The sequence below is a fragment of the Solanum lycopersicum genome, chromosome 3 (assembly GCF_036512215.1).
Source record: "Solanum lycopersicum chromosome 3, SLM_r2.1".
NCBI lineage: Eukaryota > Viridiplantae > Streptophyta > Magnoliopsida > Solanales > Solanaceae > Solanum > Solanum lycopersicum.
Window position 1 is genome coordinate 11,608,922 of NC_090802.1, and position 72,089 is coordinate 11,681,010.

Below are 72,089 nucleotides of genomic sequence, written 5' to 3' on the forward strand. Positions count from 1 at the left end.
TTCAACCAAAATTAAAATTTGCCCTTTATCCATATCAACCAAGGCTATACTGTAGCAAGGAATGGCCTCCACAGAATAATAGGCACCTCAAAATCAACCTCACAATCTAAAATCACAAATCGGCCTGAAATATGAATGACTCCACCTTTACTAACACATCGTGGAGTATCCTAATAGGTCTTTTCACCATTTGATTGGCCATCAGTTGCCACATCACAGTGAGCTTTAAGTCACCCAAACCCAATTTCATATAAATAGAGAGAGGCATGAGATTTATACTTGCCCCAAGATCACATAATGTTTTCGCAAAGTGTATAACCCAATTGTACATGGAATAGTGAAGGCACTTGGATCTTCTTTCTTTTGCACTAGAGACCTTGTAGCAATAGCACTATAATGTTGCATTCTATCATCATCCTCAAAACTGACCGATCTTTTCTTGGTGACCATATCTTTCATGAACTTGGCATAACTGGGCATTTGTTCAAGAGTTTTAATCAAATGGACATTGATGGAATGATGTTTGAGCATAGTGATAAAACGCCGGTATTTACCATCCTCAGTCTTTTTCATTAACCTCTGTGGGAATGGAGGTAGTGGTCTAGGAATGGGTGTCACCTTTTGGGGTACCTCATCTTCTTTCCCAGTTTTGTATCCTAACTCACCACTAACCTCCACTACCTCATAATCACCTCTTATCACATTTTCTACACCAAACGGCATTGGTGGGTCAATGGTCTGCTTACCACCTCGAGTTATGATTGTCATACAATGTCCAATATTTTTTTTGATTTTAGACATTATTGCGAGGAAGAGTGCTCGGTTTGCGTGGGTTCAAAGTCTAAGACAATTGGGCCATTTGCAACTCAGGATGCTTGATCGAGATTGCATGGGCATCAACTTTTTGCCGAATGCTCGCTAAGTCACTCCTCAACTCTTTAGTGTTCTCATCACTAGCATCAAACCTCATCATCATTTTCTACAACATATCTTCAACTCACGCCATACTCCCTCCACCATCCTTAGGAGCAACTTCCCGATTTTAAGGTGGAAAATAGGGCCCACTCCTATCATTTTTGTACCATAGTTACCCCGGTTGAAGTTGTTGTCGCGGTTGTAAATTCCCATCTCGGATATAATGACCCTTTCAATTGTAATTACCATATTTTTGACCTTGATTTCCTTGATCTTGGCGCCAATTCTCCTAATTGGAGCCTTGGGAGTTTGGCCGGAAACCCCATGTCTGCTCATTTACCGCATAAGAGTCCTCATCATAGTAATACTCATCAGTTGGCGATGGTGATTTAGACAAGTAGTTCACCGCATTTACCTTTTCTTCACCCCAGTGACGTGTTTCAACACCAACCCAAGATCAGTTCTCATTTGATCCATTTCTTCACAAATCTCATATATGGCTGGGTTGTGTGCAGATTGCACTGCAAAAGTGTTTCTCCCAGTATCTGACTTCCTAGTGCTCCAAACTTTGTTGTTTCGGAAGATTTTCTCTAACTTCTCAGCGATCTCAGCATAAGGACACTCCCCATAAGAACCACCCGCTATCGTATCCAGCATTGCTTTATTACTATCATCTTGTCCCCGATCGAAGTACTCTTTCAGTGACTCATCATCGATGCGGTAATTGGGGACACTTCTCAAGAACGAGGTGAACCTATCCCAAGAACTACTGATCGATTCTCCCGGCAGTGCCACAAAGTTGTTCACACTATATTTGTGGTTTAGCTTCTTAGACACTAGTTAGTAACGTGCTAAGAACACATCCCTCAATTATTTACAAGTATAGATTGAGTTACAGGGGAGCTCGGTAAACCATGTAGCAGCCTCTCCCGTCAGTGAGAGAGGGAAACACTCTTAACCCAATGATGTCCATGTTCAAATTAGGCCTCCCCACATAACTCTTGCACACCGACCTCACTTTGAAAATGTGAGCATGTGGGTCCTCAAAAGATAGTTCCAAAAACAAACCTCTAGCTGTGAGAATTTCCATCAGACTACTAGTTACCACAAAAGTATGACCCTGTGGTAGAGGAGGTATGACAAGTGGCCCATTAGAGTCAATGATGTTAACATTTCCCCTAATGTATTCTTGAGGGCGTGGGGCGGGAGGTTGCCTCCTAGGATTATCTTCACCAAGTTATCAACAACAACTCAATTATGAGCATCAACCGGCGGGGGATATTGAGGGTTGATCTCATCATCGATATAAGAAGGATTGTTTTGAATATTCATTCTGCAAAGTGTGCGGTTTAGTTCTGGATCAAGTGGAAGTGTTGGTTATCCTCGACTACGTGTACTTGGCATACACTAAAGCTAGATTGTGAGAGACAAAAACAAAGTGAAAAAGTAAAATTAGGAAATTGTTGACTAAACTTTGGTAATGTCCCATTTTCCCCGGCAGCGGCGTCAAAATTTGATAAGCTCAAATTTAATTCTCGAAAAGAAGTATAAGCAGTCGTATCAAGTAAAGAACCCAACTATGAGGCTGTTGTCGATCAACCGAGGAAAATGATTTAGACTTAACTTAACCTACAATTAATTATATTTAACCAAGTTCTTTCCGAAAACAAGTAATAAAAGGGGGGTTTAAAATAATAAAAGGAATTAAATATTTCTAAGTAAACAAGTAGCAAGTATGAATTTTTTATATTTAACAAGTGATGATAGTAACTAGGGCATAAGTGTTCCCCACAGGTTCATAAAGCGGTAGTTCTAGTTATAACAATCTTTTCCTAGTCTTGCATACAAAGTGGTAAGTTATATATCCCTAATTCCTTGGTCCGGCAACTAGGGAATTTCACTCCGCACCTTGGTCCTTCTACGTGTGTATGTTTTACTAAACCTTATCTTTACCTCATATTAAGCATCGTAATCGAAGTATGGCTGAGTTATTACTTCGTACCAATCGACACTAGCCTATTAAATAGTGTATACTAAATCTATGTTGATAATTCTTTTCTTATTATCTACCTCCTTGGTCCGGAAAGTAGCAACAAGGCGATTTCTAACGCATGCACTCGTTAAAAAACTTCTAAACGAAAGAATTATAATAAATGCAAGACACTATTTTAGAATTGTTATTTTAGCTAATTTTTACCTTGTTATTTACCCATGGTTCCCAGAACTCTAGTTATGGATTTAGTTACTCATGTTTATAGTTAAACAATTCATATTGATCAGAAAAGAATTCATCTACTTACTTTGATGAGATTGAATAAAATCCATAAAATCACATGAATTCGAGAAAATAATGCAATAAACAATTCCGCAAAAATAAAGTATTTTCCAAATTCCAATATTCAACAACCAATATTACAAATCAGAAAAATAATCAAGAGTGTAACCCCAAAAAAGAGGTTTTCACAAGTATTAATAATAAAGAAGTCTTAACATAAAAAGGAAATCTATTTAAGGAAAATCTGCCCAAAAACGCGTCTGGGTCGACGACCGAACCGATGGACTGTCGCGGCCTCCTATCGTTCCACACTTAGAATCTTTTTCAGCTGCTTTCTTCTCCAACTCATTGTTACCATCGACGGACCAGGATGACGGTCTGTTGAGTGCACGACGGTCCATCGATGGCTTCCGTTTCTCCACACGTAGAATCTTTACAAGACGGGTACTAGGGCTACATTCTATTAGCAATGACGGATGTACAGGACGGTCCATCGTAGAGATGACGATTCGTCGATAGCTTCCGTAGCCTTACACTTGGTCAGAATTCCCCGATCATCCTTCAGCAGCATTTTCTTCAGACGATGATTGCCACCTTTGGACCGTCGAGGGGTCAACGGATCGGCGATGGCTCTGTAGGTCATCATTTCTGCAATTTCAGCACAGTTCTTCCGTGTTTTCATTCTAGACAATTTTCCTACAAATAAAGAGAAAAAATACATTAAAACTACTACAAAAAAGCCTTAGACACACACTAAACTTGAGGAAAAAAGCATTGAAAGTACCGTGAAACCACGGTACATCATGTATTATCTCCAAATAGCTAACTATATATCCCCTCTCCTTAGTGCATAGAACTACTTCAATATATGTTCACTATTCTATACTTGTGTAATTATACCCCCTCCCCCCCCCCCTGCCGCCACTTGTGCTGGTTTAGAAATGTATTTGCAAAAGAAAGTTTTGTGAATCCTTCTTTTAGTCAATTGAAGTCAATTGTGTCATTAAGCTCACGAGTAATGTATTGATGTTACATATCTCCTTATGTCATTGTTACAGCCTTGAAGTATTGTTTTCTTGTCTTCTACTATTAGTCTGTATTTTCATATCTCCAAAATGATTATGACCACCAAAACAACAATCTCAAAAGGGTTATGATTGAATAATCTCAAAAGAGTTATGAATTGATAAACAACAATCTGAAAGATTAAAGAATCTAAGTAAAGCAATCTATATAATTACGGGTGGAAGCCAAGGGGAAAATGCGTAGCTTGGGTCGATCCCAACTTAAGGGGGGCAACTCAGGGGCGAAAGCCTAGCATGGGTTGATCCGTATTGGTATATAAGGGTGGTAGCTAAGAAGCAAAAGCCTAGCATTGGCCGATCCCAAATGGTTTAATTATGAGGACCCCATCCCAGGGGTTAAAATGCCTATGGATCATCCTTTTCTACTACTAACCAGATAGTCACTTGTATCACATGCCCTACAAAGATTATAACATTCAGAAAAGTAAAGAAAATAATGTAACTTACATGATCCCACAATGCAAAGGTGGTTTTCTCTCCTAATCTATGCACTCATATTTTGGTACTTGATTTCATTTGAGCTCTCGTATTACATATGCTATTGCTTACATATTCAGTACATTTTTTTAACTGATGTCCCTCGCAGGGGATGCTACATTTCATGCTGCAGGCACAGGTGCTCCAGCTAGTAGACCTCCTCAGTAGGAGCACATGACACTCTTCTACTTTTGGTGATCTCCAAGTTGATTCGATAACTTTATTGAGTTCTTGGAAATTCATTTCGATATTGCATCGTAGATAAGGGTAAGGCACGGTCTGTCCCGACCTACTCTAGTCTTCTATTTTTTAGAGTCTTTGTAGATGTATGTAAATGGTTCAGTTGTGTCTTAAGGAGTTGTGGCCTCAAGGGCCAAGTTTTGCATATAACTTTTGGGTCTACTTATGTTGGTTTTGTATCGATGCATCCTAGGTAAACTTGTCACGATTGTTATAGTTATATGCATAGTAAGAATACGTTACAGGTTGGTTCTCTCGGGACTTTAGGGCATCAGATGCCTATCCGTCTTAATGGTTTTTGAGGCATGACAGGTATTTAACTACTCATAATCTAATAATTAATCTTACAATGACTCTGAATCATCAATTAAGATTGAAAAGAAAGAGATAGAGAATTAACCCAAAAAACTCCAAAGCGTAGTTCTCAAGTTGTCTCTGTTTGAAATTAAAAAAAGAATAATTAATAAAATAAAATAAAACCCTATTTATACTAACAGTCGAAAGGGCCGATTCTAGGCCTATGGCGCGCGACGCGCAAGCTTCTTCAAATTCTCGTCCAAGGATTCTGGCTCTTTCGCGTGACGGACAAATGACACTAGGCATTTTGCCTCAAATTTAATTCTCATACTGATTTTCTACTCCCTTTGTGCGACGCGAGGCAGCACGCGAATGCCTTGGAGCATTTACTTTAGCTTCTTCCTTGCTTCCTTTTGACTTGAATCTTCCGATTGCTCCCTTTATCCCCTTTTTGTGCACATTTCTCCCAATTAGCTTCCATACACAATTAATCATGTAGATTAGATCAGAAATACATAATTGACTCGATACGACTCTAAACACATACTTTGTGAATTTAAACTACGCATAAATATGGACATACGTAGCATTACAGACATATAAATATGCCCAGATCACTGACTATTTTGGCAATCCCAATACTAAAAGATGGATGATCCATGAAGTATTAAAAAAATATATAAAAAAATTAAAGATGAAGAGACTACCTATTTCAAACACCGAAATTGGTTGAAAGGAGAGGGAATCTGTTGAGGATATGGCGGAGAAAACTTTGGAGTGGAAATCATGGGTTGTGAACAGTAAAATCTGTGGAGAAATTAGAGGAGTAAATTTAAAGGTGAAAAACGAAGGTTTGGACTTCTTCAAGAATAATGTATCCGGTAGTTTAGGTTTGTGGGAAAGATAAGAATTATTGTATCTTTTTAAAATAGTAGGAAAAAATTAAGAATTGTTATTAAACTTATGAACAAAAGAACAATAAAAAGTTGAAGAGAAGAAGAATATAAGACAATAGAAGAACAATATAAGATAACTTTCTTTTTTTCAAGTGTTCCTCAAATCTTCAAGTGTATACAAGATAAATCCTTATGCCTATATTTATAGTGTAACATAGAGGCATACAAAAGGTTAGTCATAAACATGACATTAAACATGAATATATTGAAGGAGGTTATGGAAATGAAAGGTTACAAGAATAATTATCATAAAGGTGGAGGTTATCTTCATAATGGAGGGAAGTAATATAGTAACTTCTTGGTGTAGTGGATTATCTTCATAATGGAGTGATAATGTAGTAACCTTTTGGTGTAGTACCACAATATATTATTTTATAACAAGGATATGTTAATTAAGGTAGTGTATTCTAATAGTTAAGTCATTATTAATTGAGAAATTTTCACATATAGCAAACATAAAAATTATATTTATATGTTATTGCTATAATTTGCATAATTGCTCCATAACAAATTTTATGTTTACTATGGAGCTTTTGATCTATATAATTCGCTAGATACATCCAATTTTATTCAAATCATTCATTTTTGTATAAATTCATTTATATATTGTAATTTGTTTAATAAGATCTACATTTGTATGATTATAAGTGTATAAGACAAAAATATATGCATTTCTATTTGTATATACACTTCTCTCGTTTTATACAAACACAAATACATTTTATGCATTTGTATATCGAATGAGTAATTGTATGCTGAAAATGACTAATTGTATATCCAACTAGATGACAAAAAATGAGATGTTTGCTGCGAATTACAAAAAAAAAATTATGAGTTGGTGTTTCTTTTGCTTTTGAACTTAACCTAAATTAAAAATTACAGTTCACCTCTAAGATTAAGTTATAATTACGTGGTGCAATTTTTTAGTTTTATATAAATTGTACGTTATCTCTCTTTCTATATACAAGTTCATTCCTTCTCTCTCTTCATCATCCCCTACCTTATTTTCTCCTTTAATCACTCAAAACAAATTGATTCCAAAATTTAAAATTTTCATCTATTCTTTCTGAAATCGTGCTACCATATTTTTTAGGTTACTATTATGCAATTTTAATTTCTCCCTACCTTTTATTAAATAATCTATATATTATAATTTGTATAAACTCTTAAAATTTGGATCTACACGTGTACTCATTGTTTGAAAAATGCATTTTTGTATACATGCTTTTTCAAATAGTATATTTCTGATGTTTATGTTCGTATATATTATAATGAATTGTCTAGTATTACTATGATTATACAATTTTATTATATCAGAAACGAAATTCGATTTTAGGTATTCAAAATTGTATATTTATATAGTTTTTGTCCTAATTTTGGGATTTCTTTCTCATTTGTACTTGAAACTGTATAATGTTATTCGAATTGTATATTTATGATGTTTTGTGTTTTGTATAAACTATATTGACTTGTTTAGTTGTAAAGTAGTTATACAATTTCAAAATTTACATTACTTAGGAAATATGATTGATTTTATATATGAACCATTTTATGTATCAAAATATATATTTGTAATATTTTTGTCATTGTTTTGGGATTTTTTTTACAATGTAAAATTGTAAAAATTCATAATTTCATTTTGTAATTCAAATTGTATATTTTTATATATATTTGTTGTCACTGTATTTTAGATTGTATCTTGTATAAGCTACTTTTATACAATTTATTAGGAAGTACAATTTGTTGTCAAACAAGCTTCAATGGTGGTAGATCAGGTAATCATTAATAAAGCTATGCTGAAGTGTGTAATGGAGGATTATGCAATTGCGCAAAGATTTCAGTATAAAACAATTTCAAAGTAGATAACAAAGTATTATTACTGGGTTGTTGCTAATTGTGGTGTATTTGTATGACGTTTCACGATTTAATATTTCGCGAATTAGGACACTATATGTCTTTTCTCAACCGAGATTACCGTCATTACCTTAAAAAAATTGAATCAGTCTTTCATTCAAATTTGAAAAGAGAGAATTATACAAACGATCATTCCTATAGCAACTAATAATATAGCTACCGTCGGTAATTATTAAAAAGGAAACTTTCACATATAGTCACTTAAAAATAATTAATTACTCTCTATAACTATAGTTTAATAATTACAATTTGTAGCTACATGTTATTTAAAGGAGAGAGGCGAGTGAGACTGGTAGAGAAAGGAGAGAGGCGAGAGAGAGGGGGAAAGAGTGGGAGAAAGAAGAATTGTATATGTATATTGGTTAGATAATTGTATATTATACATATTTAATTGTATATATGGCAAGAGAGATTGGGAGAGGGAGGAGAGAGGCGAGTGAGACTGGGAGAGAGAGGTGAATTGAATATGTATATAATTGTATATAATTGTACATTATACATATACATTTGTATAAATGGCAAGCGAGATTGGAAGAGGGAGGAGAGAGGCGAGCGAGAGAGGGCAGAGAGTGGGAGAGAGGTAAATATATAGGCTAAAAAATTGTATATTATACATATTGATTTGTATATCCTGGCGAATTATACATATACAAACATGACTAATATACAAACTCGAAGGCAGCCCAAGTAATTAATGGATACTATTAGTCGCGAGTGGTAATTATAGCAAACTATAGTTATGATGAGTAATTAAATAGTATAAGTTTGCTTATCCGCGTAATTTTCCTTATTAAAACTGTAGTTAAGAAAAATAATTACTTTATCTATAATAGCTATTTTCGTAAGTTGTCCATTTAAAATTGGGCTTACAGCGATAGACGAAACGCAATGGAGTTAAGCAAAGAAAAAGCTCTGCCTCTCGGCTCTCTCTGGCTATATACCATAGAAAGAGGAGGTAAACTATTACCTTTTCCTCTGTTGATTCTTCGAAAGTACTACTCTCCATATTACAGGTTATTTTGCTCCAGAAATTTGATTTATTGCTCTGCTGAAAGAGTCGCTATCCATAAAGCAGCTTCAACGTCCGCTAAGTAAGTTTTCTCAAACAGTCTATTTTCTATTCTATTAAACTCTAGTTTCACATAGTATAATGTAGTTGATTTAATTAAGTATTTGAGCTTGCTGGCGAGATACTGTTTTTATTTGTTGAGTTTTACTATTTTTGGTCCATTAACTTGAGTATTTGAGCTTGACTGCAAGTGTATAATCCAAATTGATTGATTATTTGAATTTTTGAAGTAGTGAGTGTTGAAATTGTTTCAATCCACGAATTTGTATGACTTTTAATGGCTAATTCTTGTATGAGTTTATCTAGAATTGGTCATTTTTATTCGTGTCTTGTAGAATATGTTGTTACTCGATTTTGATTCTATAAAATATATGTAAATCTATTACACATATTTTGATCCGAATCGATTACGTGTGTTTTATTCCTCTTCACTAATTTTCTTATAGTACTAATAATAATAATTTGTTTACCTCTTCTTAATATCTTCTTTTGTTGATTTTCTTACAGTAAACTGATTGAGTCTCAAGACAAATAAAATCCAACTTGTTTATCCTCTAATATTGTTCCTATTGAAAATGAGAGTCAAATGCCTTCACAAACAAATGAAGCTACTAATGAAGTTATTGAAATCAAGCAAAGAAGATTTACTTCTAAAGCTTGGCAACATTTTAAACCAGTGAAGATTGATAGTGTCCGTTTTAGTGTTTGTAGGTATTGTAATGCTCGTATCAAGTCGACTAGAAATTGTGGGACAACATCTATGTTAGAACATTTTCGTAGATGTACCAGAAAACCAACTAACTTTATAACTGAGAGTGATTCAGGAGTGAATTATGGCAACCAACAACAATACTTTTATCAAGACGTTTCAAGAAGAGAACTTGCTCATGCCATCATTTTGCATGAATATCCACTGTCCATAGTTGATCACGTGGGATTCAAAAAGTTTATGATTAGTAGTGATTTGTAATGTCTTTGAATTTTGTTGAATGTGAAAAAATTCTTGAATTTTATATATGGAGTTGAATGGAATAAAATATATGTTCAGAATCAGTTTTGGTTGAACAAATATGAACAGAGTAGAAGAGAGAAATCAGTTTGGGAAATTTCTGATTTTTTATATATGAAAAACTGACTTACAAAGATGAAGTATGGTACTATATATACATGTGGAATGTATTGACTAACTCCTAACTAACCCAACTAACTCATTAACAAATTAACTAACTCCTAACTAACTAACTAATCAACATATATAATTATTCCTTTAATTCTGTATTATCTCCAATACCCTCCCTCAAGCTGGATGTACTGAAAATATTCAGAACACCAAGCTTGGATAACAGAGAAACATGTTGTGAACGACCAAGTGCTTTTGTTAGTAAATCTGCCTGCTGGTCCTTAGTGTTGATGTAGATGGTCTGAATGAGTCCTTGTTGAATTCTTTCACGTATAAAGTGACAATCGATTTCAATATGTTTGGTTCTTTCATGGAAAACAGGATTTGCAACAATTTGTATTGCAGCCTTGCTGTCACAATATATTGATGAAGGAGTGTGCAGTGGTACTTGAAGTTCTTTAAACAAATTTGCCACCCATACAACCACTGCTGTGAGTGTAGCCAAACTCCTATACTCTGCCTCTGCAGAACTCCTGGACACAGTATTCTGTTTCTTGGATTTCCAAGAGATCAATGAATCACCAAATTTGAGCAAATATCCACTAACTGACTTCCTGGTACTGAGACAAGCAGCCCAGTCGGCATCACAAAATCCAGTCAATTTAAATTCTCTATGATAACTCATAAACAAACCCAACCCTGGATTACCTTTAATGTATCTGATCACTCTCATAGCTGCATTCCAATGTGAGATTTTAGGTTGTTGCATATATTGACTTAAAGTCTGAACAGTGAATGCAATGTCAGGTCTTGTGTTGGTCAAGTAGAGTAGTTTTCCAACTAATCTTTGATAACTACTAACATCATGCAATAATTGATCATCACTGCTGCCACCATAGTCAGCTGGAGTTAACTTTAGATTGCATTCTAATGGTGTTGATACTGGTTGTGCACCTGCTAGCCCAGCCTCCGAAATCAACTCTAATGCATATTTTCTTTGGCTCATGACAATACCAGATGCTGACCTACAAAACTCTATGCCCAGAAAATATCTCAATTCACCCAAATCTTTTATTTTAAAGTGATTGTGTAGTACCTGCTTAGTGTCCTGAATCAGTAAAGGATCACTTCCTGTGATTAACAAATCATCGACATAAACTAAAACAATAACCTATCCAACATTGCTCTTCTTGGTGAATAATGAGTAATCTAAATGACTTTGAGTGTATCCTGATTTGCAAAGGGCTTCAGTAAGCTTAGCATTCCATTGCCTCGATGCTTGTTTAAGTCCATACAATGACTTTACAAGCTTACATACAAGATGTTTATCTGTACTGACAAACCCCTTAGGTAGTTCCATGTATACTTCTTCAAATAGATCACCTTGTAAGAAGGCATTGAATACATCCATTTGGAATATCTTCCAGTTTTCAACTGCAGCTAAAGCAATAATTGATCTCACAGTGACCATTTTAACTACTGGAGCAAAAGTTTCTTGATAATCAATACCTTCAATCTGACTATATCCCTTAGCCACAAGTCTTGCTTTGAACCTATCAATAGTACCATCTTCCTTGTATTTAACTTTGTACACCCATTTACAACCTATTGCTGACTTCATTGCTGGCAACTTTACTATCTCCCAAGTGCCATTTTCTTCCAATGCTTTTATCTCTTGTTGCATTGCCAGTACCCATCTAGGATCTTTAACAGCTTCCTCATAATATCTAGGTTCCACTTCTGCTGAAAACTTACCAAGGAAGGCTTGATATTTTGAAGATAAATGTTGGTAAGATATGTAATTGGCTATGGAATAAGGATGATCAGAATCAATAGCATTAGTCACAAAATCCTTTAGCCAAACAGGAGGCTTTGATGATCTAGTAGAATGTCTTGACCTTTGTTCAACTGTCAATTCAGTAGGAATGATATTAACAACATTATCACTTATATTCTGTGCATCAGCACCACCTTGTGCCTCCTCTATATTATCATTATCATCATGTGCATTATCATCTATCTCCAAGTCAACTCTCTCTTCATCAAGAATTAGATCATTTGCAAGGAATATAGGTCGATGAAATTTCTCCTTCTGTGCAGCAAAAGGAAATATACCTTCTTTGAAAATAACATCTCTACTGACTAATAATCTTTTTGCATTCAAGCTGTAAACAATGTAGCCTTTTTGAGTTGCTGAATATCCCAACAACACACATGCCTCAGCTCTAGGTGAGAATTTATCAGCTCTAAGTGCCTTGGTGACATAACATAAGCAACCAATTGTTCTTATATGAGCAAAACTAGGTTGATGACCATGAAAAATAACATATGGTGACTGACCCTTCAATGTTGTTGTTGGCATTCTATTTATCAAATAGACATCACATAACACACATTCTCCCCAGAATATGATTGGTATAGATCCTGTAAATCTAATGGCCCTGGCCACCTCTAGGATGTGTCTATGTTTCCTCTCAACTACCCCATTCTGTTGAGGAGTATGTGGACAGCTGCTCTCATGAATTATCCCCATCGATTCAAACAAAGTTCTACAATCCTTGTTGAAGAATTCAGTCCCATTGTCTGATCTAATCTTCTTGACAGACTTATTAAATTGATTATGAACCAAAGTAAGAAAACATTTAAGTGTAGCAAAAACATCACTCTTCAATTTCATCAAAAATACCCAAGTCATTCTTGAATGATCATCAACAATAGTCAGAAAGAACCTAAAACCAGCATGTGTAGGAGTTCTATATGGCCCCCAAACATCTACATGAAGTAAATCAAAAACAGCATATGATCTTGACAAACTTGTAGGAAATGGCAATCTAGTTTGTCTAGCTAATGGACATACTGGACAATTATTACATGCTTCTTCATCAGTAAACTTGGGAAAAAAGGAAAATTGCTTCAATACTCTCATTGGAGGATGACCAAGTCTATTATGCCATACAATACCTTCTGATTTCTCTGTTTGTTCCTTTAAACCTTGCTCTCCATGTCTGACATGGGCTGAAAATGACTTGAAAAGTAATAAAGGCCTTCCCTCTCTTCACCAGTCCCCTTCACCTTCCCATCGAAGAGGTCCTGAAACACACAGTGCTTAGGAAAAAAAGTTACAGAACAATTTAGTTGCCTGGTCAATTGAGATACCGAAAGTAGATCAAACTTAAATTCAGGTACAACCAACACATTTTTTAAAACATCACCAGTTGATAATCTGCAACTACCAGTATTTGCAACTAAGGTGGATTGACCATTTGGAAGGTGCACTTTCTTATTTGTACATGCACTAGATTGTGATAGTTCTGTTAAACTCTTAACACTGTGAGTCATATGGCAAGTCGCACCAGAATCCACTATCCATTCTACATTAGCAATTGGCAAGTTACTACTATTTGTTGTTGGAAAAACATCAGTAGAGATACCTGCCATATGAGCACTAGCAGTATTGGCCATAGGAGGTTTTGCTACATGCTGCTCCTCCTTATCAATATGATCATTATTTCCTCCAGAAGTACTGGTTGATGGTGGTTTGTTAACTGAACCTTGGCATGGATATGTTGAACTATGATCCATAAATCCAAATGCATCTCTAGGATTGTCAACATAAGCATGATTAACAATGTCTCTCCCATTATTTCCTGCACCTGTTGATCCTCCTGATCCAAGTTTTTTCTTGAACTTCCAATCAGCTGGATATCCAATGAGCTTAAAACATATATCCTTAGTGTGTCCATGTAACTTGCAATAATCACAAAAGAGATGCCAATTTTTTCTCTGCCTGGGATATCCACCATTATTTCCACTATTACTTCCAGATCCATTATTTGTGTATCCACCTTTCCCAGTGTACATAGACATTGGATCATTCGAAAACTGATTATTTCGTCTATCATTATACAATGATTCATTCAGATTATGAGTTCCTCGTCCTCTGTTAGCATACAAAACCATTGATTCATTTAGATCACCACCAATTCTAGATCTTGCTGTTACTCGTTGGCTTTCATCAGCTACTATCATGGCATAAGCTTTACTTACACTAGGCATGGGATTCATCATTAAAATTTGACTACGAGCATGACTGTATACCTCACTTAATCCCATCAAAAACGCAAACAATCGTAGGAACTGTAAGTGATCAACATACGTCCTGGATTTATCACAGTTACAAGTAGGTGGATGAACCAACGCATCAAATTCATCCCATAAGAGGCGTAATTTTGTGAAATACCCTGAAACTGTCATATTACCTTGATTAAGTGTGCAGATTTCGCGATGGAGTTGATAACTTCTAGATCCGTCAACTTTGTTCAATCTTTCATTCAGATCTGCCCAGACCATAGCTGCGTCTGATGCATATACAATTCCACTCAATAGCTCCTTGGATACTGTGTTCATGATCCATGCTAACACAAATGCATTACACTTCTCCCACTGCTCCTCCAATGCTGAATTATAATCTGTTTTTCGACATGTTCCTAGAACGAAACCGAGCTTACTTTTTGCCCTAAGATTAATCATCAAAGATCTGCTCCACAGTGAGTAGTTCTCAGTTCCTGTGAGTTGAACAGAAGTCAATACACTACCTGGAGTATCAGATGGATGAAGATACAGGGGGTGATTTCGATTTTTTTCAATTCCATCAATAGTATCAGTTGAAACCCCAACTACACTTCCTTCTGATGTTGTTTCCACCATCTTCTTCAACCTGTGATGATGGCTTAAACTCTGATAGTAAGACTCAAGATCGAAAAATTGTGAATCTGAATCTCAGATTCAAATGCTCTGATACCATGAACAAATATGAACAGAGTAGAAGAGAGAAATCAGTTTGGGAAATTTCTGATTTTTTATATATGAAAAACTGACTTACAAAGATGAAGTATGGTACTATATATACATGTGGAATGTATTGACTAACTCCTAACTAACCCAACTAACTCATTAACAAATTAACTAACTCCTAGCTAACTAACTAATCAACATATATAATTATTCCTTTAATTCTGTATTATCTCCAATATGTTTCAACTTGTCTATGCATATAGTTTGTGCAGATTTTATTTTTTTTTACAATTATAACAATGTAAATTTTAGTGTTTTTAATGATTTTTAGTGAATTTGGTGAATGAATATTACTTTCGCCTTGTAGTGAATAGAAACTGCTCAAAAGACCAGCATCCAAATAATATAATATTACCATTTAAAAAAAGCACCTTTGAAATTCGTGTCATAGCTATTTAAATAACATACTGCCTTCAACAAAAGAATTAATCATTGTCAGTTGGGGCAAGGCAAGACGGGTTCATGTGTAGCGGAGAGGGATAAGAAGAAAAAAGAATTGTGCTATGCGGGGCGGGGTAAAGACTTGCAGGTTTGACCTGCACCCGCCCTACCCCTCCATTTGTCATCCCTACCAATTTTCATCTCTATGAAGAGTTGATTGTACAGTTTTGGTCCACCACATACAATACAAAAGAAAGGATAATCTCGATAGAAAAACAATAATATCGAAATTAGAAATTTACAAAAACTAATTATAATCAATATATTTTATATTACTTTTTTATACATACAGTATAATGTTTTACGAATAATAGTTAACTGACAATATAACAGAAAGATGAATAATCAATAATATTTTTGTGAAATCATAACAAGACAAGAAGAAAGATCCCTAGGTTTAGAGAACATGACCATATGGTCTGCATTGTGAATTATCTGGACCTCATCTGGTGGATTATTGTTAATCAACCACTTTTGGAATTGTTGTTCCTTGAGCACATTGTCCTTGTCACATACAACATAAACACGATGAACACTACCATATTTCTCTTTTGAAAGTGTAGTATTTGCCAATAGGATTGACTCATCGAACAATGGTACGGGTCTCACCAAATATGTTGCAAGAGTTAAGTCCTATAGAGTTCCAAAGACAACAATTATTGAGTTTTATCATAATTTATCAAAAAAGTTGTTGACTCATTTGTCATATTAGATTAATTGAATATATCATAACAATGCAAATTAAAGCGAATAATTTGGGTATGACAAGGACATATATTAAATTATTAGTAGTAGTATTATCCTTTTGATTGTTTTCAAACTATTATTACTAAAAATATGTACTCTAGTAGTTAGGAACTCATTAAATGAAGAGTAAAAGTGAAAATAAATTTCAACATTGAATAATTAACTTATTTTGAATTTTTAAAAAAGAAACAGTTCAATTAATATGGAATAAAGGACGTATAGTTTATGATTAGAAAGTAGAATTCTAATACTCTAGTACAATAGATATATTGACATTGAGCTATATAAGAACTATCTATATTTATTGAAAGAAATAAAATAAAGTATTGTATTCTTACACTCAATATTGTTCTATAAATCGTTCCAGAGGTCTATGTATATTTTATTTCTTTAGATTTCACTTGTGAAAATATTATTATAATTATACGGTAGATAAGATATTCAACAATTATAGATAAAATTAACACACAAAAAGATGTAAAAAACTGACAGTTGGGGAATATAAGTGTGTAGTAGTTTTTTTTTTTTTTAGAAAAAAAGAGTTTATAGTTTATACATATTCACCTCAGGAGGGGACAGTTGATAAAAGTTGGTTGCTAAGACTTCAGGGCCTAACACGAGAGAGGTGGGGGCTTTATCCTGTCCGTTGTTGTAAACAAATTCAGTATCCATATGTGATTCCACTTGTTGATTATACTGCCAATTTGCAAACAAAAACAATTATTACTAATATATTTTGTATATCAGCAATATAATAGTAGTAATACATGTATACACCCAAAGATTCAAAATTGTATCTGAATGATTTGAAATAGATCACGTATATACTCTGTTATTTGGATCTAAAGATGTCCTTATTATCTCAATAGTCGTCCACAAATATCCTTGAGAGAAAAGTTTAAATATTTACTGATGTGACAGGCCACATATAACTAATCCTTTCACCTAAATAATCAATTAGGATTCCCACTAAATGATGGTTCATTAATTCTGACACAATTTCAAACCCTCCCAAATCCGTTCTTGCTCAAATAGATTATCGCTAATTTCAATTTTATGAAGTGTTTTTATGCATCGTTATCATTATTAGAGAATATGAAATTAGCTATGTAATCTATAGGCAGTCCTCATCTAATCCTTCACTAAATAGGTCCTAGCTAATTGATTTTTTTTTTGTAATTTGTCGTTTTTCGTAGCTAAATAAGATTAGCATGAAATTTTTGTTGGTTAGCTACAAAATTCTTTCAATCATTAATTCCATATTTTTGTGTAGTGTAAGCATATAGAAATTAAATTCATTTGAGCAAACCTGCTGGCCAAGGGCTACAAGATTGAGGTCAGGACCAGGCATGAAAGCTGTCACAAACACAGCCACAACAATTTTTTGAGGGAACTTTTCCATGGCAAGAGATATGTTGATGCCACCCATGCTATGTCCCACTAAAACAACTCTTTCTAGTTGTGGCAAAGAATTCATAAATTCCATTAATGGTTCATTGTAATCAGCCATTGAATTGAGATCATCAACATGTTTTGGATTAATTCCAGAGGCAGCCATGTCAAGAACACTAACTTTGTGTCCTTCACTTCTTAGAATTGTCACAACTTTGTACCAACACCATGCACCATGACAAGCTCCATGAACTAGTACAAAGTGATTTTTATCACCCTTTTCCATTTTTCCCTCTTATTCTTGAAGAATTATTTAGATAACACTTCTCTAGTTATTAAGAGGAATTTATGGTGAAAGAAAATTATTTTATTTACCTATAAATAAATTATTTAGAAGGAGTAATTGCTCTTTTTGTCCCTTGATTCTTTATGAAATTTGACTTTGGTCCTTGTCATATCCCAATATTCAGATTTAACCTTGAATTGACGCGTATTATATTGCTGACTTTACATATAAATTATATTATATTTTGATTATTCTACGACAATTTTTCACTCAAGAGTGACCATATATATATATATATATATATATATATATATATATTTGTTTAGTTTTGAATCATAAATCTGTCATGTAGGAAGATGGATTAAAGAATTAAAAAGAATATTCTTTTAGAAATTGAATAAAAATAAATAAAATAAATAAATTAAAATAAAAGAAGTAACACACATGAATAATTAGATATAATTAACACCCACTTTATTTCTATTTATGTAAAAACATTACTACTTTAAGACTTTAACCAAGTGTTCTTTAAATATTTTGAATTACAACTAATTGTTATATATATGCCTTAAAAACATTTGTTATGTAATTTTAAAATATGTGAACTATTTATTATTTCCAAAATATATCAATGTGCAAATTCATATCGAAATGGAAATATGTTGGCCATTCTACTCCAAATCTTGCCACGAATAAAATGTGAAACGGAGAGTAATTCATTTAACTTGTGAAGATTCATGAGTAAAAAGATCACAAATACACAATTCACTTCATTGTACTTAAATAAACATTAATAAGATTCAAATTAAACATTTATCAACATCTAAAATTTGGTTTGAATCATTGTCATCCATTATATTATATTGTATCGTTATTGTACCTACAATGTTTGTTTTGATTGTTACTTAGAATATATTATATTGTTAAATTTCTTTATTATGTAATAATGAAAATCTCAATTTATGGAATAACCGATTTGGTGTGTTTACATTGTTACTTAATTTATTTTTTCAATTATATCCTTGCATAATATTTCATAATACTCTTTACCCTTTACCCTATATTATTTAAATTCTAATCATATCTCTTATTCTAAAATAATTTATGATATTTTAGTAAATTCATAAATTACAATACAGTACGATACAGTCAATTCAAACAATAAAAATGTTATTAAACAACAACAAACAATACAGTCTAGTCAAACATTGTAACTATCATTCATTACAATATAATAGAATATAATACAATATAGTATATTATGAAACAATGTGTAACAATGATCTAAACAAAGTGTAAAGGACTCTCAATGCAAATTATTTCTATTTATTGTTATCCACATTTAGGCAATCACATCAATTTGGGGGGAAAATTGGATGATATGACATGACATAGAAAGAGATTAAGCAAGAAACCAATATTTTGATGTGTCCAAAGATAATAATCCATTGATATTGTATCTCTAAACAGATATGTTGTCTCTTGCACCTTGACTTGTCAAATATCATTTATTCTAGATTTTACTCACTTGGAAATAATCGACATTCTAGGTACTGATTTTTTCTGTATTCTGCCGTACGCACGTTAATCCACATAGTGAATTAGAAAGCAACAAATACTTAAGGGCAGAAGATATAATTGAGAACTATTTTACTTTTTTTTGTCTCAATTTTTTAAGTATTTTAATTTGATTGGTTATAAATTTTAAAAAATAAACAGTGATTTTTAAATTTTATAATCTTAAATAAAAAATATGTCTAGATTGTAGTACTTTGATTAAGGACATGTTTAATGTGACGGTGTCACAATCCAATCTGTTGGGCCATATCTAGTGGCGTACATAGAATTTTTAGTAAGTGGTGTTCATATTTATAAAAGAGAAGTTAAAAATTTAACTATCGAGTTTTAAAATAAGTTACATCCTTTTCTCATCGTTGGCTTAGATTAGTGTTAAACCGCATTTTTTGTTATATTTTGCAAAAGAAATGCGATAAGCTTCAAGATGAGGTTTGAACCCCCAATCTTAAACACCCAAAGCAAACATAGAACTAACACGCCATTAGGTTACTTCAATAATGATATTACTGGTTGATTAATTATTAGTCTTTAAAGCTCCTTCACATCAATCATCAAAGACTATAATGATATTTTAGCTTCTTCCTAATTTTCCACACCTAAAACTAATTAAAATTGACTATTTCTAAGTTTCATTGGTAAAATCATTCAACATTTGTATTAATCCACAACTAGACAAACAAGGAAACTTCCAATACGCAATATTTTCAAAGTTCAACAATTTTGGGTTCTAGCTAGCTAGCCTTTTCACAAGATCGATAGGACTAGAAAGATACTTGCCATATATAAATAGTCCAGCCACCACCTATAATTTTAATGAAAAATATATTTTGTTTTTATCATCATATACAAAATTGTATATGGGTATTCATTGTTCAGTTTAAATCTATTTTAATTCACTCTAAAAGAAAATCGAACTCATAAAGTTACGAATTTCAATAATTAAGTTGGTATTCCTAGCTTTAGATTTTTGTTGGTTCTATTTTTATTTTTTAGTAGATATGCGATGCTATACTTCCAAACACATATATAGTAGAGTACGTGGCTATGTAATCAAGTTATATATGTACCTTCCTCAATATAGTCATGCCTATTGTCAAATTTTTTAGCTATGTTCAACAAACTAAATTAAACTTTTTAGATAATTTAAATTAAATAATGATTAATGATTAGGTGATTCAAAGATGAAATTGCCTTTGAATTATGTGAAATAAATCAGTATATCTTTTATATTTTGGGATCAAAAATGTCCTTGCCGTTATTCTAAGAGACGACAAACATCCTCAAGAGTTAACATCCCAAATTTATAGTGATGTGGCAAGCCACCTAAGAATAAAATGTTGCTAACTAGAATTAACTTTGAAAAAAAACTAGACCTTCTACGCACAAAAGTCGTCATGAAAGTCCAAAATATTGCCACTAAAGGTTTTAACTTATTTTTAGCATTAAATTTCGAATTTGTGTTTTTTCTTCATCATTTTTAAAAAATTACAAATAATACCGGTCAAGAAGGAGCTTTAAGAAATTGTAAGTTTTATTCTTATGTCATATGTATTGCGTAAAATGTACAATGATGTACTATGTCATAGGTGGTTTGAATCGATAGGTAATTTTGATGATTTTTGTAATAATATTTAATGTTTTTCATATTGATAGTGCATGTTATTTATTTTAGAAAATTAGGTTGCAACCAAAAGTTATTTATCCTTTTTTGGTTGAAAAATATGTCTTACTAGCGAAGGATTGTTTCAGCCTTACTCGTCACTAAAAATCACTCTAAACGTTTAGTGATAATATTTTTAGATTTTGTGACGACTCTTTTCGTTGCGAAAAGTGTAGTTCCTTTGTAGTAAATTCTAGTTAGCAACGCTTAGGAGGAGGGATTAGTCCCATGTGACTTGACACATCACTAAAAATTTGGGTGGTTAACTTTTGAGGGTATTTGTGGTCTCTTGGAATAACGGCGGGGTATTTTTTTATCCCAAAATGTAATGAAGGATATAAGTGGTATATTTAGCATAGTTCAGAATGCTTTTGATCCTTTTATGTTCATATATTAACAGCTAGAAAGGAAACCATGAGCTTCAGGCCTTAAGATTGTGAATAAGCTGGGGAAAACTTTTCTTGTTGTTTCCATATTTGCTAGCTTGTATTTCAACTACTTTGACAATACAATATTATTTTACTCTTCTTCTAATCACTTTATTGTAAATATAGAAGGACTCACAAACTTGATTAATATGTACTTTTGTAAAGAATTCACTAAACTTTCCATAAGGTTCTAGTCTAAATAAACAGGCACAACAGTTTTTAAGAGAGTATAAGATTATGAAAAAAAATGACATAACTCTCATCATAAGGAAAGGGGGGTAGAAGGTGTCAGAGATCATCTTTGTCTTCACCCAAGAAACATCACTAATCCTGCAACCAGACTATACTATATCAAGTGGCAAAGAAAGAGTAGGTGGGATGGTGGCATTGCAAGAGGTTTTTGGTTAATCAATGAGGAAAAACTTTTATTTTTTGGTTGATTAATGAAGGAAAACTCTTATTTAGGGTGGGATGACTATGAGAATGTACGAGGGTTAGGAATAAGTTATAATTAAGCCATGTTGGTTTAATACTTTATCGTATGTTATGAATTGAAATATAGAAGTGGTTCTGTGGGCAATTGATCCGTGAAGAGTCTAGTGAAAAGATTAGATATTGGTATATTGAAGGGCTGTGATTAAATGCAAGTTGATGAGAATCTATGATCAAGATGATGCCACGTGGAGTTGGTTAGGAAGTTGTTATAAAATCGTAGTTAGAGGAGAGATAAGGAACTAACTTTTGGAAATGCAATTTCTTCCCATTTCTATTTCTGCTTCTCTTCTACTCCTTCGATCTTCTGTTTCTCTTCTTCTTCGATTTCTGTTTCTCTTCTTCTCGATCTCACTCTTTCTTCTTTATTGTAATTCAACAATGTCTGCTCAGTAGTTATTTAGCATTGGTTTGTTATAATCGAGAACTTCTAGAGTCAATAAAGTTACGATTCAATTTATAGATTTTCTTTAAATTGTTGAGACTAAAATTTGTGATCTCAGAGAGATCATAACACTTGGTATCAGAGCCTTCGAACTTGTGCAATTGGAGGAGCAATGGATGAAGGAACGCGATGGAAGATCACTAAAGATAATCTAGTTAGACATGATGAAATGCTAGTCGATTTGCTGAATTCTCAGGAAGAGGTATGCCATGCTCGGTCTAAAATTCAAGGAGCATTGAATTTAATTTTGGGAAGGCTGGGTGTATTAGAAAGAGCACCGGCAGTTCCGAATGTGGGAGCAGGTTTGCTGTCCATTCTGAATCCGTACAATCGCAACCGAGCTCAGCTGAATACTGTTGCATTACCTATGTGGGAGTTACCTTGTTTTGCTAGTCAGGAGCCTAAGGTGTGGATCCGAAAGTGTGAGCGCTACTTTATACAGTATAGGGTGGATAATGAACAGAGGGTAGAATTGGCTGCGTTATACTTGAATGATGTTGCCGAAGTTTGGTATCAGTCAATGGTATTAAGTGGAGGAATTCCGAATTGGATCGAGTTTAGGGAGGAACTGATAAGTCGATTTGGGTAAATTGAAGTAGGTGATGTGGTAGAGGAGTTTAATAAACTACAGCAGAGTGGTAATGTGGATGAGTTTTTAGAAAGATCTGAAGATCTTAAGGATCAAATGCTTATCCGTTTCATTGGAGCCTTAAAAAAGGAGATCAAATTTGAGGTTAAAATGTTCAAGCCGACTATGTTGAAGGAAGCTGTAGAGAAGGTGAGGATGAAGGAAATGGCTATTGAAGTTGCACGAAATAGAAGTAAAGGAGTTAACCGAATAGTTACTCCAATTGTGCAGGAGATGGGTAACAAGGGCTCTTCTGCAATCGGTAATATAAATGGTCCTTACCGGCTTAATCCTGAGGTTTACGAGTTTAGGAAGTCCAATCATTTGTGTTTTCGTTATGGGGAGAAATATGGTCCAGGGCATCTATGTAAGACGAGACAGTTGAATTGTCTAACAGGAATTATTGTAAATGAAGATGACAATGAACCTGTGTTGGTAACTGAGGAAAATGAAGAGATAACTATCGAAAGAATAGTAGAACAAGAAGTACAGCAAGTTGTATGTCTAAATGCACTAACGGGACATAATAAAGGAGAGAACACTATCCTTGTTGGAGGGACTGTGAAGAAGCGAGACTTAGCGATATTAATTGATTCAGGAAGCACTCATAGCTTCATCGATAAACACACAGTTACTGCATTAGTCTATCAACCTTGTCCTTGCTTGCCAGTACGAGTTACAGTAGCGGATGGCAACTACGTTATGTGTAATTCTCACCGTAAAGATTTTTCGTGGAAAATGCAGGAAAGAATTTTCACGAAAGATTTGCTCATAATTCCTTTAGGTGGTTGTGCATTGGTGTTAGGAAATAATTGGATGAAGAAACACAATCCAACTAAGTTTGATCACGAACAGAGGTGTGTTACTATAGGCAAAAAGACCAATAAGTTGGTGTTGCCGAGAATTGTAGAGGAGGGAAATTTAAGCATGTTATCTAGTGAAGCCATGAGGAAAATGTTGAAGAAGGGTCAGGATATGGTTACTCATCTTTTTATGATGAATATGGTGACATCAAATGAGGAAGAGGAGGTAGATGAAGTGCTTCAAGAGGTGCTAGTTAAGTATTCATATATTTTTACAAAACCGAAATCACTACCACCAGCTAGAGCCTTCGACCATGAGATACGTCTCAAACCAGGAGTGATGCCAATTAGTCTTAGACCCTATCGGTATAATTTCCATCAAAAGAACGAGTTGGAAAAGCAGGAAAAGGAGATGTTAAGCAGTGGAATAATACAAGCGAGTCAATTTCCTTATTACTCACTTGCACTATTTGTAAAGAAAAAAGATGGGACATAGAAATTTTGTGTTGACAATCGAGGCTTGAACGACTTGAACATCAAAGAAAAATATCCAATTCCTATAGTGGATGATTTTTTGGATGAATTACATGGTGCTGCAATCTTTTTGAAGGTGGATTTGCACGCTGGATATCATCATATTAGAATGAGAGTGGAGGATGTGCATAAAACTGCTTTTTGGACTTACATGGGACATTACGAGTTTCGAGTGATGCCCTTCGGACTCACTAATGTGACAGCAACATTTCAAGCGTTAATGAATCAGTATTTTCAATCGTTTCTCCAAAAATTTATTTTCATCTTCTTTGATGATATATTTATATATAGCAGAAGCAGAGATGAGCATTTGAGGCATTTACAGATTGTATTTGAGACTTTGAGAGCTAATGTACTATTCGCTAAAAAGTCTAAGTGTTCTTTTGGTGAAGCTCACGTGGAGTATTTAGGACATATTATTACAGATGAAGGGGTGTCTACAAATCCTAACAAGATTAAAGCTATGGTGGATTGGCCTAGACCTAAGTCATTAGGAGCTTAAGAGGATTTTTGGGATTAACCGGTTACTATCGTAAGTATGTGTAGAATTATGGAACTATCAGCAGGCCACTCATAGATTTGTTAGGTAAAGAGGCTTTTAAATGGAGTGTGGATGTCGAGACTGCTTTCGAAAACCTTAAAGTAGCTATGAACACTACGCCTGTATTGACTCTTCCTGATTATACACATGAATTTGTGGTTGAAACCGATGCCATTCATGGGGGTATTGGAGTTGTAATTATGCAGCAAGGAAGGCTGATAGCTTTCTTTAGCAATTTTTTGGCTACTAAACATCGGGGCAAGTCGATATACGAGAAGGAATATATGGCTTTACTCAATGCAGTAGATAAATTGAGACATTATTTGCAGTTCAAACACTTTGTGGTTAAGACTGATCACCATAGTTTGAAGTACTTTTTGGAATAGCAGGTCACTTTGTCTATTCAACGGAAGGGGTTAATTAATTACTCGGTCTTGATTATGAGGTGCGATACAAAAAGGGAACAGAGAATCGAGTAGCGGATGCTCTATCTAGAAGACAAGAAGGTCTACAGAGCGATGAAAATCAATCCACAGGTCTGCTTATGGTTGTAAGTGTGATCACACCTACGTGGATACAAGAGATTATGCATAGTTATAATGAGGATACATACGTTCAAGAGTTGATTACACTGTTATCAGTAAATGTGCATGGGCCTAGTTTATGGCATAACGTTAATGGTGTGTTAAGGAAGAAAGGCAAGGTTTATGTGGGATCTACAGGACCTTTACGACAACAACTCATATCTACTTTTCATGATACTCCTTTAGGAGGACATTCGGGTCAATTGGGCACCTTCAAAAGGTTGGCTCATTATTTCTATTGGCCTAAGATGAGATCTATGGTGAATGACTATTTAGCTCATTGTGAGATTTGCCATCGTAATAAGGACGATAATGCAGCATATCCGGGTCTACTCCAACCATTGTCGATTCCTAATCAAGCTTGGAGTAATATAAGTATGGACTTTATTGAGGGTTTACCAAAGTCGAAATCTAAGGATGTTCTTAGTAGTGGTCGATCGATTTACGAAGTATGCTCATTTTATAGCCTTGGCTCATCCATATACTGCAGCAACCGTGGCTGAATTGTATTAAAGACAAATCCACCGATTAAATACTACTCCTGACTATATTGTTTTAGATCGAGATAAGGTCTTCTTAAGTCGATTTCGGCAGGAGATGTTCAAACTTTTGGGGAATCAATTGCACTATAGTTCAGCCTATCATCCTCAGAGTGATGGTCAAACTGAAAGAGTCAATATGTGCGTTGAAATTATCTTCGATGTATGACTGCAAGTCGTCCTACACAATGGAAACAATGGTTATCGACTGTGGAATGGTGGTATAATACGAATTTTCACATAGGTCTGCAGTGTACTCCATTCGAAGCATTGTATGGTTATACTCCCCCTCAACTTTCCATTGGTCCTCTTTTGGAAACAATGGTACAAGTTGCAGAGGATGTTGTGATGCACAGGCGACAGTTCCTTCAATTGTTGAAAGACAATTTAACTACTACCCAAGCTAGAATGAAGTTTTTTGCTGATGGAAACAAAACTGAGCATAAGTTTTCGGTCGGAGATTGGGTATACTTAAAACTGCAATCATATGGTTAGATGTCCGTTGCATTGAGAAAGAATTTGAAGCTTACTTCTAAGTATTATGGTCCTTACTTGATAACAGAAAGGATTGGGTTAGTGACTTATAAATTAGGTCTTTTATCTACTTCAAAGATTCATATGATATTTCATGTTTCGTTGTTGAAGAAGAAAGTAGGCAATCGTGTGGTAGTTCAATATGAATTACCTTATACGAACGATGAAGGAAATTTTTTGGTTAAGACGGTGACAATTTTGCAGCTCCAGATGGTAAAAAGGAAAAATGCAGCTATGGTGCGAGTTTTGGTTCAGTGGTCTAATCTTCCACCGGAGGATGCTACGTGGGAAGATTACGATTTTTTACGCGCTAAGTTCCCTGGTTTTGATTCTCATCCTTGAGGTCAAGGATGTATTGATGGAGAAGGGAATGTTATGAATTAAAATATAGAAGTGGTTCTGTGGGGAATCGATCCGTGAAGAGTCTAGTGAAAAGATCAGATATTGATATATTGTAATGCTGGGATTAAAAGCAAGTTGATGAGAATTTGTGATCCGGATGATGCCACGTGGAGTTGGTTAGGAAGTTCTTATAAAATGGTAGTTAGAGGAGAGATAAGGAACTAACTTTTGGAAACGCAATTTGTTCCCATTTCTGTTTCTACTTCTCTTATTCTTATTCTTCGATCTTCTTCAATTTCCTGTTTCTCTTCTTCTCAATCTCACCCTTTCTTCTTTACTGTAATTCAATAATGTCTGCTCAGTAGTTACTTAGCTTTGGTTTGTTGTAATCGAGAAAATCTAGAATCAATAAGTTGCGATTTGATTTTTAGATTTTCTTTGAATTGTTTTGACTGAAATTTGTGATCTCAGAGAGATCATAACATCATATTGTTATCTATAGATGTAGAACAAGTCAAGATTCATAAGAAAGATAAGACCCAAGTTTAATAGAGCTTCCAAGAGGGAATGAGAAGAGCTAGGGCATTCACTGGTAAACTTCCTAAATTATTTGTTTGGTTTTCCTGATTGTCACATTGATTGTTTCGGATTCATTTTTTTAGAGCATACTCAATAATACATGTGCAATGTAGGGGTGTACAAAACCGAACTCAAACCGAAAAAAACCCGACTAATAGTTTGGTTTGACTTGGTTTGGTGTTGGAAAAAAACCCGACGATAATATTGAATATTTGTTTTTTTAGTTTTACATAGATTTAGACAATTAAAATACATGATCTAATCTTACTTTCTTTTAATATTTAGTCATGTAACTAATACATACTAAACTTATTTTAGCACTTTAAATTATGATCAATTTCATTATGACTTATTTGTTGATTAATATTTTTTGTTATTTTCTTGAGAAATAACTTAGATAATTGAATTTTGGTAGGATTAAAGAAAATAGTTGAAGTATACGTAAATTATATGTTTGTATAGATACTTTATCGAAAAAACCCGAAATCCAAAAAAACCCGAATACCCCAAAGAAACCCAAAAAAGCCCGAAGTTGATAAACCTGAGTTTATTGGTTTGATTTGGTTTATAAATTCAAAATCGGATACGAATAATTTGGTTTGATATTTGAAAAATTCGAATCAACCCGATCATATACACCCCATACAATGGATGCTATTTTGCTGCAGCTTCAAAATACATTATTCTTCAATCTGAAAAATGTTCATCTTAACTTTTTCCATTTAGATGTTGTTGTGAAATTTGACAATTTGTTGTTCGATTTGAGGAGTGAATAAAAACTTCAAATTTGGAATCTTGTGAATTTTCATTTACACTTGCACTAAATAAATTAGAGGCATTAAGAAATGTTTAACTAATTCAGTATTTCAATGATTAAAGATGATATAAAACATAAGGTTAGTGTTATTAATTAGTTGTGCTTTTCTAATTGCTTATTGGACGCTCAATTTGATACTATTCTGTTGCTGGAAATTTTTTTGTGATTTTACGGAAGCCGCTACACGCTATGTCTCTTAGGAGGAGGTCTTCAAACTACAAAAGTTTCAAGTAAGGGACTTGAGTTGGACATTAATTTCTGCTTCTTTTGGTATTTTTGTCATTGAACTCAATTTCTAGTTCATCTTTTTGTCTGTTATAGTTTTTTATTTATTTTGGGGGGTGGGGGGTGGGTCGATCGGCTGGTGTGAATTCTGAATTTAAAGTATAATGACTGTTAAATATTAATCTGTTAGTTATTCTATGTGTACAGTCAGAGTAGTTAGTTACAAGTTACAATTTCCATCAACTTATATATTAGAAGAAAGTAGTTGGTACCAACATCAGGCATATGTAGAACCTTGTATTGATACATTCATGTACAATTGATTGATGAAAATCACAATCTTTTTCTCTGCTTCACTGATATACTTTCTTCTTCATCTTCAGTTGATGAATGAGGAATGATGAAGGTTACTGAAGCTTTCATTGTATTAGAGTTTGTGTAGGTGAGCTGAGCCTATTCTTCTCACTTCACTTCCAACTTCCTTTTCTGTTAGATTTCTCTCCAAATTATAGTGCAATTGCACTTGATTGTCTTTCATTAATTTCTTCTTCTTCAATTGGAAGTCTCTTGAATTCGAGATCTGCTAGGATGGCGATTGGAAATGATAAAACTGAGCATGTCGGTGCTTCAATGCGTTCTCACACTGTGGTTTCAAACACAGTCGCAATTGATCAGCATCATCCATTGTTTCTTCAACCCAATGATACTCCAGGTAAATCCTTGATCTCTGTTAAGCTCACTGGTTCTGAAAATCATGCATTATGGAGTATTCTATGAAAATCAGTATGTTATGTAAGAGAAAATTGGGGCTTGTTGATCATCATTCTAGATACACTTGGATTTTCTTGCTACCTATGTAATTGCTCCCTAAGAGTTTTCTGCTTATGGTAAAAACTTTATATGATGTCTCGGTGAAATATCTTAGAACTGAGTTTTTCAGCTCTTCTATTGCTGAGTTCATTCATTTCTTAGGCATTATTCATCAAAGTTCTTTTGCCTACAACTCTCAGCAAAGTGGTGTTGCTGAGAAAATACATAGACGCATTTTGAATATTGCTAGAGCCCTTAGGTTTCAAGCATCTGTACCCTTGAGATTCCAGGGTGAGTGTGTCTCCGCAGCTGTGTATTTGATAAATAGGTTACCTAGTGATGTGTTGTCTGATCAAACACCTTTTACTGTGTTACATAAGACACCTTCCAAGTATGATCATCACAAGGTGTTCTGGTGTCTTGGATATGCGAATGTCTTGAGTTTTATCCCAAGGCTGTCTCTGCAGTATTTCTTGGCTACTCTATGACACAAAAGGGTATAAAATGTTTCTTATTCACTCTAGAAAGTTCATGTTCAATTCAAGAAGATGTGTTTCCGTTTCCAACTATGGATACTCCCCTTTCATCTCTATTTCAGTGCTACCACAGACAGTTGATACAACCCCTACCAACATCGGAACTGTCTTTATTCCTAGTAATGAGGTCACTCCTCTTGTCCAACTGATCAGTGTGACAATGGTCCCTCTCTATCTTGTGAAGTTACTCCTGGTACCAGTATTCCTGAATTAGCTGGTGAGAGTGCCAGACCTTTAAAAGGAAGGAAATCTACTAGAACCATCAAATCACTTAATTGGCTAAGATTCTGTTACCAAGGGTACAACTCCAACCATCTGCTGCTATCTCATTATATACTACATCAACTATGACATTCTCCTTTATTTGGAACAACCCTCAGTACCTATTCTAATATTCCAGAGCCCTCTACTTATAACAATGAGAGATGAAAATGGTAGCAGCCATGAAGTCAAAAATTTCTGCATTAGAAGAGAACTACACTTGGAGTATAGTAAATCTTCCACCAGGAAAAAGTCCTATTGGCTGAAAATGGGTTTTCAAAGTGAAGTATATAACTTCAGGAGAGGTTGAGGAGTATAATGCAAGGCCGATAGCCAAAGGGTATAGTCAGCAGGAAGGTTTGGACTACACTGAAATATTTTCTACTGTAGCAAAAATGGTCACAATAAAGTCCATCATTGCAATACTTGTGTCAAAATATTGGTCCATTTTCCAACGGATGTCCACAAAGCCTTATTGCAAGGTGATCTATTTGAGAAGGTCTACATGGACATTCTACAAGGCTTTGCTACTGAGGTTGAGACTCATAAACTGTGCAAACTGCAAAGTCCCTTTATGGACTTAAGCAGGCCCCTAGACAACAGAATAAAAAGCTTAGTGACACTCTACTTCTTCTTGGTTTCTCCCAAAGTCATTTTGATTATTTTCTCTTTACTAAACACGTTGGACCAGAGTTAGTGGTGGTGTTGTTTTATGTTGATGATCTATTGGTTACAAGCAGCAGTCCCTCTCTGATTCTACAAACTACGAATGACTTAAAACTTAAGTTGAAGATGAAAGACTTGGGTGAACTTAAGTTCTTTCTTGGCATTTAATTTTCCGGATCAAGGAAGGGGATGGTGATGTGTCAAAAGAAGTATGCCCTGGAGTTTATAGCTAAAATGAGGCTCAGTGGTTCTAAACCTGCTAGTTCTCCCCTACACTCTTCTATCAAGCTCACTTCTGTTGAGTATGACTCTTTCATTCATAAGGAGAATCCAGACTATCATATAAATGATCGTTTATTACCAGATATCAGTATCACAGGCTAGTGGAAAGATATTACTATATCTCACTATGACAAGGATGGATATTGCTTTTGTGGTACAAGTCTTGAGTCAATTTATGCACAAACCAAAACACTCTCATATGGAAGATCCTTTGAGGGTTGTCAGGTACATCAAAGGGGCACCGGGACTCGGCCTACTAACGCCAGCTAAATCATCTAGTACTTTGGAGGCTTTCTGTGACTCATATTGGGCAGGATGTCTTCAAACCAGAAAATCAATTACAGGTTCCCTAGTTAAGATATAGGTGCCTTGATTTCATAGAACTCAAAAAAGCAAGACGCCATCTCTAGAAGTTCAGCTGAGGCAGAATTTAGAAGTATGACATCAGTGTAGCTGAATTGACATGGCTGGCATGGTTGTTTAAAGAGCTTGGGATAAGTATTCATCAGCCAATACATCTTCAAATAGCTTCATGAAAGGACTAAACTCATAGGCATAGACTGCCATTTTGTGAGAGACAAGACAGTGCAGGGTATGATTAAAACTCAGCATGTTCCAACTAAAGAACAAATTGCAGATCTACACACTAAGAGCATTGGAAAGCGACAACTCGTTATCTTTTTTCCAAGCTGGGATTGAAAGATATATTTCAACCATCAGCTCAATGAAGGGTATTAAATAATAGTTTGTTATTAATTTGTTAGTCAGTTAGTTATTCTATGTGAAGAGTCAGAGTAGTTAGTTACAAGCTACAACCGTCATAAATTATAAGAGAAGTAAGTAGTTGGCACCAACAGTAGGTATATATAGGACCTGGTATTGATACATTCATGTACAATTGATCAATGGGAACCACAATCTTTTTTTATCTGATTCACTCATACTTTCTTCTTCATTTTGAGTTGATGAATGATGAAGGTTACTGAGGCTTTCAATGATCACTTACCATACAATTGGTTCATCCTATTTTGAAAAGCTGCAAACTAATTGAGTAATGGATCTATTGCAACTTTGATTTATAAGAAAAAAAATTGAAGAGAAGGGTGTGATGAAGAATATATATGTGGCTATTAAATGCCAATTTTTTTAAAGCTTTCATTTACTAAATATTCATTTGGCTAAAACATGACAATTTAATCTAAGAATTGTAGTAAAATTTTTTTGGTCTATATAAGCAAAGGTACAACCACAAAAGCTCAGCTACACAAGTATAATATTGCCAAACACCAATTGAAAATTTAGAATTCCTTTGACAATAGCTGAGGGAGTTCAATTGTCCCTCGCCTTATTTATAAGAAAGAGTATATACTTTCCTTTTTCTAGTAACCAAATGGAACCCAAATCAGAAATTTCATCAAGTGTATCTGAAATTTTATCAAAGATCAATATTGAAGAGAGTATATGTATATACATACGGAAGTAATGAAGGATCGTATACTTCAAAAATGTTTTTATATTGTATAATTTTTCTCAAAGAATGTTCAACTGACTATATGTGACTACACCACTAATAAACAAGGTGAAATATCAATGACACTTTTGTGAAATCATAACAAGACAAGAACAAAGCTCCCTAGGTTTAGAGAACATGACCATGTGGCCTGCATCTTGAATCATGTGGACCTCATCTGGTGGATTATTGTTAATCAACCACCTTTGAAATTGTTGTTCATTGAGCACATTGTCCTTTTCACATACAACATAAACACGATGAACACTACCATATTTCTCTTTGGAAAGTTCAGTGTTTGTCAATAGGACTGATTCATCGAAGAATGGTACGGGCCTAACCAAATATGTTGCAAGAGTTAAGTCCTGTAGAGTGCCATAGACAAAAATTATTGAATCTTATCAAAAAATAATTGAATTATGTGAAAAGGGCTGACTTTGAGATAAAGACTCATTTATGTCATATGATAAAAGTTTGGTTATCTTTGTCATTTACATTGACAAAAGGCTTACTATGCCATGATGAGTTAACTGAAAACTCATCCGATTTCGCAAAATCATTTTATCCACATGACAATGATAATTTGACCACATCATTAGTTTAATTAATTTTTTGAATTAGTCAATTGCTTCCAAACTATTATCCTAGAAATAATATACTCAGCAACCATAGGTACAATTAACACACAAAAATGTAAGGATTTGAAAGTTAAGGGAAAATAACATTATAATTTTTTTTGGGTTGAAAAATAATTAGTTTATTGTTGATACATACTCACCTCAGGAGGGCAGAATTGATAGTAGATGGTTGCTAAGACTTTAGGACCTAAAACGACAGAGGTTGGGCCTTTATCCAGTCCTTTGTTATACACAAATTCAGTATCCATAGGTTCTTCCATTTGTTGAATAAACTGTCAATTTGCAAACATAAACAATGATTACTTTTTAGTATATTAGCAGTAAAATAGTTGTAATACATGTACATTCAATAACCTTGGAAATTCAGGTTTTTGAACTTTTGATCACTACGTGTTGTATGTACAATTATTTTTTTTAAGATCAAAGAGTAAGACTTATTACATTTGAAATTTTGTCTACGGCATAAGCAGAATTAGAAGTATAAGATTATCCGCCAAGAAAGTTATTTTTATGGATCGCCACGGATTAACAACATTAAAATAAGGTTGTTAAGTGTAACGAACTACTCCGACTGTTATTAGTAGACCAATTAATGCTGAAAGAAATTAGTCTAAAATTTTTTTGGGTAGTGGCTTGTATTTCTAGGCTAGGCCAGACAAAATCTGAGCAAGGTAAGGTCTAGAGATATCTAGGGTGTTACTCCTAAGGTTGGGGGTGGTGGGGTGTAACTTGATTAGTGACGGGAAAAGCCCTGTTTTGGGTAGAATGATCATGAGTTGGCTTGGGATTAGGATTTGTGTATAGTATTGGTATTGCTAGGCCATCATTGTCTGATTGTTGTGTTTTATTATTTATTTTGACCAAGAACGATCAAGGCATTGATAAAGGGGAAAGCTTGAGTTCTTTATAGATCCTAAATGCTTGATTCAAGGTAGGTGATGATTGCGTTTTCAAGTATGTAATGTATGCATGTCTATTGCATTATAATATTACTTGTGCGATGCATGTGACGAAACTGAAGGCTAATGTGAAATGAATTATGTTGATAATCTCATGCAATGAATATGTTATTTACTTATAGGTAGAACTCTAGAAGTATGATTGTTTATTGTGATTATGGTTGTGTGTGCTTCTTGTGAATGATGGTTGGCGTGGGTACCATGCCGGTATAAAATAGTAACGGTTGTCTCAAATACCACATATGTATGAATTATTTATGGTTGGTCCGGATACTGCACCGGTACCCTAATAGTTTGTGTGTGAATTCCATGAAAGAACCAAATTTACATGTTGGTTCCATGGAGTAAACCAGTTTTACTTTTTCATAATGTGATTATGGCATGTTGGTCCATGAGAGGATCAGGTATGTGTATTTTTGTGATCATGTGGGGCAGTTTTTATGCATTGGTTGATAAGGATATTGTGACTTGGAGTCTGTATTACTATACTGTAGTTACATGTTTACATTCATGTTTTGGAATTATTCGTATGATCCTATCAATACACGACTGTTGTATATTGATATTGTACTTGTTTTTTTTGTTGTTGAGTACAAGACATATTCAAGCGGCTGATACTAGACCTTAGTTGAGAGGCGTTTGACCTCCAAATTCAAGGGTGAGGTGGTCTTCCGGGCTATCATGGATTCTTTCAGATTTCTTTTTCAATCTTTTTGGACACACATTTTAGACTATTAGGCTAGTGTTTTCTAGTTTTCGGGGTTGTATCCCCACTAGTGAATATTTAGAGTTTTGGTGTTATCACATTCAGATTCTAGGGGTTAAATATTAGGATGATTTATTGAGTTTATGTGAGCTCAGTAATTTATTTATTTTTAAATGATTTCTTAATATTATAGTAATTTGGTTTCGCAAAGTGCTAGATGAGTTAAGTTGGGTTACAATTGGTTCTCCCACCAGAGGATTTGTATGGGTGCCACTCACGGTGGGCGATGATTGTGACATGAAGTTATGTGTTAAGTACTTTACATATTGAATACGTTGACATTATTGTAATATTATTTTGTCCTATCAATGTTGTTGAGGTAATGAAGTTTTGATGATTTGATACATAAGTTGAAACACGGTAGTCAGCATGGTCCACAGGAACAATGAACTAAGCTGGGAAAATTCAAGAACATACGAATAAAATGTGTCAAGACAAGTGTGCAGGGATGACAGAGTGGATAATGTTATTTACGAGATAAATCGTAAGGAGTCTGAGTGAAGAGTTGGAGTTCAATAACAAAACTGATGAACAAATAAGTTTGATTAAAGGAGGAGAGTCCAATTCAAAGAAGAACTCAAAGACAACAGAGGTCAAGTTATAGAAGAAGCGGCTTCTGACTAGGTGTCTGCTTGAAGTGAAGCATTCTGATAGTTATGTTTGGATAGAGGAAGAGAGTCAATAAAAACTTGAAAACTAATATAGCAAAGAGGTAATTGACATATTGACTTTTCTGAAGTGTAGCTGAATTTTGAAGCAACACTTCAAAGAACCAGGCCCTATTACAGAATTTATGTTCTGTGAAGGTTTTCATTGTGTGTATGTCTTGATGTACTGATAGTTTAGTAAGTTATAACCTGACATTGGATCATTTTCTTCGAGTTAAGGGCAACTCAAAGACTTCGAGTTAGGAACACACGCCTTGGAGGTTTTTTGTAGCATGGGGCTTAATGACTATTCGTAGATTACGTAACTTTGTAATCCTATTTGTTGAGGCTAATTATTGTAGTGAAGTTTGGGAGTAAATGTCTGTTGTGGAACAAGTCATACACCTTTTTGAGTGGTGTTTCCATGTTAAGTTATGTGTAATTAGTTTACTGTCCTTGCGTTATAATTGAAACACGTTAGGCAACTTGTTCACCTAGGGAAGAGTATATATAAGTAAGATAATTCTAGGTCATGTAGAATATCAACTGATATTAGAGCAGGTTATGAAACATTCAAGATGAAGGAAAACAAACCACTTCTAGAGATTATTACTACACTCACACTCTAATCAATTTGTTCTCATCCCTAAGAAAGGTTCTCATTACTAAGGAATAGGTTGAAAAAGTTTTGAGGGTTCTTTCAAAGGTAAAATGGGATGTCAAAATTACTGTCATTAGGAAAGATAAAGATTTCTCCGTCGTGACATTTGATCAAGTAGTAGGAAACCTCAGAACTTATGAGATGAATATGAATGATTTGAGAAAAGAGAAAATATTTCATGATAAGTCACCAGCCTTGAGAGTATTTGATGGTGAACAATCTGATCTAGATGAACAACAAATGACATTCCTAGCAAAAAAATCAAGAAGTTCTTTTTAAATAAGATAGGGAAATGACAAGAAGGAAACATTTACAAGTGTGAACGACTGATGATCATGCTTGGAAATGTTCTCAATGTAGAAAACATTGAAGGAGAATACTATCTTTAGAGAGAACTCAAGATTTATATAGATTACTTAAGGCTAGTTGAGATATTACAAACATCAACTACATCACTACTCAAAATAGAAAACAAAAAGTCTTGCACAATTAACTAGATACATGTATCATAAATTACTGGACACATGTATTATAAAATCCTAAAAGACTTCTTGAGAAATTAAAAGACAATATTGAAATACTAAGCATCAAGGTGTGAATACATTAATTCCATCGCTCAATGGTATGTTGAATGGAGGAAAGAAAGAGTTGAAAATGAATTAAAAGGAAAAGCTGCAAATACAAAAGAAAAAGAAGAATGTGCTGTGATTGCTGCTTGAGGATTAGGAACTGAAGAATCTGATGAAGAAGTAAATGAGACAACTCTCGTGGCAGTAGGAGATTCCGACCATGAAAAAGAAGAACAATGAGGAAAACCCTAGGTAAATATTCTGGAGTGCAAAGAAAAATTAAACCATTTTTTAAATATGTAATTCTTAAGTTATCCATTATAAAAATAGGGGAAATAAGTGATACTAAGATGAGGTTAACAGATGCTCTGAAAGAGTACAAAATTGATTTTTTTCCTGTGAGAATGCCAAAGTGAAAAAATAATAATTTAGAAGTGTATAGGCCAAAAATGGATCTTGAAAAATTTAATCGATGGATACACTCATCTAAAAATTTTAACCATACAAGTGAAAGAATTCATAATGAGAAAGCTAACATAGATTTTCATAGAGAAAGTACTATTACAGAAGACTTATGCTACATTGGTGGCAAACTTGGACACTACTGAATGTCCAATTGCTAACATATCTAGAAATAACATCTCTGCAGTATCTAGTAAAAACAGCTTCAATACAGGTCAAAGAAACAGGTACAACAAATTGTTGCCAATTTGAAAAAAAAAAAAATTATGACAGCTAGTAATCTTGAAAATATATTTTGGGCTAAGGTCATGAGCACTGCTTGTTATATTATGAAAATATGTGTGTCTCGATCAATCTTAGAGAAAACTCCTATGAATTACTCAAAGGTAGAAAGACTAATATCTCTCAATTTAGACATTTCATTGCAGCTGTTTTATACATTACAATGGAAAAGATAATTTGAGTAAATTTGATGCAGAAAGTGATGAGGGAATCTCCTAGGGTACTCGCCACATAGTAAAGCCTATAGGGTACTAAAAAAATTAACCAACTGTTCTGAAGAAAGTATACATTTTAATTTTTATGAAAATAGTACCATGATTGAGACTAACATGAAGGGCATTCATAATATTGAGGAGCAGGTTATACAAGTAGTCGACAGGTCAAAATAGCTGAGAGCACACAAATAGAGGGAGTAATAGATCAAGAAATTGACACTATCTTGCACAATCCAGTGTTGATACCGGTGGAACTTCTCAAGGATTGTCTATAAAAGTTACAAGTATCAAGGATCGTATCTAATTGACAATGTTCTTACTAATCTAACATCTGGGATTACCACCAGATTAGGATTGAAGAATTTGTGTACATTCAAAAACTTCCTGTCAATGGTTGAACCTAAAGGCGAAGGAGTCGCTCCTGGATGATGATTGGATACTGGCAATGCAAGAGGAACTAATCTGTTAGTGTGACATCTTGTTCCTCCACAAAAAAGGACAGTGATTGGAATTATATCTAATTTACTGCAAGTCGACATGATATAATTGTCTTATATGCTGGGTTTTCAAACAAATCACATCGAAAATTTATCAAAAAAAGTTTCAGGTTTCTTAAAGGAACAACTGATTTAGGAGTTTGGTACTCCATATGAAGCAATTTCAACCTTGTAGGGCATGCAGATGCTAATTATGTTGGATATTTGGTGGACAGAAAAAGCACCACAAGTATGAAACACTTACTTGGAACTTGTCTTGTACAATGTTCCACTAATAAACAATACTCCTTTGCCTTGTCAAGCATTGATGTTGAGTATATGGCAGTTGATTCACGTAGTGGACAATTGCTTAGGATCAAACAACAACTCTTGAATTTTGGTATGGATGTTGGTTGCCTTCCTATCTTATGTGATAATATTAGTGTCATAAACATTGCCAAAAATCCCGTGCAACATAATAAGACTAAACATATTAATATTAGGAATCTTTTCCTCCAATGATAATGTTGAAAAAGGTCATATATCAATAACGTTTTGTTCTACTGAGGATCAAATTGTTGATATTATTGCCACGACAGGAAGAGAATATTTTTAGAAAAATAGCTTAGACTTGGGATGATTAAGATTGCATAAACTCCATTCAATGATTGGCAAGAAAATAATCCCTGATAATGTCAAATAGCTAATATTTTGTACAATTCTAGCTAGAAAAATAAATTGTCCAATTGCTCCTTGGAATACATTCAAGAACCGGTTCTCTATGACATTTCTCCCAAAATCCTACCTTTGAAGGACTGGATATCGTTCCACTCATCATATCCCTTATTATGACATTTCTCTTGTTTGATAATTTCTTCTTAAGAAAGTGATTAAGAAACTCGTCGATCATTCTAATTGAGGTTGTTGATAATGAATATTCCTCTCTTAAACTAGTTATAAAGGATAACACTACTAATATCGATACCTCTGATTTGGAATTTTTGAATCTTCTTCCCTTCCAAAAATGGCCTCGGGTTATCATTGGCTTTGGTGGTCTGTAAATGAATATATTTCTTGTCAAACGAGGAACCCAACGATGGATAAGTTGTTCTTGCAAGATATGTTTAAAGGAAATTTTCTTAACATGAGATGATTGAGTTTTATGGTTGACAAGTTGCATGGGGTCCTCTCTTTTAAATTATAGTTCGAAGGGTGCCTATCCATATCATATGTCCGAGGATCTTTCTCGCATTCTTAATATTCCAAATGAATACTGGGATCACTAAAACTGAATGGCAACCTCTAGATAACATGGCTTCAGCCCTCGAAATCTCTCAAAAGTTTTCTGGCTGTCCAAATTTGTCTCGTTATCGGAGGGTTCTAAAGAGAGAAATGTCTCCTTTGCACCAACTGTATTTCTGTGTGGTCCATAAGGTGACGATTTCGTGAAAGGAGAGGGGGATTGATGCGAGCTATCTATCTTGATTTGACACATTATAATCTTCTCCTTTGTACAACACATTACTGGTTACACACTAACTAACATGTTTCATCTTAGTATTGCAATGCCTAAATGCCTATAGTCAGTTATGATGATTCGATAAATACAATTTGAAACATGTTAGTCAGCATTGTCCAGAAGAACAATGAACTAAGCTGGAAAAAACACAAACAAAATGAGTAAAGACAAGTGTACACAAATCACTGAGGGAATATTGTTGATTACAAGATAAAGCGCAAGAAGTCTGAGTGAAGATTTGAAGTTCAATCACAACACCGATGAAGAAAGAAGTTTGTCATTTGATGAAAGGAGGAGTTCAACTCAAAGAAAAACTCAAAGACAACAGAGGTTAAGTTGTAGCAGAAGTGGCTTCTGGCAGGGAGTCTGGTTTGATGTGAAATGCTATGATAGATGTGTTTCAATATAGAGGAAAAGACACATTGAAGACTTAATAGCAAAAAGGCAATTGGAACATTGACTTTTCTGAAGTGCAACTGAACTTTGAAGAACCAGGTCCTACAAATAATTTATGCTCTAGGAAGTTTATCTTTGTGTTTGTGTCTTAATGTATTGATAGTTCAGTAAGTTATAAACTAACAAGAGGATCATAGTCTTCAAGTTGAGGGAAACTTGAAGACTTGGGAGCACAAGCCTCGGAGTTTGTGCTAGCATAGTGCTTAATTGATAATTCCCTAGATTACATAGGTTTTTAATCCTGTTTGTTGAGACTCATTGTTTTATTCAAGTTAGGGTGTAAATTAGGTTGTGGAGCAAGTCGTGGTTTTTCTACCTTTTGAACCGAGTGTTTCCACGTTAAGTATTGTGTTTTTTTACTTTACGTTCTTGACCTTATAATTGAAACACATCAAGCAACTTGTTCACTTAGATAAGAGCATAGGTAAGTAAGATAATTCTATGTCGAGTAGAATAACCATTGAATAAGTTTCTTAGGAATGAGTTGGGTTAGAAGTACGGAATGTATTTGCACCATCACAGTTGTCAAATACAGTATTTTCTACGGTAGCACCATGAATGGGGCCATAGCAAAGCAGCGCCCAGTATTCCGGCAACTCCCATCATATGAAAGGGGATCAAGGTCCAATTATGAAACCTTGAAAAATAGGATGAATCGAAATATAGCTGCTACACCAAAACTAGTTGCAAAGAACCAACCAGACTGACCTAGTGGATAAATCAGAAATACATAAACAAAAACAGCAATTGGACCAGAGAATGCGATTGCATATGTTCAATTCTCATTCAATTTATAATGCCCCTATTTTTATGCCTTATTGTTCAATTCTCATTCAATTTATAATGCCCCTATTTTTATGCCTTATTGTTATAATATAGAATCATAAAAAGTAGAATAAGATGTGACTTGAAAAATAAAAGCAGGTTATTTGTTACAAGTTACAACTTACAACAAAATGAATGCATCAATGAGTATTTTGTAAATAATATTTTTGTGCCCGTTAACTACAAAATTTTTCGATAAACCCAATCTAATTCGACGCTAAATAGATCCTACTTGATCAAAATTTCATATAATCCATTGTTATTTCATAGCGTAATGAAATTAGTATGAATTATTTTGTTATTTAGATATGAAATTTTGTCAGTCATTAATTCCTACTAGTGTTAGATTATAGAAATTAAATTCATATGAGCAAACCTGTTGGGTAACTGCTACAAGATTGAGGTCAGGACCAGGCATAGAAGCTGAGACAAACACAGCCACAGCAATTTTTTGAGGGAACTTTTCCATGGTAAGAGCTATATTGATGCCACCCATGCTATGTCCCACTAAAACAACTCTTTCTTGTTGTGGCAAAGAATTCATAAATTCCATTAATGGTTCATTGTAATCAGCCATTGAATTGAGATCATCAACATGTTTTGGATTAATTCCAGAGGCAGCCATGTCAAGAACACTAACTTTGTGTCCTTCACTTCTTAGAATTGTCACAACTTTGTACCAACACCATGCACCATGACAAGCTCCATGAACTAGTACAAAGTGATTTTTATCACCCTTTTCCATTTTCCACTCTTTTTCTTGAAGAATTATTTAGATAACACTTCTCTAGTTATATATATTGAGGGGAGTCTATATAGTGCAAGAAAATGATTTTACTTAGCTATAAATTGTTTAAAAGGAATAGTTGCTCTTTTAATCCCTTGGTTACTATTGAATTTTGACTTTGGTTCTATGTGATACTCCAATTTTCAGATTTAACCTTGAATTGGTGCGTTTATGTTGGTCACTTTACAAATAAATTATGTTACATTTTGATTATTTCTAGAACAATGTTATACTCAAATATAGAGCGACGAACAATACAAATTTAAATATAACACTTAACTAATTATAATACTATTTTATCTTAATTTATGTGATAATATTTTTTTTCGAACCATATAATTTTTTATAATATATTGAATTAAAATTAATTATTATGCCTTCGAATAATTGTTATGTAAATTACTTTAGAATACATTAAATATACTTATGTTTAAAATATATATCGACATTTTAATGTGTTAGCCCTTCTACTTCAATATTTATATCTAAATTATTTCTATTTATTGTTATCCACATTTTGGCAATCACATCAATTTGGAAAAAAAAATTAGATGACATGACATGTGTTGTAAGAAGTCAATATTTTGATGTGTACGTCCACTTTCTGCGCAATTATTATAACACACATTCATTCTTTGGTCCCTAAGAAACGGATATGTTGTCTCTTACCGTTGAATTTTCGAACATCATATCATTTACAGATTTTTCCTCATATGCTTATTTTATTTTCTTCTCAATTTAAATATTTTAGTTTAATTAGATATAAGTTTATTATAATAATATTATTATATTTAATTTGATAAATTGGCATAATGATATTGAAACAGTGTTGTCATATTGCAGTGTTTCAAAATGAAAAAAGACTCAATTTGATTTTTTTGTATAAACACGCAATAATGAATTTTGTGGAAAAAATTTGATCATTTGAGAGACTTCAATATATATATATATATATATATATATATATATATATATATATATATTGCAGTTTGGACAACAAAATTTAATAGCGTACGAGCCGTCCAACCTGACATTCAAACATTTATCTAACTGTCAACTAGACAAACAGCAAAAATGCCTCATAGATAATATATGGATAGCTCATAATAAAAAAGACACTAAATATGTAATTGCAGTTTTAAATGCGTTAGGATATTATTTTACTAATAAAAATAAAGAAAATAGTTTTAAATATTATGTAGTAATTCATGGTAAAACTAATGGAGTTTTTCAGACATGGATAGAAGTTTAAGACTCTATTAAAAATTTTCAAAAACCTTTTTTTTAAAGGTTTTAATGATTTTACAGAAGCCTTAGACTATGCTAGAGGAATATTAGGACCAAATTATTATATCTCTCCAACCCTTAGACAAAATCCAGATAAAACTCCACAATACAATATCCAAAAAGACACAGATAAAATAATATTTTGTGACCATTGCTCATCAATGACTGAAGCATTCAAAAGGCTAAACTCGAGAAATGAAGCCTTAATGCAAGAAAATGTCAAGCTCAGAGAAAAACTCCAAAAAATGGAAAGCAAATGTAAACAAGATGTACAAACTCAGACAGATAAATAGGGTTTTCCATCTCATATAAAAATGGATGAGATGGGTGTGCATACCCCACTGAATGCTAAGAAATCCATTGTATCGGATGAAGATACAGCTAGTCCGGCTCAAACGGTAGTCGGTAAAGACTTCTCAAATCCGTTGATGACTGTCACTTGCCAAAAAGTGAAAAAGATGAAGGGTCATCTTCTAGAAGAAGGTTACCACTTTCATTTAACCAGACTATTAGACAAAAAATTAAAAAAGCTCAAAAAAATAAAGATTTAGAATCCCTTATAACCCAAACAGTAGAAAAATTACTCAGACAAAAGCAAGAAAAAGATAAACATATAAATTCAAGCCCAATACAAAGCCCAAGACAAGACTCTATTTCAAGCCCAAACAACTCAGACAATATTTCAGACTCAATGCAATTTGCTCAAGACCCAAATGATGATGACTCCGGAATGAGTTTTGATTCAATTGCATTACATAATTTAGACACATAAAAAAATAATATATATATATATCTGTTATTATTAAGTTTTAAAGAGGAATGCCTCTTTTGTCAAAAAGTGTGAATCCCACTTTACTCAGTACCACACATGTGGAAAAACTGTTGGGACGCGTCTTTACTTTAAATAATGTTCAGGAAAGAGATAAGAATTGACGGACAGATATCAGACTACGAGGACAATAATGCAAGAAAAGGAACATTATTTCACGTGACGATGGGGCCCAGATGTGTACCCGGCTGAGATGATAAGATTCCTTTTCAATTTGAAATCCGAAGTTTGAAGTCCGAAGACCTCTATAAAAGCAAGTATCATCAAGACAAGAAATAAGGAAAAAGCGAAAAAAGGCTAAGACAACCGCAAAAAACACTCTCTCAAAAATCCTCTAGAAAATCCCCTTTCTTTAAAATTATCTTAAAAAGATTGTAGTAAAGTTTTCAGTTTATTATTCTAAAATTTGTTTTTAAGTAAAAGCTTGGAAGCTTTTCGGGTTTTCCGAAAGGGAAACTTCACTCTGTTCTAAATAATGTAAGTTTTCATATTTAAGTTTCTAGTAAACTTCCCATATATGTAAATTATGTGTGTTAAATTATGTGTGTTTATAAAATATTAATCTTGTAAATTCATGTAAATTTATGAATATCATCATGAATCTATATTACTTAGTATATGGTTAGTCTCTTAGCTTCTTATTTGTATCGATGGATTAACCTGTAAATTCCTAGGACATTGTCAGGTTAAATGTTCTGAGAAAGGAACTATAAATAACCAAATCCGGGGTGTGGTTAAAGAAGATTACTTTTAAGAACAAAGGCTAAGAGAAAGAGATGAACAGTAATAATAGATTCATGAATGAACAGAGTCCATTAAAAAAAAAGGAAAGTTAAAACTAGAACCTAATATGATAATTACATAATAGAACAAGAGAGTGAAGGAGTACTGAGTAGGATTTTACAACATTAAAAGTTTAACGAAATTTATCATATCACCTTTGAAATATCACTCTATTTTGGTATCAGAGCCTTAGTCCTAAAAGACCTTATATGAAAAAAGATTATTATTTTAGAAAAACCTTTGCTTACCATAGGACTTTGTTTTATAATAGACAACATTTAAAAATAGTTAAATTATAAAAAAAATTCTTAGAAAGTCATTTATTTACATTAAAATTAAGATTATCTTTAACTTATACATATAAAAATTCCGTAAAGACACTTAGAGAAACTCTTAGACAATCTCAACAACAAATTAGTGAAGAAATAAATTAGGTAGAGTTTGAAATAAAAGAAGTAATAGAAAGAATTAAAATAATTAAAAATAATCCTTATTATTATAATACTATAGGATAATATATGAGAAGACCATATAAAAATACTAGACAATATAAAAAGGTTAAAAAATAATTACAGGAGTTATATGTAAAAGCAGATATATTACTTAAAGACCTAAAAACTACAGGCTTTAAAAAAGAAATAACTAATAAGTTAGATTATATATTTTTCCTAGCTAGAATTTTAGAACAAAAATTAATAAAACATTTTATATCAAGAAATATTTCAATAAAAAATACTTTATGAGAAAACATCCATTTGCCTGGAGTATAAGATTTAATAATTGGATAAGATATAGAGATATAGAAGCAAAGAAAAGATTACAAAGAATAAAAAAAGCAATAGAAGCATATATATATATATATATATATATATATATATATATATATATATATATATACGAAAAAGAATTTTTTATACCACAAAATATTCATGTTGGAAGAAATAACGACGAATATATAGACGGTTTAAAGTGGGAATTACAAGGACTTGAGAAAACTATAGATAACTATTCTGAAAGAATAAATTTTTTATTACGAATGGTATAAACCAACTACTTTAGGATAAAATAACAATAGTAAAAATAGCTTCATTAAAAAGCATAGAATACTTAGACTTACAGATCCATATAGAAAAAAGATTTCAAAGAGTAAAACCAGACAATATAATTAAGTGTAACTTTGAAAACGGAAATCATTGCTTACATACAGAAGACGCTCAATCTAATACTTTAATAGATTTAATAATCAGCCTCAGTGAAAAAAAAGAGAGAATCAAATAACTAAATTATAAAAATATTAAGTGAACAAGAAGAAACACAAAATAAACAAAAATAACTTTTTAGTAAGATAGAAAATAACTTAGACTACCTTAAGGAACAAGGAATAGATTTAAACAAAAAATTGAACGAGTTAAAAAATAAATCTAAAGAAGAAATTAGTAATACATTAATAATAAAAATACAAGAAATAAAGACAGAATTACCATCAATAAAAGAGATAGTTCTTTCAAGATAGATTTAGTAGAATCAGAAACACATAGAGAAGCAATAAAACTAATAGAAAAAAGAATAGTCCTCCCATTAGACTATAAAGAATTTAATCCACCTTCAAAATCAGATCAAATTATTATACAACAGAATAATATAATAATAGCACTTTTATTACAACTAAATAATAAGATAGATAAAAACATTAAAGAAAAATTAGAAAGTAAGAATATAGATACAACCGGAATAGAAGAATTAATAGAAAAATTAAATAAAATGGAAATTACTCCTCAAAAAGAAAAAATAATTAAAAAACAGAAAAAAGGACATTTTTTCAACTAGATCAAGAAAATAAAAACCAAGACCAAGTTACTCTCAGAACATGATAAGTAATAATTTTCTATCAAGAATATTAAATAAAAAGACAAAAGAAGAAAATAATCAACAACTAGAAGAAATAATAGACACAGATAATGATATACAAATCTTTCAACAAAATCAATTAAATTTATTAAATCCAAAAGTTCTATATAATACAAACTCTAAATCTCAACTATATAGACATTATAGAGAGGAACAATTATCAGTATTAGGAAAAACCTCTGTATCTCTACCACTTATAAAATCTGAATCTGTAAAAGAAATAAAATATGTTAAAAAAGACTTAATGCATATAGGATTAATAGTTATAGGAATTAAAGGATTAACTAGAAAAAACTTAGGAACAAAGACATTAATTATAATATATGATAATAGATGGTCAGACATAAAAAAGGCAATTATAGGATTAACAGAAGTAGATATGACTAATAATGGAGGAATTTTCTATATAAGTCCAGATTTTATGATGAATTTAAATGAATTTGGAAACCAAATAAGAATAGGAATACAAACTAAAGGATACGAAGAAATGCATACTGTAAAGAATTTATTAATGTGTGTAAGATTTTTAGGAAAAATGACAGATAATAGTAATACTAGATTTAAATTAAAAATAAAAGATGTAGTAGAAGTAATGGGAAATAAAGGGATAAAACTAATAAAACCTATAAAAATAAGTCCGGAAGAATATGCAGGATTAGAATGGAAATTAGGAGATTTTAAAGAAAAAGAAGCATTAATATCAGATGCTCATTTAATATATACAAATTCCAAGGGGAACCTTCAATTAGATTTACAGATTATAACTATGAAGCTCAAAAAGACTTTGAAGAAGAAAGCGTTGTAGAAGAAATGCCTTTAGAAGGAATGAATATAGAAATAATATTAGAAGAAGATTTTGCGTAGATTTAGCTATAGAAAAAGCTAAAGAAATAAGTAAAGATAATAAGAATAGACTATTTACATGTAAAGGATGTAAATTAAAAGACTTAAATTTAGAACAAACAATATCTCATTTTAAAATATGTAAACAAAGAAATGATAACGAAGGATATAGATTAGAAAAAAGTTTACAAGATAAGTTAGAAAAAAGTAATAACATAATGACACAAATACAAGACAATGATAGTGAAATATCTGAGTTAGAATCTATACTAAGTCAAAAGGAATTAATGGAAACAACAAGTTCTAGTAGCCCATTCCAAAAAACAAATGAACAGGGATATATTGCAGACAATAGTACAGGAAATATACCATGTAAAAGAGTATACAGACAAGGAGATACCCAAATAACAGAAGTTAAACCTATGGAAAAAAGAATGCCTATAGAAGAACCAATAATACTCCAAGAAGGAGGAAGTAAAGGAAAAATTCTAAATATAGCAGCACATGATCCACAAAGATGGAATTCAGTAATAGACTTATGGAAAGGAATAGTAGTAGCAGACTTTATAAAAAATTATACAGAAACTGATGCTGAAACTATGTATAAATACTTAGAGACATTCTTAGGAGAATCAACTAAAGCTCTATGGGAAGCTTATAAAGTAGAATTCCCATCAGAATTTCAGTATTTAGCATCTTTAGGACCAAACCCATATAATTTTACAAATAAAATACATACATTAATAACAGGAGAAGACCCAAATAGTGGATTAGTAGCTCTACAATGAAATGCAGTAATAAAATTAGAACAATTAAGTATAAGTAATTGGTATTATATAAAAAAAAAATTTAAATAATTATTTCTATTATTGTACAATTAGTGGAAATGCCTTTGACCAAGACTTAGGTAAAAAATTATTTAACAAACTACCAGGAGCCTTAGGAAGAGAAATAGAAGAAAGATGGATTAAAAGAGAAGGAGTAGCACAAAACCCTCAAGCTAAATGGTCAATAGGACATAGAATACAACATATTATGGAAATATTACAAGAAAAATGTACTAATTTACAAATACAAAAACAATTAAAGCAGAATGAAATGAATTTCTGTAAAGACATAATATATACAACCCAAAATTATGATAAAAGTCAATATAAAAAGAAAAAGTATAAGAAGTATAACCCACAAAATAATAAGAGTTATAATAAAAAAGGATATTTTCTTAGAAAATCTTCAGCCAGAAAACCATATTTGAATAGAGATAGACATGTTAGAAAATATAGAACATATAGAAATTACAAAAACAAATTAGAATATTTTACATGTGGAAGTATAGAACATTTAGCAAATACTTGTCCTAAAAGATATAATGCTAAGACTAGAAACGCTCAATTAGTAGAAGAATTCAATGAAGCATTATTAAATGTAGATGAATATATGTCAGATAATGAAAGTATTTATTCTATAGTAAGTATTGATATAGATGAAAGTCACAAAGAAGAAGACTCTTCTAATTCAGAAGGAGAAGAATTAATTAATGGAATAGGAATAGAAAACTTAGACATAGATGACTTAAAAATAAATTTTATGAATATAATAGAATGTGAACATAATTTTGAAAAAGATACAGGATTAGATAGTAATCCATGTAATTGGTGTAAATGGTATCCAAGTAAGTACAAAAGAGCTAAATGTAATAAATGTTTTATAGAAGGATGTATAAGCTGTATAGAGACACAATTAGGAATAATAACTCAGAAAAAGAAGGAGCTACACACAAATGAACCGTTAATAAATTTAAAAGTATTAGTATTAGAAGCAAAAGTTAAGAATTAGAAGAAAGAATAGTAAGATTAGAAAAAGGAAAGAATGTTGAAAAAGAGCTACAACTAGACAATCAAGAATTAATGAATGAAGAATCTAATACTTTGATATGTAATGAAGATAAAGATATAAATACTGTTAAAATATTAGAAAAACTCAAAATTGGAAAATATGAGATAGAGACATTAGCATTAATAGATTCAGGATGTACTAAAAGTATTTTAAATAAAAAAATTGTACCTCTAGAACTAATAAAAACTTTAGAAAAACCACTTGCAGCTATGCAAATGGATGAAACACATAATATATACAGATATTATATAGATAAAGCTCAAATAAGCTTCATAAATACTTGTTCAGAATTCGATAAACCTACCTATAAGATGGATAAAATATGGGTAAGAGATTTAGGTATTAGAATAGATTTTGTGTTAGGACTAGACTTTATACTACATAATAAAGGAGGAATTTTAATAACTAAAGATGGGATACTTTTCATGAAAAATACTACTTATACCTCAGTCTTAACTAAGAAAATTGACACTAAAGTAAGACATAAAGAAAAATGTTGCGACAATTGTGAAAATAATATACAATGTACTAAAATGGAATGTGATACATTACATGAAAGTATACTAGAAATAGATGAAGAAGATGAGACAGTTAATAAAAACTATGTTCTAATAGAAATGGAAACAGAATTATACAATTTTAAGACAGGAATTCAGCAAATAGGACAAATAAAAAATCAACAGGATCTTGATAATATAGTAAAAATATTAGATCAAATAGAAATAATAGGAGAAAAACCTTTAAAACATTAGGAGAATAATCAAATAATATGCAAGCTAGACATAATAAACCCAGAATATATAATAAAAACAGCCTCAACAGAAGCTACAAATCAAGATCAAGAAGACTTTAAAATACAAATTAAAGAATTGCTAGAATTAGGAGTAATAAGGAGATCCACGTCAAAACATAGATCTGCAGCATTTATGGTAAGAAATCATAGTGAAATAGTTAGAGGAAAAGCTAGAATGATTATAAACAATAAAAGACTAAATGACAATACTAGAACTGATGGTTATAAATTACCAGACAAAACAGAACTAATAAATAGAATTCAAGGAAAAACAGTTTTTAGTAAATTTGATTGTAAATCAGGATATTGGCAGATAAAAATGCACCCATATAGCATAGAATGAACAACTTTCACCTGTCCTGAAGGACATTTTGAATGGTTAGTTATGCCATTCGGGTTAAAAACAGCACCTTCAATATTTCAAAGAAAAATGGATCAATATTTGGAGAATATAAAAAATTTGTATTAGTATATGTAGATGATATTCTAGTGTTTAGTAAAAACATAAAAGAACATTTAGGACATTTACAAACAGTTTTTAGATTATTTGTTAATAATGGAATAATAATTAGCAAAAAGAAAATAGAATTATGTAAAAACTATATAAATTTTTTAGGAATAACCTTAGGAGAAGGAAAAGTTAAACTACAACCTCATATAGCTAAAAAAGCTCTAGATATGCCAGATAAATTAAATAATTTAAAAGATTTACAAAAATTTCTAGGAATAGTTAATTACGCAAGACCTTTTATTAAAGATTTAGGAAAAATAGCAGGACCATTATACTCTAAGACAGGAAATAAGGGACAAAGAAATTTTAATATTGAAGACATAAAATTAGTACAAAAAATAAAAGAAAAAATAAAAAATATTCCTGACCTAAATATGCCATTGGAATCAGACTACTTAATAATAGAGACAGACGGAAGTTTTGAAGGATGGGGTGCAGTACTAAAATCAAGACCACATAAATATAGTTCTAAACAAGAAGAAAAAATATGTGCTTATCAGAGTGAAAAATTCAAAGAGAAGGGTAATAAAGCTAGTATAGATGTTGAAATTTTAGCTGTAATATATGGTTTAAATAGTTTTAGAATTTATATTTTAAACAAACCAGAAATATTAATAGAACAGATTGTGAGGCTATAGTAAAATTTCATCAAAAAATTAATGATAAAACTAGTAGTAGAAGAAGATGGTTAAATTTTTTAGACACAATATCAATTTATCATTCTATAATTTTTGAGCATATAAAAGGGAATGATAATAGTATTGCAGATCAACTAAGTATATTACTAATCAAAGTTTAAATTTTACAGAATGAAACCTCTACTATTAGACAAAGGTAAAAAGGTTCAACCATCAGCCTCAGGTTTGACAGACTCTTATAAACATGCAATGTTAGCAAATTTGCATTTTAAGCCTCTAGATAAAATAGATGATGTTAGAATAGAAAGATTGCAGTTTGGACAACAAAATTTAATAGCTTACGAGCCGTCCAACCTGACATTCAGACATTTATCTAACTGTCAACTAGACAAACAGCAAAAATGCCTCATAGATAATATATGGATAGCTCATAATAAAAAAGACACTAAATATGTAATTGCAGTTTTAAATGTGTTAGGATATTATTTTACTAATAAAAATAAAGAAAATAGTTTTAAATATTATGTAGTAATTCATGGTAAAACTAATGGAGTTTTTCAGACATGGACAGAAGTTTTAGACTCTATTAAAAATTTTCAAAAACCTCTTTTTAAAAGTTTTAATGATTTTACAGAAGCCTTAGACTATGTTAGAGGAATATTAGGACCAAATTATTATATCTCTCCAGCCCTTAGATAAAATCCAGATAAAACTCCACAATACAATATCCAAAAAGACAAAGATAAAATAATATTTTGTGACCATTGCTCATCAATGACTGAAGCATTCAAAAGGCTAAACTCGAGAAATGAAGCCTTAATGCAAGAAAATGTCAAGCTCGGAGAAAAACTCCAAAAAATGGAAAGCAAATGTAAACAAGATGTACAAACTCAGACAAATAAAAAGAGTTTTCCATCCCATATAAAAATGGATGAGATGGGTGTGCATTCCCCACTGAATGCTAAGAAATCCACTGTATCGGATGAAGATACAGCTAGTCCGGCTCAAACGGTAGCCGGTAAAGACATCTCAAACCCGTTGATGGCTGTCACTTTGCCAAAAAGTGAAAAAGATGAAGGGTCATCTTCTAGAAGAAGGTTACCACTTTCATTTAACCAGACTATTAGACAAAAAATTAAAAAAGCTCAAAAAAATAAAGATTTAGAATCCCTTATAACCCAAACAGTAGAAAAATTACTCAGACAAAAGCAAGAAAAAGATAAACATATAAATCCAATCCCAATACAAAGCCCAAGACAAGACTCTATTTCAAGCTCAAACAACTCAGACAATATTTCAGACTCAATGCAATTTGCTCAAGACCCAAATGATGATGACTCCGAAATGAGTTTTGATTCAATTGCATTACATAATTTAGACACATAAAAAAATGAAATAATATATATATATATATATATATATATATATATTATTAAGTTTTAAAGAGGAATGCCTCTTTTGTCAAAAAGTGTGAGTCCCACTTTACTCACTACCACACATGTGGAAAAATTGTTGGGACGCGTCTTTACTTTAAATAATGTTCAGGAAAGAGATAAGAATTGACGGACAGATATCAGATTACGAGGACAATAATGCAAGAAAAGGAACATTATTTCACGTGACGATGAGGCCCAGATGTGTACCCAGCTGAGATGATAAGATTCTTTTTCAATTTGAAATCCGAAGTTTGAAGTTCAAAGACCTCTATAAAAGCAAGTATCATCAAGACAAGAAATAGGAAAAAGCGAAAAAAGGCTAAGACAACCGCAAAAAACACTCTCTCAAAAATCCTCTAGAAAATCCCCTTTCTTTAAAATTATTTTAAAAAGATTGTAGTAAAGTTTTCAGTTTATTATTTTAAAGTTTGTTTTTAAGTAAAAGCTTGGAAGCTTTTCGGATTTTCCGAAAGGGAAACTTCACTCTATTCTAAATAATGTAAGTTTTCATATTTAAGTTTCTTGTAAACTTCCCATATATGTAAATTATGTGTGTTTGTAAAATATTAATCTTGTAAATTCATGTAAATTTATGAATATCATCATGAATCTATATTACTTAGTATATGGTTAGTCTGTTAGCTTCTTATTTGTATTGATGGATTAACCTGTAAATTCCTAGGACATTGTCAGGTTAAATGTTCTGAGAAAGGAACTATAAATAACCAAATCCGGGGTGTGGTTAAAGAAGATTACTTTTAAGAACAAAGGCTAAGAGAAAGAGATGAACAGTAATAATAGATTCATGAATGGACAGAGTCTATAAAAAAAAAGAAAAAAGGGGGAAGTTAAAACTAGAACCTAATATGATAATTACACAATAGAACAAGAGAGTGAAGGAGTACTGAGTGGGAAAAAAAAAGGGGAAGTTAAAACTAGAACCTAATATGATAATTACATAATAGAAAAAGAGAGTGAAGGAGTACTGAGTAGGATTTTACAACATTAAAAGTTTAATGAAATTTATCATATCACCTCTATTTTGTATTTGAAATATCACCTTTTTCAGACACGGATAGAAGTTTTAGAATCTATTAAAAATTTTCAAAAACCTCTTTTTAAAGGTTTTAATGATTTTACAGAAGCCTTAGACTATGCTAGAGGAATATTAGGACCAAATTATTATATCTCTCCAGCCCTTAGACAAAATCCAGATAAAATCCCACAATACAATATCCAAAAAGACACAGATAAAATAATATTTTGTGACCATTGCTCATCAATGATTGAAGCATTCAAAAGGCTAAACTCGAGAAATGAAGCCTTAATGCAAGAAAATGTCAATAATTATTAAATAATAATAATAATAATAATAATAATAATAATTTAAAGAAAGAAAAAATAACATTTGAATAAGGATAGAGATCTAAAACAATTAGAGATAAAAGAATTGTGATCTGCTTATTCAATTATAAAAGTGTAGGATTTACAAGATATTTATACAAGTAATAGAGTCCTAATTATCTACTGATTTCAAGCTAATTACCATTAGCCATAATGAGAGATCCCTGATTTAGTATCGATAAATAAGGTATAATCAACACCCTCCCTCAAACTAATGTTGTGTATCACAAAACATGAGTTTGGATAGCAAATATTTGTGTCTACTTCTTGATATAACCTTTGTAAATAGTCAGCCAGTTGATCATTAGAGGATATATACTTCAGGCTAATACTCTGATCTTCAACCAGTTCTCTAATGTAGTGACAATCTACATCGATGTGCTTGGTGTTTTCATGATGAACGGGGTTTGTCGCGATTCTTATTGCACTAGTGTTGTCTCCGTATAATGTGATTGATACTTTCATTTCGATGCCAAGTTCTGATAGCAACCTCCGCAGCCAAATGATTTCAGAGCATGCAGCAAACATACTTCTATATTCTGCCTCTGTGGATGACTTTGATTTTTGAGATTGTTTCTTGCACTTCCAAGAAATCATGCACGATCCAAGCATCATGCACCAGCCTGTAGTGGATCGTCTTGAATTAGGGCATCCTGCCCAATTTGCGTCAGCGTATCCCACCATGTCCAACGATGATGATGATGGGAATAAGAGACTCCGATTCACAGTACATTTTATGTATCTAATAACCCTGAGCAAAGCAGTGTAGTGCATCTTGTAAGGCTCGGTAATAAATTGGCTTAACACCTGTACTGTATAAAAGATGTTAGGACGACTCATAGTAAAAAATATATAAGTGATCTAACTAGACGTCTATACAAGGTCTGATATCTGGAAAGCTTTCCTTTCTCCTTTTTATATTTCGTATTCGCTTCCACTAGAGTATGAACCTTCTTACGATCAATAAGATTGGCTAATCGAACGAGATCTTCTGCATACTTTTGTTGACTTAATCGTATGCCTTCCTTTCCATAACTTACCTCCAAACCCAAAAAATATGTTAGCTTCCCCAAGTCCTTCATTTTGAACGAGGAGTGTAACAAATCTTTCAAATGAGAGATTCCAACTTCGTCGTTTCCTGTGGTAATCATGTCATCCACATAAAGAAGGAGAATAGTAATACCTGAGGTAGTCAGAATTTTTCAAACCAAGAGCGAGGAGCCTGCTTTAATCCATAGAGAGATTTTTTAAGACGACACACCTGATTTAGTTTAATATATTCATAACTTGGTATTGGATTCATGTAGACCACTTCTTGCAAGTTTCCATGCAGGAAGGCATTCTTGATGTCCAGTTGATGTAACTTCCAACCTTTGATTGATGCTAAGGCAAGCAATATATGTACGGTCATTATCTTAGCTACTGTAGCAAATGTTTCATCAGAGTCGATTCCATATTCCTCCTTGTATCCTTGATCTACTAATCTTGATTTGTATCGATCTATGGAACCATCATCTTTCATCTTGATTGAGTACACCCATCTACTTCCAATAACTATTGCATTTGTTGGTCTATCCACCATATCCTATGTATCATTCTCCTCAAGGGCAACTAATTCTTCATGCATTGCATCCTCCAAACATTTCTCACCACTAGCCTGCATGTAAGAGTTCAGTACAACTATAGAATTCAAGGTTGTTAGTAAGGCATAAGATCGACCACGTTTACCTGTTGAGTACCCATATCGTCGTTCTGGAGGGGAGCATGCCGAGATGATCGTCTAATTGGATCAATGTTATTTTGACGAGTGGGAGAAGGTGATTGTTTGTATGTGGGTGAGGTAAAAATTTAGTATTAGCCGAAGTCGTATCAGTATCAAAAATAAAAAAGATCAAAGTTATAAGTGGTACCTGATTTGGTAGAGAGAATGGTCAACGAAGGACCAGCAGGAAGGTGGCTATGGCAAGCAACATCATGAGAAGAAAATTTATTCAAGAAAGACAGTAGAGATTTGTGAGTCTTTGTTAGTATAAATACAAAAATTCTCAAAGAAGATAACATGTCGTGAGATTCATAAGAACGACGTGTTGAATCATAACATAAATACCCTTTTGAATATCATTGTATTCTAAGAAAACACATTTAATGGCTTTGGAAGATAATTTATGACGTTCATGATCCGGAAGATGAACAAAGCACACACAACCAAATACTTTAAGATGTGAATAGTCCGACAATTTTTTGAAAATAATAAAATAAGGACAATTTTGTTTCATTATCGAGGATGATTGTGTATTTATGAGATAAATAGATGTTTGGATTGCTTCAACCCAAAATATTTTTGGAACATTTGAAGTATCAAGAAGGGCTAAGGCAGTTACAACAACATGTCTATTCTTACGTTCCACCACACCATTTTGTTCCGGTGTATACGGACAAGAATGCTGATGAATTATGCCTTTTTCCTAAAAAAAAGATAGTTAGGTTTGTATTTACATATTCCCTTCCTGAATCTGAACGAAAAATCTTGATCTTTTTCTCAAATTGGGTTTCTATAAGGTTATAAAACTTTTTTACAATATTTGGTGCCTTTTTTGTTTTTCAAGAAAAAAATCCATGTATAGCGAGATACTTGGGCCTGAGTTTTTCCCTGTTAAGAATACTAGCACGCAGATGCTCGAACTCGGGCCTGAGTTTCATTAGAAATTGAAATGTCCTTGTCCTCTTCATCGTAGTCATGAAATCCTTCAATCCAGCCGTAGGGATAGAGGTGGCAAAACCCTGATCTTGTTCTGCCCATAATGTGAGTAATACAGAATAAAACAACGAACATTTTTTTTCTCACCTTGTATAGATTCTGCAAGTAGTCTTTACAATTCAAATTCTTGAGCCAAATTTTGTTGGTTACCAAGGGTATGTAGATGACTCTACATTTCTGATGCTTCCTAAAAAAATGTCAGTTTCATGGCTATATTGACGGAGACAGAATTGACAAGCCAGGTGATAATTTTTCCATTGTCAGCCTCCCAAACCTCTTTTTCTTTGTCTTCAGTAGGGACAACCTTTGAAGCCATCCAGAATACCAAGGAGATCTTTGCCTCTAATGAAGGCTTTGAAATGGAACTTCCAAATCGAATAGTTATGCCCATCAAATTATGTTGACAAGGTATCTCGTGAATCCATCTAGAGAAAAGAAAAAAAAACTGTGTCGTGAGGATCTGAAGAAAAGAAAGGCTCTTGATACCAAGTTGAATAACGATAGAGATCCAAAACAATTAGACATAAAAGAATTGTAATTTGCTTATTCGATTATAAAAGTGTAGGATTTACAAGATATTTATACAAGTAATAGAGTCCTAATTATCTACTGATTTCAAGCTAATGACCATTAGCCATACTGGGATATCCCTGATTTGGGGGAGATCCCTGATTTAGTGTCGATAAATAAGGTATAATCAACAACAACAACAACAATGATAGAAATAATCTATATCTAAATTATATCTATACCTGTATATTTCTTATATTTAAAATTAACTTCTACTTAGATAAACTCAAATTATTAACACACATTTTAAAGTGTAATATTGAATATTGGAAAATTAAATATTAAATTAAATTTTCATGTTCAATAAAGGAACAAGGAAGAGAGATGAAAAAAAGGCATTTAAAATAATAAGATTCAAAATAAGATAAACCAACTACACCTTAAGTAACGTTAAAATCTAAAAATAATTCTTACCGGTTTTGAGTTGTGCCATTATCTTAATCAGTTGAGATTTTAAATTTAAAACTGAATATAACTTCTATTTAGAGTGTTATGGTCCGTCTCGTACAAAAATTAATAAAGCAAGGATTAGTTATGGAGGGATTGATAATATAGGGATTAGTAGCGCATACTGCAGAGTTTATTTTTATCAAGTGTTTGGTTCATTATTTCACACCTCATCTTGTATTTGGATTAAAACTATATAAAAAGTCTCTTTCCAAATATAGCCTTGAATTATTAGGTAATTAGGTCGGAGTAGATAATTACCGGATAAAATTATTTTTTTATGGCCTTCTAACTAGCTATGAGAAGAACAATTTTGTTGTTATCATGCTTGCTATTTTTTTCACTTGAATTATTTGAGGATAAATAATTGTCATCTTAATAAATTGATCACTCACAAAATGTCATTTTTCAATTTAAAAAAATCAAAAAGACAGTCAACAATGGTAAAATTAAAAATATCATCTTCATTTTACACATAGAAATCAAAAGTTGTAGTTTTAACATGTATGTATGTTTTAAATTGTTCAAAATACAAATAATTAAAATATTTAACAAATAAATATATCTAACCTAATTAGTAGTAATATTTAAATTGTCACACAATTATTGCATCGTTATGTAATAAAAATAAAATATCTACTCTAATTAAATAGGAGTAATATTTTAATTATCACACAATTACAACAGCTTATATTCAATGTCTTGGAATCACTAGCTTTTTCATCTTTTTAAAATTGTCCTCTATTCAATATTTTGGTTTTGTTTCAATTTTCTAAAATTAATTGTGAAACATTAATGTGAAGCTCATAAATATGTCAAGCCCTTTACTATATAATTATATGCATTTATACCATTAGTTTTAAATTTGCCAATTCTTTTAATTTTCATCTGTTAGAATACTTTTCATGTGAAAGACTTTTGAAAAACTTGAAGAACATATCTTGACTTGATTTTTAACTTCTTGACTTGACTTTTTAATTTCTTGACTTGACTATTGACTTTACTTAAATATAATTATGAATTCAAGCATCATGATTTGTGATAGGAAAGATATCAGGATATTCAGGAATAAATTTATATAGAAAGAACAAGGTCCTTGAAGAATCTTGGATAAAAACATGAATAGAAACCTTGAAACTCTCGCTTGAAGGTAGATGATCAAGAAAACCTTTCTTGAGATTCTTGAATTAGTTTCTTAAAATCTCTATGGTCAAGAATTATGATTTTCATTAGTAAAGATGAAAAACTGGTCGTTTTGAACCTTTTATTAGTCAAAAATTCGTTTAGGCTTCTCTTGGAGGTAAAAAAACAAAAGCAACCCTTTTTTAATGTTTTTCCATTGGCTAATTCGTAACAACACTGTATAGGTTACTAAAATAGTCATAACTTTTTTCCTAAAAATTGAATTGACAAAAAATTTGTGGCGTTGGAAAGTAAATTCAATTACCTTTAATTGGATAGGTTATGACTCACATAAATCCTTATATTCTAAGAGATATGGTCATCTAAAGTTGACCCAAGTAGAATCTTAACATCAAAACTTAATCGATAAGTAAACTTCAAGAACACTTATCAAGAACTCATCAAGAACTTAAATCCTTAATTTTCCAAAACAAAATTACGTCGAAAATAACATGTTTGGCGCGTGGGTGAACAAAGACAACACTATGGAAGCTCACATACCTCATAGGGATCACCCCTTGACGAAATCCACAAGCGATGCTTGAACGTTTTTAACGAATCTTGAACTTTCTTTCCTTTTCTCCTCTTTTCTTCTCTCTCCAAGCTCTAGCGTGAAATTCACTTTTCAAAACTGATTAAAATTTAATTTACCCCAATTGAACTCCTAAAAATAAATTAATTATGTTGGGTAAGAAAAGACCAAACTATCCTTCTAAAATCAGGTTTTCAGACTTTTCTTATTTCAACAACCCAACTTCTGATGTCATAACTCACTCATATGAACTCAGAATCACGCAAAGTTGGTTGTGTTGGAAAGATTATACCAAGAGATTTTCAACCATATCTGGAAGTATATCTAACTCATCCTGAGCTAGAAGTTATGGCCGTTTGAAGTTGATCAAAACTCAACTTTTCCTAACTTAACCAAATTTCCAATTTTTTTTGTTACCTCCAAAAATATCTATTTCTACGTCTTAGTTTCTTCCCGACTATCTCGAATTGCGAGATGTTACATGAACATTCTCCCACATAAATATTACAATATCATTTTTGATAAATATAATTTTAAAACTGTCAATACATTAATATTTACGAAAGTGTTTATCAATTAACCGCTTGGGTATGTATACTAATATTCAATAATAAGAGAATAGAAATAATGAAAGGGCAATAGAAAAAAAAGGTATATATAGGAATATAATGTGCATTCATATTAATAGTCAAAATATAAATGACGCAACAAAATAAATAATTACAAAAGTGTAATACCTTGAATATTTGAAGATAAGGCCCAAATCATTTTTCATTTGCATTTAAGTTCATATCATGTGATTCTTAAATTGTTCTTAAGTGCTAGAATGTTATGTTCAGAGTTTTATCCGTAGTCTCTTGAAATCTAAATTCAATTGTGTTCTTATTCTAAATATCGATTCCCTAACCGTTGAGATTTTGAATTCTATTATGCATATTTAATTTTGATATTCGATGTTGAAATTTTGTTTTACATGAACCCAATTGTTGATAAAGGTCATGTTCGTAGAGATTTTTATATGAAATTTATGATACATTGATTTTGGACCGAAAGGTGAGTTCAGAAGTATAGACTTTAAATTCATGTTTTGAAAGGAGCTTTTATAGAAAGAATAAAATCATTTCATATGTAATATTTGACGGTTGAGAAAGAGAAAGAGTATACTTGATTTTTTAAATAGTACTTCAGTATAAGTGAAATTCGAGTAAAGAAAGTTCTTTAAGAATATTGATATTGATTATTTTGGGATTAGTATCAAGCACCAAGTAGAGTATTTCATGACTAAAAGTATACCCCATACTTGACATGTCGTATAAAACCCCAATAGACCCTAAAAAGTTATCTGAAATACATCCAACACAATATAATACAAAAAAGTAGAAAGTCTCATATTTTAAGAGCTTGACGTAAAAGTGAAAGTCGAACATAGTCTCTAGACAAGCCCATCTAATACATCAAAAGAAGTGGTTGGGACGTGACCCATAAAACATGTACAATGTCAGAAACTAAAAACATAAGAAAAGTAATTAAAGGTGACATGGTCCTCACGAGGACTCACCAAATTTTTAAATATCGCAAATCTGAATATATCCACAAGTGGGAGGAGAAGAAGTGTCACACCCTACATTATTAGACAATAGACACAAATATGCATTAGTACGTTGAATGTATTTAGTACGAGTGATATGCATAAACATGAAAGCATGATCATAAAGGGACATAATAGGAAATGAGGATATTCATAACCAAGATAAACAAGTAAAACCTTTAAAAAAAAATCATAAGACATGAACATGGTTAATCTTAAAATCACAAGAAAAACTCTATTAAAACCATTGAAAGCAACATAATTTATTTTGTGAGACAAAAATTTTAAACGATAATAGTTCAAGTGAACTTTCACATGGAACCCAATGTAACTCCCACGTTGAGAAGGAAGAGTATACTTGCAAAGGTAGGACACTGTATCATATCATATGCTATTTATGGATCCACCAGCAAACAACTTAAACTATGCAGCTATTAGTAAAGAATGCACTTCTTGCAAGGCTTGCTGAGTTTCTTCATGTGACTGACATCGTAAAAGTAGTCCGTCGAATGATTATCAATCAAGGGCATCATAATAATATACAATTTTGGAACCTCAATGGATTTTTCACTCGGCCATTTGATAGCCATCATAATAATATACAATTTTGGAACCTCAATGGATTTTACACTCGGCCATTTGATAGCCTTGTTCCTGAGCATACATAGAATAGGATTTCAATGGGTATTTAAGACAATCCTAAGGGGGCACATAGTTTAGAAGTAGAGATTGCTACTAGACACTACCCTAGTTGAACTTTTACCTCAAATTTTTATCGATGCTAAGTTAAATATCAACAGACTATTCAATTTCATTAACATAATCATCATACATGTAAAAGCACAATTTAGTTACTAATCCAATATTAAATCATTATAGAGTAGCTCCTTAAACTATGTGTGAGAAAACCTTTTATCACCACTACCGATTCTCAATGTGAGAAATCATTTCACTATTGAATTGATGCTTATATTGAAAGCAAAATTTAGATCATAAAATATATTTTCATAACTCATGCATAAACTTTCATATATCATCAGTCACAAATCCATAGTTTTATTCATAAACTCATATCTTCATAAATTCATAGTTAAAATTTAAAATAATGCATGAGTCTTGTAGAAATCAATATGAAGTCATGTATTTTAGTATACACATGCATAGGAATATTGAAATTTAACAATCAAATTGACATCAATTAAGAATCGTGAATATCACATGAAACCTAAGCAATTTAGGAGAAATTGAATTGGAAACTTAGAAATCCTTTGGGACCTATTGGATGAATGAAATCCTACATACCTTGATAATCAAATCCCCCAAAAATGGTGAATTGAAAATTTTGAATTGAAACACTAGCTTTTTCTTTCTTAGCTTGAGAGAGAATTAAGCAGGATGAATTTGGTTGGAATTTGGGAATTAGGAGAATGAATTTAGAATGGTTAATTTTAGAACTTAGAAATCTTATATAGGGATTAGAATTAGGATTAAAACTACATATTTTAGGTATTAATGCATAAAAGAAGACCCAAATATCCCTATCTTAAAAACTGTTGAAACACTTCTGTAAGCCTTTCACAGACCATCAATCGCTTCACTATATGTGAAGGATATCTTTAACCAAAAAGGCGACTAGTATTTCCTAAGTCAATATCCACATATGGGCCTACCATATGTTGACCCTTTACTGTCCGTGAACCTATTCGTGAATCATTGCCTTAAAATAATTTTTACAAGTTTAGGGTTCAAGGATGGTTCACTGACTATCGTTCACAATGCTGGGGTTCGATGATGGATTCACTAATCATGGACCCTTATACAACCTTGAACCCTTCCTTATACCCTTGCTTTAGAATACTTTTAAGGCTCGGGTTCAAGGATGGGTTCACTAACTATTGACCCTTTAACCATTTTTGAACCCTTTCTTAGAACCTTGACTTGAAATATTTTCACAAGGATTAGTTTCACTAACTATGGAACCTTTCACCTTATTTGATATCATACTTTATTTTCTAGTTATCCTTCATAACAGCCACCCTCAACTTAAGCTTTTATCATGGGTTAAAGAACACGATGTCGCAGAAGGAACCAATGCCAAAGTGAAGGTGAACAACTCTAATGTAGACATGTAAGATATCTCAAAATGAGTTTAGATGTATAGAGCCTCATATGTGCCTTAAAAGTTTAATAATAAGTTAATTAAGTGTTTTACAGTATGCTACTTGATTTAAAGTGATTTGTAGGTCAAACGTCCAAGAACGTCTGATAAAGTTCGAAAGTTAACCTTGAGACGTGCTTGTGTGTTCTAGTCTGTCTTAGTATGTTTTAAGTGTTGTTTGATGATCAAATTGATATGGAAGGTCCTTAAATTGTATATGCTCGTATTTACGTTCGAAATTCTGGTCAAGACTCCCCAAGGACCATCCGAGGGTCCTTGAGGAGGACCTTAAAGCTGCCTAGACTCTGCCTTGGCAGTTTCAATCTACGCCCAAGAAAGACGCCCGTACCTCAGTCTACGCCCCGTCAATGGGAGATGATTTCAAAAGTATGATTATGATGAATTGTTGATTATCTACCGTTTTAAGGATGATTTTCAATCCAATTTCATGATGAAACCATGAACCTCCCAATTTCTCAATTTAGCCTATGATGTGTCTATTATGATCTTGAAGTTAAGTTGATTGTAGCATGTTTCAATTATGTTTAATTGATTATAGCTACTTTTTTCTTTATGAATTGATGTTGAATTATTGGTAATTGATCAATGGTGATCAAATATTTGAGAATTGGTAAGATTTCCCTATTCCTCTACTTTTCTATAGAATGATAGTTGAATCGGCCTTGTATGACATTGTGTGGTATGGTCCACCTATGGTGGCGGTGTATACTTTATTGTCATTCTCTATGTGCCTTCAAGTCAAGTTATGAATTATGAAGTGTGGTTATGATGATCACACAATGTGAAGTACTATGTCTAGTCTCTTAATCTAGTATCATGTGCTAGGTGCTAATGGTGTCTTCAACGTTTGAATGAAGTTGTTAGGGTTAGTTTTGGTATATGTGCTGCCTATGATGAAGTTCCATACTGAATTACCCCTATCTATTTACCCATATATGTATGTGTGATCTTAGCTAATGTTAGAAGTCTTGGATGCAATGTTGAAGGTGTCTTGTCTCCTATGCTATAAAGTGATGTATGTGCTATGCATGAATGTGTAATGTGATCCTTGGAGGGTGGATGCCTCGTCGATCTGCTAGGTGCTATTACATGATCATATTTTCCAATGTACACACACCTCATGCATTCTTATAAGTAGTATAGGTTCATCGTGTCTAATGAAAGGATAATTCTCATATGTACTAATCTCTACTACTATGCATGTAAAGTATATGTTCATAAAGTATGATATGTATCTTAACTAGGATGACTTGATAAGTGTACTAGTGTAATCAATGGTATGGGCCTTTGACTACGAATTGCACATGTCTACCTGGATAGAATAGTTCCTAGGGTGATTACTCTATGTATATGAATAGGAATGCATGAATTAGCTATGAACATGAAAGTATATGATATGATGAAGTATGCATATGTGTACTGTCTAAATGTTTTTATGTGAAAGGCATCCTCATGTAAGTACACACACACACACACAGAATAGATATAATTAAACATGTACGATGATCTAGTAAAGAGGGGGACTCTTGGAAGGTATTTTCAAGTGTACTCTAAACTAGACTATGCTTGAATATGCTATGTCCACATGAAAGGTTTTCTCACATGATTTAGGTTGATGAAAGGAATATTCTCATCTATAACCTATGAGCTAAGCATATGAGGAGTTAACCTCCTAAAACCATTTTTATGTAGTAAAATTAAGTAAAGAATTTTCAATAAAGGAAACTTAGCTTATTACCGAGTGAACTTTACAAATGAGAGAAAGGTACCCCTTCCTAATGAGGAAGGCTTGTTCACCAGTGGTTTCTCATAAGGTGTTGACTTCCCTTGGAAGAAGATTCACCTGGGGTTCCACATGAGGTGTTGACTTCCCTTGGAGGGAGATTCACCTTATCTTTCTCATGTGATGGAAGTTACAATACCACTTGGCATAAAGAGGGCTTCAATATACATCTCCTATTTCCATAACTATGTTGCCCCTCAATGGAAGTGATGTAATGAGACCTAACTTGGATAACCTAGAGGTAGTTGCTTAGTATATGTGAGGGTATGGAACTTTACCTATGCATTGCACAAGTGGCTTTTGAAGCGAGTTCTAGGAAGGTGTTCAATATGTATATGTATATGTCCTTTATGCATGCCATTATGATATTGAACAATTGATATAATAATATGCATAGTATGAGTCTTATGGTGTCTATTTGATGAAGTCTCACTCTATGTGTGTGATGTTGGTCTTATAGTATATATGATGAAGTCTTACATTGAATATGCATGATGTTGGTCTTACTTGTCATATGATGAAGGTCCTACTTATGTATGTGGTTGATTATGGTTGTAATGTTGATGCATATAGTAAATGGTGTGCTTATAGTCTATTTGTGAGGTTACTAAGTATGGGTAAGGTTATGAGACTTTACATGTACATTACACTAGTAAGCTTAGATTGACATTACGAGTAAGGTTTTATGATATTGTAGTAAAGTGAAGTCCAAGCATGTATTTGTTGATTATTGCCTATTATGTTGATTATTGCCTGTTATGATACTATTGGTAGTTTGGACTTGTATGATGTTTTGGAATGAGTCTCCTATATGGATTTAAAGCATTTTGAGTCATGTATGAAATATGTGTCTTATGATATGCTATGTTTTCATGAATGTCTATGTTTGAGTTAATGAAGGTTATATGAATATTAACCTTGGTTTCCTTAAGGTGATGCTTGAGTGTGGGTAGTGAGATTGGACACTATTGATGCATTGCATCAAGTATTACTAGAGGTTTACTTGGGGGTAAGGGACTTACAATAAAAGGAAGGTTGTACTATGAATATGATAAATGTGCCTTAAATGAAGTAAGTGGCTTTATGTGATGTTATGAATAGTGTCTATGCCTATTGATACGCTCAAACTTACGTGTCAAATAAGAAGTAAAGCGGTTGTGTCAAGTAAATAACCCAACTAATGAGGTTGGGATCGTTCCCACGAGGAAAATAGTTTAGACTTAACTTCAATCTATTATTACTATTGTTCAGTCAATTACTTCCTTGGAAAGCAAAAATGATAAAAGGGGGGTTTTCTATATCTAAATAAATGAAGATAAGTAACGAAATTGATGGAGAAAACTAACAACTTCAAATGTTGGAGTTTAATCAATTAATAAAAGTAACTAGGGTTTACGTGTTCCCCACATGTTCATAAATTTATAATTCTAACTATAACAATTCTTTCCTAGTATCTTGCATGCAAAGTGATAAGTTATGTATTTCTAAATCCTTGGTCCGGCATCTAGAAAATTTCACTCCGCACCTTGGTCCGGCTACGTGTGTTGCTATACTAACCCTTATCTTTACCTCATATTAAGCATCGTATTTGATATTTGACTAAGTTATTACCTCGTACCAATCAATACTAGCCTATTAGATAGTATACACTAAATCTATGTTGATAATTCTTTTCCTATTATCTACCTCCTTGGTCCGGCAAGTAGCATTAAGGCGAGTTCTAATGTTGGTCATCCATTAAAAAGACTTCTAAGCGAAAGAATAATCAATACATGCAAGAAACTATTCTAGAATTGATATTTTAGTTAGGTTTTATCTCATTATTCGCCTATGGTTCCCACAACCCTAGTTATGGAGTTTAGTTACCCATAGTCATAATCACAATATTCAAATATATAATATAAGAATTCATGCACTTACTTCAATGAGAAAGAGTAAAATCCGAAAGTTCGCTTGATCAATCTACAAAATTCACCAACAATCAATTACAAGAGTCTAAAATATTCAAGAATCTCAAAATAATCAAGAATCTCACAAAGAGTCTAAAAAATAATCAAGAGTCTAACCTCAAAAATGAGGTTTTTCGAACTATTTATAAAAAATAAAAACCTAATTAAATAAGGACTCTATTTGTTGGAAATCTGTCAAAACGTGGCTGGATTGACGGACCTTGCGACAGATCATCGCGGTCATGACGGACCGTCATGAACTCTGTCATTCCATACTTGGGCAATTTTTTCTGCTGCTTTATTCATTACCCTCGACGGCAGGTATGACGGATCGTCAACGTTCCGTCGAGGGTCTCCGTTCCAAAACACTTGAACTCTTGGAATTTGGGTACTGGAACTACTTCTCTGATCTTCATAACGAACCAGCAGGACGGACCGTCATGGCTATGACGGTCCGTCACGCACTCCGTAACCCCACACTTGGTCAGACTTCCCCATCTTCCTTCAGCAGTTGCACTACGATGCCACCTACGGACTGTCATAAGCTCCGTAGGTGGTACTTTTCTGTATTTCTTGCTCAAAAACCTTCACATTCATCTTCTAGACAGATTTCCTTCAAATAAAGAGAAACTTACATAAAAATTAGCACAAAAAGTCTTTTGGACACACTAAACTTATGGAAAAATTATTAATAATACCGTGAAACCACGGTATATCAACACCCTCAACTTAAATTAGTTGTTTGTCCTCAAGCGACGCACTATGACTCAATACAAAATCTTTGTATAATAGTATCCATGTTTTATCTTTCGCAATCATTTAGCTATTAATCCCCATCATTCACATCATGTTTATGCATGCTATCACTATTAGGCCTGAAGTATGTGGAATCAGACCATGACACAAACTCACCATACACTAACACCTATCCTCTTCAATTTCTCACCGAGGTGCTAATATTTCCGGTATTGCAACTAGTGTCCTCACTTCAAAACAAAATCTTCATTTTTCACACAACGATTTAAGTTTGAGTATAAGGATTACTTTTAACACTCACTCTTAGAACAAATTCACACTCATTCATACATATTGCCATAAGCTTGCCCTTATTTTCACTTCTTTAAGTTCGCTATACAACTCTTAGGATTACGATAGGACTTTCTTAGCTCGTAACATAGGCTCAGGGTCAGGTAGGGTATATTTAGGTATACTTTAGTGACTTTTTGTCCTCCTTGACATAAAGGCTAAAGATACCACTTTTTATCATTTTATCTTGCCCAGTATCTCATATTCTTTCACCTTGCTATTTTCCCTTCTTTCTTCATTTGTGTAAGTGACTCTCTTCTTTTCTTGCTTGCATTTCTTGTATATTTTTTTTTAACTTTTCTTTCAACTAATTCTTGAGTCACTTTATTTTTGTTCTTTCTCACTCTTTGTTCTTTCAACCCCACCTTCCAGAGAATTCCTTATAATAGCCACCCTCAACTCATGCTTTACCATGAGTCAAAGTACACAATACCCAAAGTTGGGTCAGGGCCATAAAAGGGTTGTTTATTGCATTAGCCACCCTCAACTTATGCTTTTGGCATAAGCTGAGGTGCACATGTCCAAGGAGGGACCAGGGCCAACACATTATTCTCAGAAAAGATCAGTTGGGATGAAATAGAAAGGTCTAGTTTAAGCTCAAATCATTTGGATCAATGAAGGATATATTTCATTTAGTTTTCTTTTATTTAAGCTAAAAATTGGATATATTGAATAAGGGCCTATGATCCTTTCCTAATTGACTATTACAGTTTACTTTTAGCCGGACTAACCAGACAAGTTCTAGCTCAGTACAAATAGTGGACTATTCAAATCTTCCTCACACTCACTTGATATCTCATTACTCTACCAGATTATCAGGCACCTAGTTTAAATTTCAGACTTAGGGTCATGCAATGGTGTACCTCTATGTCATGCTTCGAGCCACACATTTATCAATTACTATGCCTAGTCATGCATCATTTTCCATTTTATCAAGATATCAGTTTAGCCATCATGCTTCAGAATTAAACTATGTACACAAGATATAGACATGCCGGTTCAACAGAAAAAAAATAATCAGTCTCTTGGGGAAAAAGAATATAGGCAAGAAAACCCCAAAAGAGAATAGTGAATTGGGCTACTCAGACTTCACCCTAGCTCTCACTTTCCATTCACCCCACCCCCAACAAAAAGACATGCAATTGTCCCTAATGCATAAAAAAATTTAAATACAAGAGTGGTAGGTGAAGCAAACCTGGGGCGCAAAGCACTGACGATCAGAAAACTGGTGGATACGGTTCCCCAGAACCCACAACCTCTGTAATCTAGTCACCCTCAGTAGTGTCCTCAACATCAAAAACACTATCAGCAGTGCTTCCCACTATCTACACATTTCTGGAGCTAGACGCCCCAACAGCTAACTGTACTGCTCTCATCTGACACGCCTCCTCATCAGCAAGCGAGGCTCTCGTCGCAGCCTCCATCTCACGACGCTCCTTATTTCGTGCTCGAGCTTCATCCTCCTCTCGACCTCTACGCCTCTTGGCATACTCTCGAGGGGGAGGTGGTAGAATCTCTGAAGTGGCGAATAGGGCCGCCATCACTGTGTCTTCAACAGGCTCTGAAAAAGGGTCCTCAGACTCAGGCACCCTAGCCTCTAAGATCATATCGATGTCTGGGCGAAGACTATCGACTGCAGCCTGAAGGGTAGACACATCCACCTGAGGGGCTGGTCGAGCTAACACCCGCAACTCAAAAGCGTCCAAGCGCTGATGAACCTCAGTGATCTTCCGCTCTGTGTGCTGGACCATTCTCCACTCCAAGCGCTCTTCTGCCTCAGCAATAGACCTCTGCATCCAAGGCTGGACGTGATGAAGAAGTGTAGCCATCTGTGCCTCTAATTTCGGGACCCTAGAAAGCGTGACCAGAGCGGAGAAAGGGGCTGAGCGAGAGGAGCTCGGGGCAGTGCTATTACCCGTAATAGACTCGATCGGGGTAGTGTCAGTGGAAGCCGTCTGCATAGCCGTGCGGGCCTGTGCTACTGTATCAGCCATATTGTACCAACTCTGGATGGGGCCCTCTGCGTGGAGCCAACTCATTGGCCTCATCCCTGATGAGGCCGATATCAACAGTGCCCAGCGGGGTCTTGAGCTGACCAATGTGCCATATAGGCACACCTGCTGACTTGCATAGAGAAAATATCATGCAAGGGAAAGGTTGAGTAGTTGTGACCTTAAAAGCCCTTTCGTGCATGACCGCCTATAGAAGCCAACCAAAATCCACCTCAAACCCGGCTATCACCGCCGCCATCAGTACTGCTCTATCCCATGTGACTATATTATCAGCGGTTGTGGGGGAAAGGCAGTGGCGGACAATCAACCACAAAAACTTCACCGTGAAGGTCAGATTAGACTTCTTGATGGCTAGCTCCCTTCAGATCGGTCACCCAGTCAGCACCCTCTCCATCAACGGACAAGTGCAGGGCCATCCACCTCTTGGTGGTCTCTCTTAGGATGGCTCACACAGGAATTGACCATTTTTAACAATCTTCCATCTCTAGTCAAATTCGGCAGTGAGAGGGGTCCAGTTAGCATCAACATTCTCGCCGTATAGATACCTGCGGATGGCAGGCAGGAAGATATCAACCTAAATGCCACGTACTTGGACCTGCTCCAGTGGGGCCTGTTTGGCGGGGGCAGCCCGCCTATCAATCTGTGATCGGAGAGTCGCTACGTAGGAGGCGTAGAACTCTCAAACCAACTCTTCACTATAACGTCCCAACGGACGCGCTGTCCACTCCAGTCGATGTCCGGTGAAGAGATTATGGATCTCTGGCATCGTGGGGAGACTTCCCATAAGGACCCGTCTCTCCAATGTAAGTGTTCGAGTCATGACTCCTTTGTCATTCAAGAACTTTGCATCAGAATAGACTTGATACTGCCCGTCGACACACCACCGGTTGGGCTGGTCGGTAACTGGGGTGAAAGCACGAGTTGGTGAACCAGGTCTGGAGTCCAAACTGTCAGCCTCATCAGACCACGCAGACTGTACAGCGGTGGCAGGTGCGGGAACCTCAACAGATCCAGAGGCTTCCTCCGACCACGAAACTCCAAAGGATCCAGATGTTCCTTCTTCATTGGTAGCTGACCCGAAGGTGTGCCGATCAGTGTGCGCTCCTCATCAGTCTGGGAGGCAGTGACTACGCCGGACGCCACTTTTTTGGGTGTGGCTCTGACAGCACGTGTAGCTCGGGATGGGGTGGAAGTTCCTGGGGGCACGTACTCGGGGTCACGCTCATCATCAAAACCAATGACCAGGCGGGTAGACGGGGCAACTGACTTTGATCGCCCGCGTGCGTAGACTCGATCTTGTTTTGGTGCCACAATAGATAAAACCTGTAAAGAATCATTATTAGTACTAGAAGGAGCAAACAAGACAATCAAAACGACTAAAAATAAATAAAAAATTCAGATGTAATGACTTTTCTATAGTAACAGTGAAACACGACGGACCAGGTGACGACTCGTCGTGTATACAACGGACCGTCACGGGGTCCGTCGTGTCTTACTTAGACTATATTTATATGGATAACCCTGAAGGAAAGTCTCTGACAAGTATGACGG

General features: G+C 33.4%; 3 protein-coding genes and 1 long non-coding RNA gene across 9 annotated transcripts; 1 reads left to right on the forward strand and 3 right to left on the reverse strand.

Annotated features, from left to right (window-relative positions):
- Positions 1 to 15,891: 15,891 nt before the first annotated feature.
- Positions 15,892 to 18,132, reverse strand: LOC544264 (methylesterase). Its single transcript, NM_001246884.2, has 3 exons — positions 17,700 to 18,132; positions 16,955 to 17,086; positions 15,892 to 16,276 (listed from the first exon to the last, which is right to left on the reverse strand). The coding sequence occupies exons 1-3, from the start codon at positions 18,066 to 18,068 to the stop codon at positions 15,989 to 15,991; spliced, it is 789 nt and encodes a 262-aa protein (NP_001233813.1). The 5' UTR covers positions 18,069 to 18,132; the 3' UTR covers positions 15,892 to 15,988.
- A 4,528-nt stretch (positions 18,133 to 22,660) lies between these two features.
- On the forward strand, positions 22,661 to 42,123 carry LOC104646223 (uncharacterized). 4 transcript variants are annotated; one of them, XM_069294859.1, is made up of 5 exons: positions 22,661 to 27,768; positions 28,750 to 28,802; positions 29,181 to 29,239; positions 29,361 to 29,509; positions 35,057 to 42,123. In XM_069294859.1, exon 1 carries the CDS (start codon positions 23,357 to 23,359, stop codon positions 24,596 to 24,598), a length of 1,242 nt encoding a protein of 413 aa, XP_069150960.1. In that variant the 5' UTR covers positions 22,661 to 23,356; the 3' UTR covers positions 24,599 to 27,768; positions 28,750 to 28,802; positions 29,181 to 29,239; positions 29,361 to 29,509; positions 35,057 to 42,123. The 4 variants fall into 4 exon arrangements, with proteins under 4 accessions (XP_069150960.1, XP_069150962.1, XP_069150959.1 ...); XM_069294861.1 differs by lacking the exon at positions 28,750 to 28,802; XM_069294858.1 differs by lacking the exon at positions 35,057 to 42,123 and having other exon boundaries at positions 29,361 to 32,895.
- On the reverse strand, positions 32,769 to 42,082 carry LOC101251655 (methyl jasmonate esterase 1-like). Of its 2 annotated transcripts, XM_069294862.1 has the most exons (3): positions 41,714 to 42,082; positions 33,641 to 33,772; positions 32,769 to 33,227 (listed from the first exon to the last, which is right to left on the reverse strand). In XM_069294862.1, exons 1-3 carry the CDS (start codon positions 42,080 to 42,082, stop codon positions 32,940 to 32,942), a joined length of 789 nt encoding a protein of 262 aa, XP_069150963.1. In that variant the 3' UTR covers positions 32,769 to 32,939. The 2 variants fall into 2 exon arrangements, with proteins under 2 accessions (XP_069150963.1, XP_069150964.1); XM_069294863.1 differs by lacking the exon at positions 33,641 to 33,772 and having other exon boundaries at positions 32,848 to 33,227.
- Positions 42,124 to 54,483: 12,360 nt separating the features above from the next.
- Positions 54,484 to 57,996, reverse strand: LOC112941055 (uncharacterized). 2 transcript variants are annotated; one of them, XR_011219888.1, is made up of 3 exons: positions 56,181 to 57,914; positions 55,714 to 56,109; positions 54,484 to 55,590 (listed from the first exon to the last, which is right to left on the reverse strand). It is a non-coding gene; the product is annotated as an uncharacterized lncRNA (long non-coding RNA). The 2 variants fall into 2 exon arrangements; XR_003245921.2 differs by having other exon boundaries at positions 54,484 to 56,109; positions 56,181 to 57,996.
- Positions 57,997 to 72,089: the final 14,093 nt, after the last annotated feature.

Coding starts and splice junctions, on each gene's coding strand:
- LOC544264 (NM_001246884.2), bottom strand. CDS start 18,068: ATGGAAAAGGGTGATAAAAATCACTTTGTACTAGTTCATGGAGCTTGT. Junction 17,087..17,699: donor TTGTAGCCCTTGGCCAGCAG/GTTTGCTCAAAT, acceptor GCAAATTGGCAG/TATAATCAACAAGTGGAATC. Junction 16,277..16,954: donor ATCAACTGTCCCCTCCTGAG/GTGAATATGTAT, acceptor GGAACTCTATAG/GACTTAACTCTTGCAACATA.
- LOC104646223 (XM_069294859.1), top strand. CDS start 23,357: ATGCTTATCCGTTTCATTGGAGCCTTAAAAAAGGAGATCAAATTTGAG.
- LOC101251655 (XM_069294862.1), bottom strand. CDS start 42,082: ATGGAAAAGGGTGATAAAAATCACTTTGTACTAGTTCATGGAGCTTGT. Junction 33,773..41,713: donor TTGTAGCAGTTACCCAACAG/GTTTGCTCATAT, acceptor GCAAATTGACAG/TTTATTCAACAAATGGAAGA. Junction 33,228..33,640: donor ATCAATTCTGCCCTCCTGAG/GTGAGTATGTAT, acceptor GGCACTCTACAG/GACTTAACTCTTGCAACATA.